The sequence below is a fragment of the Triticum aestivum genome, chromosome 2B (assembly GCF_018294505.1).
Source record: "Triticum aestivum cultivar Chinese Spring chromosome 2B, IWGSC CS RefSeq v2.1, whole genome shotgun sequence".
NCBI classification, from domain to species: domain Eukaryota; kingdom Viridiplantae; phylum Streptophyta; class Magnoliopsida; order Poales; family Poaceae; genus Triticum; species Triticum aestivum.
The window spans coordinates 500,422,336-500,494,424 of record NC_057798.1 but is presented as its reverse complement, the minus strand read 5'-3'; positions in this window follow the sequence as shown (position 1 = coordinate 500,494,424).

Below are 72,089 nucleotides of genomic sequence, written 5' to 3'. Positions count from 1 at the left end.
ATATGATGACATGCTACTTTATCGTCCTGTTCACCTATTAGACTCCGAGTCAGGTCCAAACTAATGCTGAAACTTGAGTTTTTAAATGGTTGTGGGGTACATATTGGGGCAGCAATCAGTACTATCTATCTACTATCTGGTTAATCTCCGGTGTCTACTATGAGTTTCATGTTGGGTGAAAACAAACATTTTTTTCGAGAGTAAGTGCAAACAAACATTAAAGGAGCCATTATCTGTATTTTTTAACTAAAGCTATTATCTGCCTTCTATCATTGGTTTTGGGTCTATCCATAGTTTGCAACCATCACTCTGGATTTGTGCATGCACTCCTTACATAATCTCACTATGTTTTATTCCTATGCATGCCAGTTACTGTACACAATGGAACTGATCATGTAGAGCAAAAGAGACGAGCCTTGCGTGGCAATAAAATTTCATGCAGACGTCATTCCATGGTGGGCGCAAAGGCAGCCCCCCCTCCACCCATTTCGGATCATAATCAAGAGGAAGATAACTGTTCTGAGGGGGATTCAGAAGGAGAAGACCACTCCTATTTACCCCATGAGGTCTTCGCTCTAACTTGGCATGCTGATGTTGGTAATATCATGCATATGGTGCCTTGCATTGCTTACTGTATACATTAAAGATGTCATCTACTTAGTTTAGACATGCTTTGTGTCAATGCCATTTGTTTAGTTTCTTTAGCATATATGTGAATCATGCAATGCCATCTTGTTTAGCCAAGCATCATATATGTGAATTTTGCAATGCCACCCTGGTTAGCCAGTCATCTTATATGTGAATTATATCATGCAATGCCACCTTGTTTTCTTCCCTACTATCCATTGCACTTGTCTATCTTACAATGTATGTACATTCAATTACTTTTGTTGTTTATCAGCCATTTCAATTGGAGGGAGTGATGGAAGTATCTATGGGAGTAAAAACACGGTCTTCAGAAAAGATCGTGCTACCTGTCAATGCAGATAGAACCACGATTGTAATTGCCCAAGAACCAGCCCCACCACACATAACCCACACTCATGCAGATTGTACCCCTACCCAGTTGGACAAAGAACCAGCTACACCCCTTCTAACCCCAACCCCAGTAGATAGACACCCAGTTCCCGTTGACACAGCACCGTCTCCACCACAGAGCACCCAAACACGAGCAGTTAGTAAGGCAACTGCAGTGCCAAAATCACGAGGACCACCACTCCGAACCCGAAGTCAACGCTTAAAGCAGAAGAAGAATTGTTCTCGGGTCAGGTTCCGTAGCTATGGTTCATACTACTTTGCTCTTGCATCACTGTATTTACTGATACCAACTAATTTCAAATTTGAAGGATGCAACTGAAACTCCAATGGCGCAACAGGTATGTTTTAAACCTGTTTCTTCAATGTGTTTGGCTGTTTACTGTTGTAACTTGCTCTATGTTGATTTCAGTTTCAATTGAATAAACAGTGATGTTCTCATGCCATGCACATTACAAGTGTTGTTATTGCTGTGTAGCTTACCACACTTATATTCTGTCTATGCTGCTTTGTCTTAAATAGATATGATTCGAACTGTATCTATCTTGATTTGGCAGCATAAACTAGAATGATATAGACAATACAGTGACCATACTACATAGATATATGTTTGTTTCATGTTGTTATCCTGTCCACCTTACTACTGAACTGGTTTACCAAAATGAGTTTCAAATACTACATTATAAACCTGAGATGTGTTTGTTTGTTTCTCTTTTAGAACGCGAACAAAATATTGGAGAAGAGTACCCTGTTATGCAATGGTAAAGGAAGTAATGCAGATAAGGTTCAAGATAGTGAGACATCCCTATTGGTCTCCAAGAAAGCTGATAAAAACTATATTCAAGACACTGAGACAACCCCAAAGTCCTGTCTTGATGTAGTGTTCGAGTTACTGGCTACCACTGTTGGCACCAGTTCTTCGAACTCGTTGCCTGAATCAGTTCGGCTTCTTGAGTCTCAACTTCAAGTTGAAAGACATCAATCAGATGTTATGCGACAGGAAGTCGAAGGACTGAGGAAGTCCCTGCAAAATTCAGATGCATACTTTCTGGTGGAACAGCAAGCGCTGGAGGACTTAAGCGCCAAACAAGAGAAAGTTAATAAGCTTGCTAAGCATCTTTCCAGCATTATGGGTACCCAGGATATTGTCTCTTGAGCTCTTCTGAAGTGGTTTCAGTTCTGGACTTGTTTTGCTGCGGCGTTTATATGCTGCTGTGTTCCCTATATTTGCACTGGTGGCGAACTTTGATGCCCAGTGGATGTAATATGTGTAATAGCCATGATAGCCTAGCGTAAGTTGCTTGCTTATTTATGTCCTTGTTGTCTTGTTTATTTGTTTTCTTGTAGTCAATGCAATTCTTTTTCCGCGGTTTGCTAGTGGCTGTAATAACCTATTTTTTTAAACCTAGGCCACAATAACCACGGGCTAATATTTACTGTAGTGACGATGGACCTTCTACGGGCCATAGAAACAGTGGGCCTTCTACAAGCCGTAGAAACAGTGGGCCTTCTACGGGCCGTAGAAACAATGGGCCTTCTACGGGCCGTATCATCAATGGGACTTATGCGGGCCGTATGATTGATTGGCCAAACATGGGCCAAACAGACCGCATTATGGTTGTAAATGGGCTAGAGTTGGAATCGTCCGTTCATGGGCCGACCATAACGGGCCATCGTTAATAGGCTGTATTTGATGACGCTATGAAAATGGCCCAACGTATTAACGGACCACAAATGGGCCGACTGTAACCACGGCCTGAATTTGGCCCACAAGCAGAAAATGACAGTAACGGGCCGTAAGTAAACGAATGCTGGAAATGAGCCCAAGAATAAATGGGCTCTGAGAAGGCCGAAAGATAACATGGGCTGGAAACGGCCCAACGGAATAATGGGCCATTGATGGGTATAAAGTGATACACTGTTCTTTACGGGCCAGTTTCACCACGGGCCGTTAATGGGTGTAAAGTGATACACTGTTCATTATGGGCATGTTTCACCATGGGCCGTTAATCGGTGTAAAGTGATACACTGTTCATTACGGCCTAGTTTCACCATGGGCCGTTAATAGGCCAAGAGTTACATAGGGCCTCATATGGGCCGAAAGACGTCATGGGCCATACATGGGCCAGAAGTGAAAACGGGCTGGAATCATATTGGATGGCCCAGATGACGCTATTGGGCCTAATTCGGATAGGGCGTAATGGGCCTTGGGTTAGCGGGTTGTAAATGGGCTATATGCGAACAGGCCGTTAACAGGCTTTCCATGGCCCGGCCCACCACCTTTTGACCAAGTCAAACGGGTCGGCCTTTTCACAGGAATGGGCCTCTGTTGGGCCATGCCACGTGCCGACGTATCATAGGCGCCATCTGTCCAATGAGTGGATGACATCTGTCCTAGTGATGAGCCGACACATGTTTCCTCCAGCCAATGATGATTTTACACGTGGAAAATCCCCATTGGTCGGGGCTGTTAACGGGTTATCGGATCCAAAACCCGACCCGATAGCTTAACAGTGTTCCGTTATGGTGGATGCCACGTGTCGGTCACCCTTGACGAAAGCACTTCTGTGACGCGTGATTTATTGTCATGGAAGTGGACACTTCCGTGATGATAATTTTGGTAATGTCATGGAACACTTCTACGATAGCACAGGTATGACTATCTTGATTCTGTTATAAAATCGTCATGGATGTACATGCATGACAAAAAACGTGACCTACTATGACAAACACGTATCATCACGGAAGTGTATTTTTTTGTAGTGTTAGTACAGGCGAAGGCTAGCAAATAGGTTGAGAAGCAGCCAGCTAGAGAGCAACAACGGTCATGAACATGCATTATGCATAAGTAACATTGGATACTAGCATGAGTAGGATATGAACACCATGAACATAAATATCATAGAGGCTATGTTGGTTTTGATTCAACTACATGCATGAACATGTGCCAAGTCAAGCCACTCGAACATTCAGAGGAGGATACCATATCACCATACTACATCACAATCATTTTAACGCAATGTTGATATCCAAGATAAGTCATTATTCACTCCTAGCTACTTATGCATGGCATGAGAAACTATAATCTCTAATTGTCATTGCAAACATGTTTGATCATAATAGGTTGAATCATGGATACTAGGTTAAACATATTTACAAAAACAGAACAAGTCGAGTTCATACCCGTTTCTCTCTTCCACGGTCAGTTCATCTAATATCGTCATTATTGACTTTCACTTGCATGACCGAACAATTTAAAAATAATAATAGTGCAAGAGTGTCGTCGACTAAGCTGGAATCTGCAAACATTTTATTCAAGATGAGAAGACAAGGTAATATGAACTCTTTATTAGATCAATAATGCAAATGAGAGCCATCAAAATTTTCATCGTGGTCTTCTCCTTGGTATGACTCAATAAAAAGGAAGAGAAATTCAGAGAAACACACTGAAATATTTTTGGAGATTTTTGTTTTCAATAAACAAGCAAATGAAAAGGGAAAAGCAAAAACAAGAAAAACAATTTACACGGGAAAGCTCACAACAAGTAAAAGAACAAGGAAATCTTTTTGGGTTTTCTTTTTAGTACTGCAACAATTTAAACTAGGAAGAAAAATCAAAAAGAAGCAATAAACATATTTTTGGGTTTTCTCAAAGTTTTTCAAACACACAAGAACAAAGTGAGAAAATAAATTAACCATGGATGATACAATGAAAAAGTGTGGACACCGACAACTGGAATGAAATGTGTGAACATGAATGTAATGTCGGTGGGAATATGTACTCCCCCAAGCTTAAGATTTTGGCCTAACTTGGTAATCACTAGTCGTAGAAGCCATGAGGTCCAATGTTGAAGTGCTGGGGAGCAGGCACCATAGGGTCCCACTGCTGAGGCTCCTCCTGTGCCGTAGCATGGTTGTTCCGGTAAGCGACAATGTCCTCAGGCATAATCATGTATCCGCCCCTGGCAACATGATCAAACAAAGCAGGTGCAGGCAAGGGAATAATATTACGAGTTTTCTCACTGAAAACTAAGTTGTAAGGCATATCAATATTAGGGTAATCAGCAGCAATAAACTAGTGGTCCTTCATAGCTGCTCTATCTAGGTAAGCTTTGGGCAAAGGATGATCATGCTGGCGTATCTGCACATTGAGGTGAGTCGCTAGGCGAGTAGCGTAAATGCCCCCATGTATTTTACCCTTGAATCTATTAAGGTGAAGGCGACGTGCCACAATAGCTCCCAAGCTATAAGTGTTGTCGCCATAAAGTGTGCGACGCAAAACAACAAAGTCTGGGGCACTAAGTGAACCCACCTTCTCTCTCGATAGCAAGCACTTTGCAATAAATAAGGCAAAATAATGCACAGCAGGAAACTGCAAGCTAATGGAAGTGGTGCCCAATACTCCTCTCTCATCCCCACTATCAGAGTATGGTAAAAACCTTCAAACTCTGAGGGCTTAGGCTCTACCAAATCCCCATCATAAGGAAGCATTCATATGTCACAAAATTCAGTAAGTGGGATCTGGCGGGTTTCAGAATATAAATTAAAATGCACCTCAGGGGGATTATTCCTAGAATGAAAAAGAAAGTTTTTCACAAAGGAGTTTGTGAGGATATGATACTATTCGCATTCAGCAGCGATGAAGTCTGTGAGGCCTGCATTAGCAGCATATTGGGTGAAGTCTTGAAGGATTCCAGCCCCTGCCATGAACGCATTATGCGGCCACTCGCACGGTCGTAGCTCCGCCAACCTCGGGGTATGGAGATCATTGTTAGATGACTCCCCAATAACCCCCTTGGATTTCTTCTTGGAAGCAAACTTCCTAAAAAAACTCATCCTTTTCCTATGAACAAAATTCTGAAATTTTTAGTCCACAAAATTTTTCTCAACAAAACTTCACAAAAATGATAGCAACTACTCATAGGGATGTATAGAGGCCATAGCAAGCATTCAAACTACTTAGAACTCTAAGAATTCAACATGCAAGCTCATCTACAGCAGCACCAAGAGTAGCTAATTATTCTAAGTATAAACCACTAAAACTAAAACTAATTGGACACATGGAGGAGTCACATACCAAGCAACAAATCCCTGAAACAGTTTCGGAAACGGTGCTTCGAGCAACGAGATCGAATTCCGCGGTTTCGGGATCAAGAACACGAGAGAGAGAGAGAGAGAGAGAGAGAGAGAGAGAGAGAGAGAGAGAGAGAGTGATAGTGAATTTTTTCTGGGTGAATGGAGTGATGTGGGAAGAAGAAGTAAGTGAGGGGGCCCACGTGGGGACAACAACCCACCAGGGCGCGCCTGGGGGTCCTGGCGCGCCCAGGTGGGTTGTGCCCACCTGGTGCACCTCCCTCTGATATTATTTGCACCCGAAATTCAGAAATATTCAGAAAAAAACGTGTTAAAATTTCAGGGCATTCTGAGAACTTTTATTTTTGGGTCATTTTTTATTGCATGGAAAACTCGAAAAATAGATAAAGCATGGCATTTTATTTTATTTAACTAAGAAAAATGGAAAACAAAAGATAGGGACAGAAGGTAGTGCTTACTGAATTCATCAACTTCATACCTCTCAAAAATGATCCATTAATAAGGTTGATCAAGTCTTATTAACAACTCCTTTTGATTAGCATGAAACCGAAGAACTTTCGTAAATCACTAACTTACCTCAATGGGGATATGAATGTCCCCAGCAATAAGCATTTCATATTTCTTTCTAACAGTAGGTAGAGGTAGTTGAAAACTTCCAATAGTGATTGTCGGAGATTTTTCAATAACATTAATATCGTTCACTTGGAATTGTTTCTTCGGAAAGTGCATCATATGCTCATTACCATTGATATGAAAGTGACCTTGCTTTTATTGCAATCAATAACAGCTCTTGCAGTATTCAAGAAGGGTCTACCAAGGATAATTGACATGTTGTCATCCTCAGGCATTGCAAGTATAACAAATTCAGTCAAAATAGTAACATTAGCAACAACAACGGGCACATCCTCACAAATATCGATAGGTATGGCAATTGATTTATCAACCGTTTGCAAAGATATTTCAGTAGGTGTGAGTTTATTCAAATCAAGTCTTTTGTATAAAGAGAAATGCATAACACTAACACCGGCTCCCAAATTACATAAAGCAGTTTTCACATAATTTCTTTTAATGGAGCAAGGTATAGTTGGTATTACCGGATCTCCAAGTTTTTTTAGGTACTCCATCTTTAATAGTATATTTAGCAAGCATAGAGGAGATTTCAGCTTCCGGTATTTTTCTCTTATTAGTGATGATGTCTTCCATATACTTTGTATAAGGAGGTACTTTTACGATATCAGTCAAGCGAGTTCGCAAAAAGACTGGCCTCAGCATTTCAGCAAAGCGTTCAAATTCTTCATCATCTTTCTTTTTAGTTGACTTAGGTGGAAAGAGCATAGGCTTTTGAACCCATGGTTCTCTTTCCTTACCATGTTTTCTAGCAACAAAGTCTCTTTTATCATATCTTTTATTCTTAGGTTGTGGGTTATCAAGATCAACAGCTGGTTCTATCTCAACATCATTATCTGGTTCTTTATCATTAGGTTGAGTATCTTCATGAACCTCATCATTATCTTTTTCATTTTCAGAAGGTGAGTGTTCATTACCAGATTAGGTTTCAGCATCAGAGATATGAACTTCATTATCATTATCAAGAGCTTTTTCTATTTCAGGTTCACTAGAGGCATGCAAAGTCCTATTATTTTTCTTCTTCTTTTTCTTTTTAGAAGGACTAGGTGCATCAATGTTAATTCTTTGAGAGTCTTGTTCAATTCTCTCAGGATGTCCCTTAGGATAAAGTGGTTCCTGAGTCATTTTACCTCCTCTAGTTGCTACTCTAACAGCAAAGTCACTTATATTGTTGTTCATTTCATCAAGTAACTCCCTTTGAGATTTAGCAACTTGTTCTAACTGAGTTTGAACCATAGAGGCATGCTTTCCTACGCCTCTAACATCATTTGAGATTCTGAATAACAAGTCACTTAAGCGAGCAATCATATCAGAGTTGTATTTCAATTGTTTCATAACATTTGTATTAAGGTGATCTTGCTTTCTAATGTAATTATCAAACTCATAAAGGCATTGACTAGGATGTTTATTACGAGGATCATCACTATCATTGAATTTCATTAAAAGATTTTACCTCTACCACCTTAGGTGGTGGTGGTGCTTCAAGTCCATGTATTTCTTCAATAGGTGGTAATTTTTTAACATCCTCGGCTTTAATACCTTTTTCCTTCATAGATTTCTTTGCCTCTTGCATATCTTCAGGACTGAGATATAAGATACCCCTCTTCTTTGGAGTGGGTTTAATAGGTGTTTCAGGAGGAGTCCAATCATCATAATTTTTCAATATGTTATTCAATAATTCTTCAGCTTGCCCAATAGTTTGTTCCCTAAAAACACAACCAGCACAACTATCTAGGAAATCCCTAGAAGCATCGGTTAGTCCATTGTAGAAGATATCAAGTATTTCATTTTTCTTAAGAGGATGACCAGGTAAAGCATTAAGCAATTGTAGAAGCCTCCCCCAAGCTCGTGGGAGACTCTCTTCTTCAATTTGCACAAAGTTGAATATTTCCTGAAAGGCAGCTTGTTTCTTATGAGCAAGAAAATATTTTTCAGAGAAGTAATAAATCATATCCTGGGGACTACGCACACAACCAGGAGCAAGAGTATTGTACCAAGCTTTAGCATCTCCATTTAATGAGAACGGAAATAACTTGAGAATATAGTAATAGCGGATCTTCTCATCTTGAGCAAAAAGGGTGGCTATGTCATTCAACTTAGTAAGATGTGCCACAACAGTTTTAGTTTCATAACCATGGAAAGGATCAGATTCAACCAAAGTGATTAACTCTGGGTCAACAGAGAATTCATAATCCTTATCATCAATAAAAATAGGTTAAGTAGCAAACTCAGGATCACATTTGATTTTAGAATTCAGAGATCTTTCCTTATACTTGCATAATAATTTCTCTAGATCATCTCTATCCTTACAAGCAAGAATATCTCTAGTTGCCTCCTCACTCATAGTATAACCTTCCGGTACCTTTGGCAATTCATATCTAGGAGGACTAGTTCTAGTAGGTCTTTCAATATTTTCAGTTTCAAGTTCATCATTAGATTCAACAATATCATGTTGTCTTACTCTAGCAATTTGTTCATCAAGAAATTCACCTAATGGCACATCATCATCAAGCAAGGTACTAGCATCATCATGAGTAGCATTCATAGGAGAAGTAGCATCATCAATAACTTGTGACATATTAGAAGTAATAGCATGTTGTGGTGTTGCAAGTTTACTTATAACAGAAGGTGAATCTAAAGCAGAGCTGGATGGCAGTTCCTTACCTCCCCTCGTCTTTCAGGGGAAAATCTTAGTCTTGGCATCCTTCAGATTCTTCATAGTGATAATATGATAATAATCCCAAGTGACTCAAAAAATATAGCTATGCTCCCCGGCAACGGCGCCAGAAAAAGGTCTTGATAAACCACAAGTATAGGGGATTGCAACAGTTTTTGAAGGTAGAGTATTCAACCCAAATTTATAGATTCGACACAAGGGGAGCCAAAGAATATTTGAAAGTATTAGCAGCTGAGTTGTCAATTCAACCACACCTGGAGATTAATTATCTGCAGCAAAGTGATTAGTGGCACGGTAATATGATAGTTTTGATTATGGTAGCAGTAGCAACAGTAACAGTAACAGTGATAGCAGTGATTTTGTAGCAGTAACGATAGCAGTAGCAATAGTAGGAACTTAGCCAGAACAATATGAGATAAATTCGTAGGCATTGGATCAATGACTCGTTGGATGATATTCATCATGAGACAGTTATAACCTAGGGTGATACAGCACTAGCTCCAGTTCATAAATATAATGTAGGCATGCATTCCGTAAATAGTCATACGTGCTTATGGAAAGAACTTGCATGACATCTTTTGTCCTACCCTCCCGAGGCAGCGGGGTCCTATTGGAAACTAAGAGATATTAAGGCCTCCTTTTAATAGAGAACCGGAACAAGGCATTAACACATGGTGAATACATGAACTCCTCAAACTACGGTCATCACTAGGAGTGGTCCCGACTGTTGTCACTCCGGGGTTACCGGATCATAAAACGTAGTAGGTGACTATAACTTGCAAGATCGGATCTAGAACATGGATACAATGGTGATAACATAAACGGTTCAAATCTGAAATGTCAGGACCCCGACTCAATGGCACATCGATCTAGCATGTAACACCTCATATCACTTTGCGGCCTCACGCATGGTATTCCCACGGGTGTCGCCTTACCTTGCCCGGGACCGTTTGCGCCTTTTGGCACACGTATATGATAGTGTCGCTAGCATCCATATGACAAGGAGCCCGGGCTGACATGGCTAGTCGTGAACCCAAAGTGGCACTAACTTACAGGGACAGGCATACATGACCCAGCATCGAACGTGTCGGTCATCAGCGAGTGAATCCAGGCTGTTGCACTGGGCTAGCAGGACTCCGGTAAACCGGGCTGTAGCGGGCTAACAGGACTCCGGTATTCATCGCATGACATTTCCCCGTAGGGACAGACACAGGAACGAAGAAGAACACATGCCGGCCAGCCTAAGTGTTCCGGAGCAGTGGCAAGCTACCATGGCTCAGTGGAAGCACTAGGAGACATTTCCCGGTAAGAGAGGCTACAAGGATAAACAACTAGATAGTCAGATCCCACACATACCAAGCATTTCAATAACATACACACAATATGCTCGATATGTGCAAATACAACATGGCATCACAACATGACTCTACAACTCAAGTATTTTATTCAATAGGCTCCGAGGAGCGAGATATTACAAACATGGGTCTCACGACCCAACATTCAGAGCATACAAGTCAAAGCACATGCGGAAGCTTAACATGTCTGAGGGCCATGGTGGCGTCATGCTGACATCACAGTGAGGAGGGGAAAGAGGAAGGGCTCCGATGGCCATGGTGGCTAGAAGGCGCGGACGAGCATGGGGAGAGAGGGGAAAGAGGAAGGGCTCACGGCGAATCCGGTAGAGGCAACGGCAAGGCCGGGGAGGGACTAGAGCTCGCGAATCCCCGAAGAGTTCGCCGGTGGCCAGAGGCTAAAGACGATGCCGTGGACGATGCTGCAAGGCTTCCGGCGGGGCACGGCTCGGTGGAGAGGAAGGGGGCATCACGGCGGAGCTCGGGGGCGCGTCGGAGGGGCTCGGAGATGGCTGTGGCCATGGGGGAGCTCGTCGGCGATGACGGCTGCGTTCGGGTGAGTGAGAGAGAGATCCAGGGAAGAGGGTGAGGACGGGGGAGAGTGAGAGGGGTCCGAGGGGGGCGCGTGGCATCTCCCGAAGAAGCCAGGGCGAAGCGGCAAGCAGGAGGCGCCGTGGCGAGCTCGTGGTCGCCGGCGTCACCTCTGGACGAAGCAGCTGGCTGGCATGGGCCAGCACAATGCTGGGCCTGCCAGGTGGGCCGCGGCCAGGTAAGTGGCCCAGGTAAAAATCTCTCTCTCTCTTTTATTTATTGTTTCTGTTTTCTATTATTCTGTAGTCTTTAGGGCTTTATATAAAATACTTAAACAGATCCAAAAATCATGAAACTAATCATGGCTACTGTCTAGAATATATCCAACAGTAAACATTTTAGTTTACGATTATTTGAGCATTTAAAATATTTTATAGTATTTAAATGCCCAAATGAAAATACCATATGATTTAATTCAGAGGCCAAATATGTCATGGAAAAATGTGCAACACCTCTGGTTACTGTTTCCAGCATTTTCCAGAAATGATGAACATTTTTTAAGGCCATTTGGATTCACTGAAATTATTTTAGTTGAACCTAGTGAATTCCTTTGATGCTAGGGTTTAAGCAATCCCTATTTCAAGTTTCATAAAATTTAAACATGATGCATGGATGCTAAAGCAAAGACAAGCAAGGCCTGAACTGGGGATGTGACATGAAATCATGGCACCCGAGCCCAAGGTGACAAGCATTAAGCATGGCAAAGTCATAGCAACATCAATCTCAGAACATAGTGGATACTAGGGATCAGGCCCTAACAAAACTAACTCGATTACATGATGAATCTCATCCAACTCCTCACCGATCAGCGAGCCTACGATGGAATTACTCACTCCCGGTGGGGAGCATCATGGAATTGGCGGTGGAGATGTGTTGGTGATGACGAAGATCGAAGATCCCCCTCTTCGGAGCCCCAAACGGACTCCAGATCCGGCCTCCCGATGAAGAACAGGAGACGACAGCGGTTCCGTCTTGTGAAACACGATAATTCTTTCTCCCTGATTTTTTCTGGAATAATGCAATTTTGTAGCGTCGGTTTCAGGATCAGCAGGGCCCCTAGGTGGGGACAAACCACCTAGGCACGCCTGGGGGGGCAGGCACGCTCTGATGGATTGTGCCCACCCAGGTGCCCCCCTCAAGTGGCTCTTGGCTCCAGAAATTCTCTTTATTGATATAAAAAATCCTTGTGAAGTTTCGTTCCATTCTGAGAACTTTTATTTCTGCACAAAGACAACAGCATGGTAGTTATGCTGAAAACAGCGTCAGTCCGGGGTTAGTTCCATTCAAATCATGCAAATTAGAGTCCAAAACCAGAGGAAAAGTGTTAGGAAAAGTAGATACGATAGAGACGTATCACAATCCATGAAGTGACTATCCAATCTTTCTGTGTCTATTTTTAAATGGCACTACATGTAGTGACTGTACTATTCTCTTGTGCAGTTCCACTAAAATTCCAGTCACTTTGTTTGTTTGCCAAATAGCAACGGGCACACATCTGTCTGCACAAATATCAAGCAGCTAGTAAACATATACCCCACCTTATATTTTCGGTTTAAACACGTCTCTTCTGCTTAGCATCTGTCATGTTTTGCACCGGACAATTTGATACCGTCATGTTTTGCCCTGGACAATTTCATACTGAATTGATTTGCTGGTACAGAGCAGAAATATAACACCTATTCTTCATCAGACCAAGGATATCCATGTTCACGGTGATAGAAGAGGTGAAATTGATACAACTGAAATTGAGCGCCCAATCATTGAATCATGTCCTACACCTCCAATGTAGGTCCACCCTACCAATAAATTCACATGCAAACCACTAATATTACAATCTAATGACAGTACAAAAAGAGTAGCAAGATAGTAGCAAACCATGTACCTTCGTAATGAACAGCTCATAGTGCCACCAATTGGATATAAAGGTTTGGAATAAAACATGCTCCTAATGTTGAACCATTTGGACTTTTTCTGCAGTTCCACTAAAATCGAGCATCCCTGTTTGCATAGATATTGAAAGTGTGATTACTATAAAAGTGGCACTAGTTGAATCATAGACTCACAAATATAAGCATTCCCATTTCTTAATGGGAAAAGGTAGCAAGACTATTTCTAACCACCTGTTTGAAGGAATAAATAAGGCAACAGTGGCTGATGTCAGGAAGGCATACATAGTATTTTCTTAAAATTTGAACCATTCCTGACCTTTCCTCTTCTTTTAAGCATATTTTGTGCAATTCAACTAAAATAAAATGCCACCACTGCCTTGACAATTCAGTGACACTGTACAAAAAGAAGTGACTTAACATTACATCATGATGTCAGGTATGTAATCGACAGGCATTAGAGACAAACATACAGACCTCCTCCGATAACATAGTGAACATTAATTTTAACAAAGGCGTGACTAGAATTACCGGGACAATTTGAATGAACTCTACACCCTCTGTTCCTTACATAAGACGTTCTCGCAGTTCAATTTAAAGTACCCAAACGTCTAGTATTTAGAAAAACAGGTAGTATTTTTCTTGAGCACATATCTGGGAAAGCTTGCCACACTTTATATATGTCCATACACTAATGCAACACCATTCGAATAGTACAAATATACACTAATCCAGTGGGTCGTGCAACAATAGAGTAGTTTTTTTTATTATGGGGTATAGTACAATGGTTTTACTGAATAGATTTCTGTAAGCTAGCACTGGAAGATTTCTATAAGCATTAACAATACAAAATGTAAAGGTAACAAGTTTCAGCATTGGTATACTAGTTGTGCAACAGCATTAAACCAAATACAAAAGTCTGAAGGTAACTAGCATTATTAACTAATGCCAGTATAAAAAAATTGCAAACCATGTACCTTCAAGGTAAATATCATTTCGAACTCAAGGGGACATCAAAATTCCTATCCCAATCTTGATAATCGATCAAACATAAAAACTTGATCGAACGGATCAAGAGAACAGCCGGAGGAGGAGGTGCCCACTCTTGACCTTTCCTCTTCTCTTTGTAATTTTCTGTGCAGTTTAACCAAAATAAAATGGCATCAATGCCTGGGCATTTTGGTGACACTGTATAAAAATATTGACTTATCTCATGAAAGTGAGGTATGTAATCTATAAGCATTAACAGTGCAAAAATCTTAAGGTAGTAACAAGTTTCATCGTTGGTATACTCGTTGTGCAACATCATTAGAATGCCTTAGCTAAAAATACTCAATACATCCACAATCAACACTTAATTAAATGGCATTGCTTAAATTTATCGGTGGCATTAGACTGAGTGCGACATTAGTTAAATGTGGCATCACTTTAGCAGTAGCATTGCCTGACTTTACCGCTGGTGTTATACGAACAACAAAAAAGTGGCAATAAGAGCATGGGAGGCCCATTTGGACAGTGGGTGCACTAGTACGATGTACCTCCACGGACGCATAGAGTGGTGAGGGAGGTATGGTTGTCCAGAGCAACAAATATCCAAGCAACATATGTGGATTATGTCCCATTTTTGTTCTCTTTAGCCACCTTTTTCCTATGTGAGGACAACAAACCGATCGACCCCGTCATTCTCTATTGTGTTGTCATGCCTTTCTACCTTTTTCACTCTTTTTCAACCAAGAGACACGAGACTCGTTCCTTAGCTACTGATTTTCCCCTTTTCAACCTAGATGCGGGCTCGACGCCTAGTCTCTTCGACAATACTTTCTCCCTTCCTTACCTTATTCAACCCAGACATGGATTAGTCTGCATGAAGTAGGGTTTCCTTTAATAGTGCAAATTAAGGTTTTCGTCTGCGTGACCAGTAGAGCAGAGGATAGCAAATTGGGAAGAAGGTGGATTGGAAAAAGATCCACATGCAGCGACATGGCAGATGGGGCAATAGAACAAGGGTATGGTTCAAAAAGATGTAGCATACCTGAGGGTCGGCGGGAAGTGGCTTCGCTCGTGGTCGTCGTCCTCCGCACACACTATGTTAGCGAGCTTGGGACGGAAGTCATCCCGCGTGAGCGCTAGGTTTGAGAGGACGGCCTTGTCGTTAGTGCGTGACCTCGCTCATCGATGATGAGTGCGTCAACGCTGCAAGACCTTTTCTTCCCCGGCGGATCTGTGACCACCGATGAGGAGGGAGAGACAGGCCGTGTTTTTTAGATCTGGAGAGAGGGTGATAGTGTGAGAAGCAAGTGGGCAGCCCTTAGCAAGCAAGCGCTGAAGCTCCAGCCTATATATCTTTTTTGATACTAGTACTAGAGGTGGAGTAGTGGTAGAGTAGTTTAAATTTTCTCTACATACAGTACCAGTTAGTCGTGCTTCAAAACTGAATGACACGCCATTAAAAAAATAAAGTCGAGAAATAATGCGGCACCTCGGGCCAACACGGCCAGATCACATTTTGCACGAGAAATGACACACCAGGTTTCGTTGACATGTGGTCCTGTTCCAACATGTCAGTGCGACGACTATGAGTCCTTTTGTACAATTTTCGAATGGACGTATATGTAGGCCGAGGTGCCTCTTCCTGTACCATGCCAACAGTCCACCGCCTCTTCGCCTTTCCCTCTCGATTTGGAATTGTTGTCGCATGCTCTTCCTCCCTCCTCCATTTGCCTTCACCTTCCTTCTGCCATTGTTCGATCGTCTTCTCCATGGAGGGAACAGGCCGTAAACGACCCCGTTATTCTTGCCCCGATCTGAAAGATGACGTGGTGGAGGAACTCATTGATCGGTGCGACATCATCACCTCGGCTAGCATGGCAGGTTCATTCAAGACCATTCTCGACTCAACTAATAACATCATTACGAAGAACCCAAGGGTTTAGGACGGTTTGATCTCCCTTATCTTCTTTGCGATGACCCTGCTCGCTGGCGCGCGGATGGTGGAAGCCTCGCCTTGTGCAAGTTGATACCGCTTGATAATGATACGTGTGATGTTAAGATGTCATCACTTAAGGGTAAGGCCTGGGCAGGCGCAAATGGAGATTGGGTTGTTTATATTGGGTACAACTGCGAGTGGGAACTTGTGAATGTGTACACTCGTCAGCGGATTCCACTTCCAAAAATCTCAGAGTGCCCTGAGGTTGAGCACATAGATGATCTACATACATTCAAATACGATCATGGTGACTATCGTCTATGGAAGATAGCAATTTGTCGAGTTCCCAACCGCTCTTGGGATTACACGAACTATGAAGTTGTTGCTATCTTCGACAAGCTTGTTGTCGTCGTTACTTCCATGCCTCGATGGATATTGCTCAAAAATCAATTTCTGTACACGGATGAGTACTGTGATGCAAATCAATACGAGCGTCTTGTGTTTGCTGCCACCACTCGTGGCACTATTTTTGCATGGGATCCTTATAGTGTCGATACATTTGTCTTCCACCGTAATTATAATTGTTTCATCCACATGCATGCGAGTTAGCTAGTTTCCCTTTACTAATTAACGTTCTTGTGTTTCCAAGGTCCTGTGAACATTCCACCACCTATACTTGAAAATTGTTATAACCAAGGGGGAGATGACGATGGTGATGATCACGAGCATCAGGACGAGCACGACCTATATACACAGTGGCGCCTGGCAACTTATTCCAATGGATCACCTCTTCTTGTCTGTATACAGCGCACTACTGATGTTACTACTAAGGAAGCAGGTGTTGTCTCCCATGGTCGCACTCTCTGGACCTATTCCAACATTCATTGCATGGTATTCGGGATGGATACTAGTGTGCTAGCGCCAACACCTTCTCCCTGGTTCAGTATTGATAGTCTTGGAGAAACCTCGCTCTTCCTTGGAGAAAACTATCCAATGGTGTTGAAAGGCGATCCAGCTGCTGTTGACACAACGTTACTACCATTTATGAGAAGCAACTATATATGTACGTCGGACATTGCGGTGGTTCCCTACCCTGGCTATCACAGTATGCATCCTGATATAGGTTGCTTCAGCCTGGATGATCAGTCCTGCGTTGGTCTTGATATTAACAATAGCTCGCCCTTCCCAGAGGCTTACTGTCGGTGTCAAAACCGGCGGATCTCGGGTAGGGGGTCCCGAACTGTGCGTCTAGGCGGATAGTAACAGGAGACAAGGGACACGATGTTTTACCCAGGTTCGGACCCTCTTGATGGAGGTAAAACCCTACGTCCTGCTTGATTAATATTGATGATGTGTGTTACAAGAGTAGATCTACCACGAGATCAAGGAGGCTAAACCCTAGAAGCTAGCCTATGGTATGATTGGTGTTCCTCCTATGGACTAAAGCCATCCGGTTTATATAGACACCGGAGAGGGCTAGGGTTACACAGAGTCGGTTACAATGGTAGGAGATCTACATATCCATATCGCCAAGCTTGCCCTCCACGCCAAGGAAAGTCCCATCCGGACACGGGACGAAGTCTTCAATCTTGTATCTTCATAGTCTTGGAGTCCGGCCGATGATGATAGTTCGGCTATCTGGACAACCCCTAGTCCGGGACTCCCTCAGTAGCCCCCGAACCAGGCTTCAATGACGACGAGTCCGGCGCGTATGTTGTCTTCGGCGTTTGCAAGGCGGGTTCTCCTTCATGCTTCATGTGTTTGCCGGATAGTGTCCGGTTGCTTCATAAATGTTGCGCTCCTTGGCTTCTACGTCCAATAATGGCCTTCTTCCACGTGTCGTACGAATGCGAAAAGCCAGGGTATTCTTACGTTTTACCCCCTAGCTGCGCGAATAAGCTGCCTATAAGAGAGGCGAGGATCCAGATCCAAATCACACCATCCTCCTTCCGCAAGTACTCATCGAGGCGCATCTGACAAAAAATCCATTCCAACATGGACAGTCGACGCGGCTCCTCTTCTCGCGCTCCCAGTCCTCAGCCAGGAGATTGGAGGAGATGCTCAGTCCCGCATAGCGAGTTAGTGACGCTCCAAGCAGAGGGATACCTTCCCCCGGCCTTTATGGTTCCGGTTCGAGCCGGACTGGCCACCTACAAGGGTGGGAAGCAGGCGGAGAGCGTCCCCAATCCCTCCAAAGGAGAGCGGGTATGCTTCGTCCCCTACTTAATAAGGGGACTCGGATTTCCTATACATCCGTTTCTCCGGGGGCTCCTGGAGTTTTATGGACTCCAACTTCACCACCTCACGCCTGCCTCCATTTTGCACATCGCGGGCTTTGTAGCTCTTTGCGAGCTGTTCTTGGGCATCGAGCCCCATTTTGCGCTGTGGAAGAGGCTGTTTTGCCTCGTACCCCGTTCTTACGAGGGGTCGATATATCAAGTGGGCGGAGCTGAAATATGGCGCATCGCCGGGACCGGATATCTATCCGGAACCCCGAAGAAGGCGTCCGAAGACTGGCCTTCGGAATGGTTCTATATGGAAGACGCCCCGCTGCCGGATCCAGTCCGGATCGGCCTCCCGGAGTTTAGCAACGCTCCTCTAAAGAAACGCCTGAGTTGGCGCCCACGGAGCCCTCAACAGGAAGATGACAGGAGCGTCCACTATCTGATGGGCCGAATACGGTTAGCCCATTCCGGATTAACCATGATTGGAGTCATGGCCACATGCATTATGCGAGGGGTGCCGCCGCTCCAATATAGGGGCCACCCTATGTGGGATTTTAACGGGGAGAATGACGCCACCCGTCATGGCCGCACGGGGCCGGGATCGGCCGCCGATCTGGTGAAGATCCTGTCTGGCTTGTACAAGGGGGAGAAGGAGGACTTCCTCCGCACGAATCCATTGAATGGATTCTCCATGAATAACCCTCGGAGCTGGGTAAGCGGACGCTTATATATCTGATCCGTGCTTTCAAAGGTAAGTGTCTTACTTTATGATTTCGACGCAGGAAATACGCCGGGATGTGGCGGGCATAGAAAGCCCAACTCCACAACCCGAGGATCCGGGAAGATCCCTTGATCCGGCCTCCGAAGAGGATCCGGACATAAAGGTGGATTTGATTGACGGGGTGTTCCACCAGCTCAGCATAGACAATGCTTTAGTCGCCATTACGGCTGACTACCCCGGTTTATGTCCGGCTTCCCAGGTGAGTACGACCGAAGTCCTGACACCGTTACTTTTTTAATGCTTATTTCTGACCACCGTGTACCAATGGTGCTTGGCAGGAGGTGCCTTTATGGCGGGAAGCCGAGCCTGCAGCGACTGAACAAACGAGGTCAGTGTGGCCTAGCAGGCGGAAGAGGAGTGCGGCGCGAATCGAAACGTCGCCGCAAAGGTATGGTGCACCATTGTCTTTTAAGGGAAAGACTCCTGGGAGGCATATTAATGCTCATGATTCTTCCAGGAGAAAGAGCGCTCGCCGGACTGAGTCCGGAGAGGGTGCCCACCAAGCCTCCGCCAGCCAGGCTCCAACGCCTGGTCCGGAGGGGGAGGCGAGCGCAAGGCGCGAGCCGGATGCTCCTCCAACGGAGGATGCCGACAGGTTGTCCGCCACCAGGTCTGAGGTGGAGAGCGCCATGAATCACAGGCGCCGTCGGACAGTTCTTCGTGACGCGTGTTTCTCCCCTGAGGCGTTAAATGCCTTTAATGCGGGAGACGCGCACCTCCGTGCTGCTCAAGATGGTTTAACCAGAGCCACGGAGCAGTATGTAAAGGACATACGGGTAAGGAATTTTAATAGTTATATATGCCAGTAGCCCCCGAGACTTAAAATAGTTAAACTAACTGATTTAAGGATCATTTGTTATGCAGGATCTTACTGAGAAGAATACCCACCTGTCTCAGGAGCTTCAAGAATGCAAGGCCCAACTTGAGGCCGCACTAGCCGCTGCCGGGGGAGCCACGGAGACCCCCTCTGGTAATTCATATTTTGAAAAAGAAGTAGTTTATGAAGTGCGGCGTGTGTGTATAGTCTGACAATAATATTGCAGAGGGTGCCGGACTAGATCCGGACAAGCAACAGCTGCTGCGCCAGTTGAAGGCCGGCGAGAGGGTGCTTATGAGGGTGCAGCAGGAGAGGAACAAACTCCAAGATGCCAACACCCAGCTGGGCGAAGAACTAAAAGATGTTCGGGTCCAGCTGTCTAACTCCGTAAAGGAGAATCGGCGGCTTCGTCGCGGCATTTATAGTAAGTGCTTGAGCAAACTCTTTTGAAAAGAAGAGTTCGGCGAGGAAGTCGATTGACAGAAATGTGTCTGTAGGTGTGCTCACGGGTCGTCCGGCGGAGGAGATGCCTGGTTCCACGGGAGACCCTCTTCCCGAGCTGCTGCAACTGCACGAACGTGTTCGGCAGGCGATGAGCGGCGTCGTTCAGGCCTTATGGCCTTCCGTCTCCCTACCTGAGGGCCTTGGAGGGCTTGCTGAGAAGCTTCAGGGAGTACGGCGGCGTCTCCGTCTGTGGAAGATATCGGCCTGCCGTCAAGGCGCCAGGGAGGCCTGGGCCATGGTGAAGACGCGGTACCCGAAGGCTGACCCAAACCACATGGCCGAGGTCGGACCTGTGGGGCCCGATGGGAAGGAGATCCCTGTGAGCTTGATGTACGGCCAAGTAGAGTTGGCCGCGAAATATTCCCAACAGGACTGTAAATTAGACAGCCTGTTAGATGGGATTGAAGAGGAGTACAATCAGTCTGTTTGACGATGTAATTTTAAAATGACATGTAAAATGCCTTCTAGCCGGATTGTAGATCGTTTGCCTTTGCGGACCTTTTCGCTTCAACCTCGGGACCCAACAGTCCGGAGTGTGTCCGAATACCCTTACGGTTATAAAAGAACCGGGGCATGCATGGAGACAAGGCGTAGGGGTCATAATTGCTTTATCAGACAAGTGCCCAACTAGCTATGTTATATTACATGGTTAGTAAGAAACATCTTCCAGGGAGAATAGTTCCGTTAAGGGTTCCTTTCCCTGGGAGGCATGCCCTAAAGTGCATGTCCGGACTGCGAAAATAGCAGAAAAAGCATCTGGGGGCAGATAAATAAGTAAGTAATAAATCATCTTTCAGGTCACCGACCGAATATTCCCTTAAGAACGCTAGCCTTCGGCTTCACCCAGTCTGAGGTACACATCCGGCTGACCCGGCAGTAACAATCGCAGAGGTGCTCCCTTTACCTCCTAGCCGAACAATCGGGAACGTAGGGGTAAGCACAGGAGCCAGGCAACCCGGCTTGGCCAAAACTTAAGTCATATCGATGCATATAATGGTGATCAAAAGGTACATGCGGAAGTGTGACACATGTGGTGGGCATGAAGCCCATATAAATAAGCTTCTGTTAAAGAAGCCCCCAGGTATAACGAGTGCGAGTAGCACATCGAGTGAGTGCGAACAAAGCGCAGATTAGCCCTCAAGAGGTTTGTACTGAAAGAGGGGAGGAAAAGGAGGGAAAACAAAGACAGCGAAAAAACATGAAAGGTGGACGGAGGAAGGAGACGAACCCTGAGTCCGGCGCTAGGCGTAAAATCTTCGGAGACGGGCTGCGTTCCATGGGTTTGGCTCGAGTCGGTTGTCAGATGCGTTGCGTAGACGGTATGCACCGCCGGTAAGGACTTGGTCGATGATGAAGGGACCTTCCCATTTGGGCTTAAGTTTGTCCTTTTTCTTGTCCGGCAGGCGTAGAACTAGCTCGCCAACATTGTAAGTTTTGGCCCGTACTTCTCTGCTTTGATATCTTCGAGCCTGCTGTTGATAGAATGCGGAACGGGATTTTGCCACGTCGCGCTCCTCCTCTAAAGCGTCCAAACTGTCCTGCCGATCCAACTCGGCTTCTCTTTCCTCGTACATGCGCACGCGAGGTGAGTCATGAATTATATCGCAGGGCAAAACTGCCTCAGCGCCGTATACCATAAAAAATGGTGTGAATCCGGTTGTGCGGTTTGGCGTGGTCCGCAGCCCCCAGAGTACGGAGTCGAGCTCCTCTACCCAGTGCGTGTTAGATTCCGTGAGGGACCGCACTAATCTGGGTTTGATGCCGCTCATGATTAGACCATTTGCTCGTTCCACTTGACCATTAGTTTGAGGGTGGTAGACTGAAGCGTAGTCGAGCTTGATGCCCATGTTTTTGCACCAGAGTTTAACCTCGTCGGCCGTGAAATTCGTGCCGTTATCAGTGATGATGCTGTGGGGGACGCCAAAACGGTGTACTACCCCGGATATGAAGTCTATCACAGGTCCGGATTCTGCCGTTTTAACCGGCTTGGCCTCTATCCATTTGGTGAATTTGTCCACCATGACCAATAAGTATTTGTGCTTGTGGGTTCCCCCTTTAAGGGGTCCAACCATGTCAAGCCCCCAGACCGCGAACGGCCAAGTAATGGGTATAGTTTTGAGGGCGGTGGGTGGCATGTGGCTCTGATTAGCAAAGAGCTGGCAACCGACGCATCGTTGGACTAAGTCCTGAGCATCTGCCCGGGCGGTCGGCCAATAAAATCCTGTACGGAAGGCCTTGCCTACAAGGGCCCGGGCGGCGGCGTGGTGCCCGCCGAGTCCGGCGTGAATTTCAGCCAGGAGATTTCGCCCTTCCTCTTCGGAGATACACCTTTGAAGGACTCCGGTTGTGCTTTTCTTATAAAGTTCTCCCTCATGGACCTTGTAGGCTTTAGATCGCCGAACTATGCAGCGGGCCTCATTTTGGTCTTCGGGAAGTTCCTGCCTGATTAAGTAGGCTAGGAATGGTTCCGTCCACGGGGCAATTACTGCCAGTATTTCGTGGGCTGAATCTGTTATTTCATTGGCTGAGCCACCGATTGTGTCAGAATGTTCTGCGTTAGGTGATGCAGTTGGTTCCGGATTGTTATTTCCGGACTCCTCTTCCCATAATACGGATGGCTTAAAGAGCCGCTCCAGGAAGATGTTTGGAGGGACGGCGTCGCGTTTTGCGCCGATGCGTGCCAACACGTCTGCTGCCTGGTTATTATCCCGGGCTACATGGTGGAATTCGAGTCCTTCGAACCGGGCTGACATTTTTAGGACAGCGTTACGGTAGGCTGCCATTTTCGGATCCTTGGCGTCAAAGTCTCCATTTACTTGGGATATTGCGAGGTTTGAATCCCCGCGCACCTCTAGGCGTTGAATACCCATGGAGATTGCCATCCGGAGGCCATGTAGAAGGGCCTCGTATTCGGCTGCATTGTTGGAGTCCGTGTACATTATTTGAAGCACGTATTGGACTGTGTCTCCGGTTGGGGACGTCAAGACGACGCCAGCCCCCAAGCCAGCCAACATTTTGGAGCCGTCGAAATGCATGATCCAATTGGAGTATGCGCCGTACTCTTTAGGGAGTTCGGCTTCGGTCCATTCGGCGATGAAGTCAGCCAGAACTTGCGACTTGATAGCTCGCCGTGGTTTGTAGGTTATATCAAATGGTAAGAGCTCAATGGCCCATTTTGCAATCCTGCCCGTCGCATCGCGATTGTTTATAATGTCGTTGAGAGGTACTTCGGAGGCCACCGTTATGGAACACTCTTGAAAGTAGTGTCGCAGCTTCCGGGATGCCATGAACACCGCATACGCTATCTTTTGATAGTGTGGGTACCGGGACTTGCATGGAGTTAAGACAGTGGATACGTAGTACACTGGTTTTTGAAGAGGGAATTTGTGCCCTTCTGTTTCTCGTTCGACGACGAGTACCGCGCTGACAACTTGATGTGTTGCTGCGATATATAAAATCATCGGTTCGCCCAGGTTGGGCGCGGCCAGGACCGGATTTGTTGCCAATACGGCCTTAATTTCTTCGAGTCCGGCCGTGGCAGCATCCGTCCATTCGAAATGTTCGGTGCGCCGGAGGAGGCGATAGAGGGGCAGTGCCTTTTCTCCCAAACGGGAGATGAAGCGGCTTAGAGCCGCCACGCATCCAGTTAGTTTTTGTATTTGCTTGAGGTCTTTTGGGATATCCAATTGTGACAGAGCTCGGATCTTGGCTGGGTTTGCTTCAATTCCTCTACCGGATACAATGAAGCCCAAGAGCTTTCCGGCTGGTACGCCGAAAACACATTTTTCCGGGTTGAGCTTAATGTCATATGCTCGGAGGTTGTCGAATGTCACCCTCAAGTCGTCTACTAGAGTTTCGACGTGTTTGGTCTTGACGACCACATCGTCTACGTATGCCTCTACTGTTTTGCCTATCTGGGTGGCCAGACATGTCTGAATCATGCGCTGATATGTTGCGCCGGCGTTTTTGAGTCCGAAGGGCATTGTGTTGAAGCAGAATGGTCCGTATGGAGTAATAAATGCCGTTGCGGCCTGGTCTTTTTCCGCCATCTTGATTTGATGGTATCCGGAGTATGCGTCGAGGAAGCACAATGAATCGTGCCCTGCGGTAGCATCGATGATTTGGTCGATGCGAGGGAGAGGGAAAGGGTCCTTTGGACAGGCCTTGTTAAGGTCTTTGAAATCGACACAAAGGCGCCAGGATTTGTCCTTTTTTGGTACCATTACCAGGTTGGCTAGCCAGTCCGGATGTTTTATATCTCTGATGAATCCGGCTTCTAAGAGTTTGGCTAGCTCCTCTCCCATTGCCTGTCTTTTGGGTTCGGAAAATCGCCGAAGAGCCTGTTTGACTGGCTTGAATCCTTTTAGGATATTTAGGCTGTGCTCTGCCAGCCTGCGTGGGATTCCTGGCATGTCTGAAGGGTGCCAGGCGAAAATGTCCCAATTTTCCCGAAGGAATTCTCGTAGTGCGGCTTCTACATCAGGATTTAATTGTGCCCCAATGGAGGCCGTCTTTGTGGGGTCCGTTGGATGGACCTGGAATTTGACTATTTCGTCTGCTGGTTTAAAAGAGGTGGACTTAGACCTCTTATCGAGTATCACATCGTCCCTATCCACCGTGGAGCGCAGCGCAGTGAGTTCCTCTGCCGCTAGGGCTTCGGATAATGCCTCTAGGGCCAGTGCGGCTGTCTTATTTTCAGCGCGGAGTGCTATATCTGGATCACTGACGAGAGTGATTATTCCATTGGGCCCGGGCATTTTGAGCTTCATGTACCCGTAATGGGGTATAGCTTGGAAGATTGTGAATGCCTCTCGCCCTAACAAGGCGTGATATCCGCTGCCGAATGGGGCCACTTGGAACGTGACCTCTTCGGACCTGTAGTTGTCCGGCGAGCCGAACACTACGTCTAGTGTGATTTTTCCTGTGCAGCGTACTTCTCGACTAGGGATTATTCCCCTGAAGGTTGTGCTGCTTCGCTCAATGCGGCTCCAGTCAATTTCCATTTTTTGAAGGGTTTCCTCATAGATGAGGTTTAATCCGCTGCCGCCATCCATGAGTACCTTGGTAAGACGAAAGCCGTCCACTATCGGACTGAGGACCAATGCGGCTGGTGCTCGAGCTGTTCGGAATTTAGGTTCATCGCTGGCATTGAAGGTGATAGCTGTGTCGCTCCATGGATTGTTGTTGCTACTTGGTAGACTTCGGCGAGGCTGCGGATTGTTCGCTTCCGCATGTTATTTGATGCGAAAGTCTCGAAGACTGTTAATACCGTACTGGTACTGTTGGGCTGGTTGTCCGGGGCTAGAAAGCCTTCGCCACTTTTGGCCACCTGCCGTAGTATCCAACATGCTCGAAGGCTATGTGTTGGAGTGGCGCCCTCCGTACTGTGGATTTTGCAGGGTCCGTTGAGCCATCCCTCCAGTACGGTTCCGTGCCCTTTAGGGGTTTTTTGCTTTTTGGTTTTTAATCCAGGTGCTTGAGTATGACGCACCCTTTTATTTCGGACTGGGGTTGTATTCAGGGCCGGATTGTCCCAAAACCTGGTTTCGGTTTTCCAGGCGCTCTCCATCGCACAGTATTTTTGTACAATGGTCGCTAGGTCGGCGAAGCGTGTAACTTCGCGACGACTTATGGCGTTTATGATTCCCTTGTCCGTGCAATTGTTGCAAAAAATTGAAATCGCGCTTTCTTCACGGCAGTCCTTTATCCTGTTCATAACCAGGAGGAATCTGGCCCAGTAATGATGTACTGTTTCATCGGGCTCTTGCCGTATTTGAGATAGATCGCTTATGTTTGGGTGGGCGGGTGGAATTAAGTTCGGAACCCCGCCCGATCTGAGGCTCAAAGGCCAAGAAGTTTCCGGATTTGGAAGCTTGGTTTGTTGGATGCCTTCCAACAAATCTGGTCCGATGCCTGACTTTAGGTTCAGTATTTGATTGACGTCCGTCCCTCCGCGGGAATCCGGCATGGAGGGATCGGGAATCCGGACATAGCTGGTTTTTAACATAGAAGAAGAGTCGCCGCATTGTTCCTCTACCACAACAACGTGGTGGGTAGCCTGGGGAGAGTTAATTTCTCTCAGATCGGTTTTAAGACCAATCTGATCGTAGTCTGTAGCGACTCCCAGGGCGGCGATGCGATCCAAGAGCTCGTTTACGGAGGAGAGCTCAATCGGATCTAGCTGCTCGGCGAATTCCGAGCTGACGTGAAGATCGCTTTTGATGACCTGAGAGGTCATCGTCGGAGCGGTGGCCGAACAGGCGGTCATAAGAAAACCACCTAGCCGGATAGTTTGGCCGGCGTCCAAAGCTCCCTTGACGACGGCGCCGTCTTTAAAGACGGGAAAAGGCATCCTTCCTGATTGCGACGGCACAGAGGAACTCTCAATGAAAGCACCAATGTCGGTGTCAAAACCGGCGGATCTCGGGTAGGGGGTCCCGAACTGTGCGTCTAGGCGGATGGTAACAGGAGACAAGGGACACGATGTTTTACCCAGGTTCGGGCCCTCTTGATGGAGGTAAAACCCTACGTCCTGCTTGATTAATATTGATGATGTGTGTTACAAGAGTAGATCTACCATGAGATCAAGGAGGCTAAACCCTAGAAGCTAGCCTATGGTATGATTGTTGTTCGTCCTACGGACTAAAGCCATCCGATTTATATAGACACCGGAGAGGGCTAGGGTTACACAGAGTTGGTTACAATGGTAGGAGATCTACATATCCGTATCGCCAAGCTTGCCCTCCACGCCAAGGAAAGTCCCATCCGGACACGGTACGAAGTCTTCAATCTTGTATCTTCATAGTCTTGGAGTCCGGCCGATGATGATAGTTCGGCTATCCGGACACCCCCTAGTCCGGGACTCCCTCACTTACCTATGGTTCAAAGCAAGCGTTTCCAACGCCGAGGATTGGTTGAGCTGAAGTTCATTTCATTGCTTGTTATTTGTTGTGTGATGAAAACTTTAGTATTTACTATAATGTTTTGTTGGAAATAATCTATAATCCAACATGTATCCTCGTTGTCGTTGTGTGTTGATGACTTGTTGTATGTAACAAATGGTACATTTGCATATGCATGTCATAAACTCAATTTATGAACGGTTTTCGAGTCACTTCTTGGAGTGTGAGTACCGTAGTAGTATAGCTAGCATCCGGTTATATGAAGTTGCCACACCACATAGAGCCAACCTAATATTGGAGTATGCTAGCAGAATAGTTAGTTCTAGTTAGATCAACTAGAGCTTGGTGTCGCACGGAGGCCGAGAAATATGGTGATAGCGTGACTGTGTGAGGTGGGCTTGTACGTAGTATGATGTAGGCACAGGGCTTGCCGTGTTTCCTACTCCTCTGGTCTAAATGTGGAGAAGATTTGGTCGAGTTCTTCCTCCTTTTTCCAACACGTGGGACATCCAGCATCCAGGTCATGTCATGCAAGAAAATGGAGTGCTAGTTGAAGCCACGTGATGTGCATCTTGGGTTAAACTGTAAATAGAATCTTACTCTCGAGTTACTCCAAAAGCGGCCACCGAAGATCTTTATTGGATTTGTTTTTCATCATCAGCACGTTAAGGTGAAAGATGTGCAGGTTCAGTGGGTTGTCTTGCGTTTTCACTGACATGTGGGACAGCATGTGAGCAAACAGACGATGGGCTCCGCGCATCTACTGACTGGCTGAGAAGAGAGAGAGGAGGGCTGAGCACGGACTCCAGGAAATTTCACGACAATGTGAGTAGTACTAGTGGTGTATTGTACTCCTGGAGAGATAATGTGTTCGCTCTACGTAACTAGCACCTCAATATAGTGGGGTGGCATGGGCCATAACTAGCATTCACGTCTAGCAGTACAGCACACGCCATCCACATGAGTCCCATCTGACACCAATTTTCTTGGAGTCCGTGCTATAGCCATCTTTTCACCCTCCTGTTTTCTCAGCCATCACGCGGTGGGCGGGGTGGGGGTTTGCCAATAGTCGGTTTGCTCAAATGCGGTCCCACTTGTAAGTGAAAATGCAACATAGCACGCATTCCCCCTTGGGCGGCATGCCGGACCAACCGTGTGGGGGTGTGACGCGAACACAACAGGCTTTTCCTTTTGAACTTGTAACTTGTAAAATTTGGTTCTGCTCCATGGCGCGATCGATAGATAGAGATAATGATTTTCCCTAGAGTAATGAGAAGTTGGTTCTGGCACGGTTCATGCATAGAGTACGTACAAAAATTATGAAGTTGATGTGAAAGGTAAGACACTTACCAGTAGTACAATATACTACTACATGGATTTGATGGAAAGATAAAGATACATACGGATCCATCAACGACATCCTCACGCCCTAGTGCGTCGGGTCACCAACCGAAGTGTGAGGAGCAGCGGCGTTGATGGTGAGCTCAACGTGCTTTTGAACAATGCCGTCCAAGGTTGCCCTGTGGTCCAAGAAGGCCAGCGTCCTATCGTCCTCCTCTTGCACATAGTAGTCCTTGTGGATGATTCGCGCATGGACGTGGGTGATTATGTTGATGGTGTCTTGCTACGCCAGACGCTACGTGGCGAGCGCGACCTCGAGGTGGATATTCTCTGGCACAACGGCGGGAAGTCGCAGGGCCACCAGTGCGTCGAAGAGGTTGTCACCATAGAGGCGGTTGAGGGTGGCGGGCGTCGCAGAGCCTGGGTGTGTGGGCTGGAGGCGTATGTCAAGGTCGTCCGTGAGCTTCTTGATGATGGTGAACTTGTCGAGGAAGCCGACGAGGACCTCGTCAAACAAGGAGACGAAGTTGTCGTCCAAGAGGCCTCTCGCCCTGGTGGCCTCAAGCATGACCTGGAGACGTTCCTCGATGTCAGGCCGCAAGCTGGCATCATGGACCATCTAGCATAGCCGGCTGATGCTCGTGCTCATTGCCTCCATGGGTAGGGGTGGGCATAAAAACCGACCAACCAAATACCGAACCGATACCGAAACCGAATTAACCAAATTTTCGGTTTTTTATGCTGACATAATTAAATTCGGTTTTTATGTTTAATAACCGAACTTAAATCGGTCAGTTCGGTATTAAACCGATCACCGAAACAAAAACCGAAGTAGGTGCTCCCACGTGTCGCCAAACATTGTGGACTGTCAACTACTCAACAGCGTGTGCGCATCCGGCCACACAGCGTATGAACGGCTGAATTGTTTATTAATTTGTTTGGAGGCACACAGCATGCGCGCGTCGGGCGACACAGCTTTGTCCCACATTCTGATTAATAGTTTTTTAGACAGTTCTGGCTAATAGTTGGTGTGTATCGCCAATGCATGCATAGGCTTGGGCCCTCCACTAAATACAAGGCCCAAACGCGAACAGCTAATGCGTCTGTTAACCGGGTTGAGTGTGCAGCGGCCAACGGGGCAGCGGGCATACTTTTTTAGTCCCACGTCGCTTGCTATGTTCAAGGGGACAAGGCACTGGGTTATATAAGACTACGAGGTGCTCATTAACCAGAATAGAAGCGCTCGTTGCTTCGTTGTACAACTTATAAGCAGTGTTCGGTATAAACTGAAAACCAAACCAATTTAATTGGTTAACCGGAAATTCGGTTAGCAGTTTTGGCTTGCTAATTTCGGTTTCCTGTTTTGCTAACCGAATTACAAAATAAACCGAATTACAAAATAAACCGAATGGTAAAAACCAAATTTCCAGTTTCTACCGAATGCCCACCCCTATCCATGGGTCTAGCTTCTAGTCAACTGATCTTGTGATTGGGTGATCACTCTTGCCCTTGGTTAGGGTGCGTAGGTGCGTAGGATTTCGTAGATTGGACTCGTGGGGAGCCTTTATATGAGAAGTGCAGACTGTGTTGCATTCACGTGTGTGTTGGCCATCTACTCCTCGGCCCTCCCTCTATGCTGGTGCAGTATAGCTATCACCGAGACCAAGTTGGGACAAAAGGAGAGAATTTTGATGTTTACTGGTTTATTGGTCCCCTTTGCATTTTGCGCCAAGTTTTGAACTTTGATGTTTACTAGTATAAAATGTTAATGCATGTAACCAAAAACACTGTGCTAAGGCCCTTCCCATTGCTCCATGGTGGACAGGTGCTAAGCATGCCACATAGGCAAAAATGACATGGTGTAGTAATTAAGGAGGAGAGAGAGCACTTTGGTGACCCCTGGAAGAACCAATGCCAAACACGTGAACCTAGGCAAACCACATAAATGAAATAAGTTGACCAATGCATGGAGGAGTTTAGTTGCTAAATCATTAAATACAGTGAGCTTTAGCAACAACAAGTTAAGCACCTATGCATTGGTGAGTTGAGTTGCTAAGCTATTTAATGAACTTAGCACCTCTTCTAAGCACCTTTGCATTGGAAGAGGTCTAGTAGTATCAAGTCATTGAACGCATACGCACCCCATGTCTCCTATTGGGTGATTTCTTTTTTCATGGCAAAATAGGGAATGAGGTGGGTAGTTAATGCACCACGCCTAAAAGTTTTGGGATTATTTGGTTTTCCTAACATGAATAATGCACAAGTACGGAGGGAGTACAATAGTAGTCTTTGATTGCAATTTTTTGTTGGTAGCTTACCAAGCTGAGCGCTTGGTGAGTACAATAGTAGTCTAATTGATGAGACTTCAGATTTGAGCCATCTACCGGAAGGGGGAGTGCATAATATCATCGGGAACTAGTTCAAAACCGAATAAAACAATACTCAATGTATTTATTTACAGAGGGAGTGGTATATTTTTTGTGACATGCATTACTAGATATTGCTAGTCAAATACTAAATCGAGATGGTGGTGCTAGACTACTAGTAGTACTACCAATGTAGTACTAGTACTGTACTACTTGTTGGTCAAATTACTCCTCACAGTGAAGTGACAAGACCCTGCGCCGGAGATGACACCTGAGTGTAGGCGCCGTGTTCGGCATACCAAAGTCAGCCTCACCGTGTGCAGTCACTATCATCATGACTGTAGAGCTAGCCCGCTTACAACTAGCCGTGTTCGACATAATTTCCTGTGCATTTCCACGAGTATCTCTACTCTTTTCTTATACGAGTAAGATGCATGTGCATTGCACGGAACACCAAGATTGGGGGTGGACGGCGCTGGCAGCGGCCATCATGCCAGATTGTTCCATGGCCTTCTAGATGTGGTGGGGAGGAGATAAGGTTGATTGTGAGAGACAAGGAGTTGTTTGTAAATAGGAAACAAGTGTGGGCATCTTTTTGCAAAACTGCAGAAGTTTGCTTTGTATGCGTCAGATCTAGATCCGATGGCTATTGGTGAAAGATGGCACGCACACCATCATCACCAACTCAGGACCTCTTTGATTCGCAGGATTTTGAAAACTCAGGAATAGGACACGGGAATATTACAAGTTTCAAACTAATATTACAAATGTTAGGAGTAATGCTGCACGTACGAAGAGGGAATTATTAGGAAGTTCACGCAAGAACTTTTGTTACTTTAGGTGGATGCAGCATTATCGTACAAACTCAAATCCACCGCCCTAACAAGTCACTAATGGACAAACAAATTTTTGAGTCTCTAGCAACTTGATGAATAAACAAATTTAGCTTTTGCGGAGACTTTGTCATTTAGGCTTAGATGCTTGCGGTGATCAACGCCATTCATTGTGGCACTAGAGAACGCCAAACCTCATTACCTTGAGCACACTTGCCTCCAGAACAAAGAACCTGGCCAATTTAATCTCAGATGTGCTGCATCAGTAGTCGATCAAATCAATTTCTATAAGATGGAGATCAAGGCATTCGATGAGATTGTTATAGTGCATCACATTTTTCACTTTCCGGTCTTTTTTTATCTGCAAAAGAAGAGAACATTTTAGAGCAACTGGTTGTATAAGATTGTCGTGTCATCAAGAGGTACCAATATCATTCGCTCATATGATAGGGTTGGCTGGCTAGTGATATTCTCTCTCTCTCTCTCTCCTTCATTTACCTAGGAGCACGTGAAGAGCTTGGGCATTTGTTGCCTTCCACTATGTGGCCGATGCCATATTTTTCAAAAGTATTGCCACATAATACGCATCAATGTCAAATCAAAAGATTTTGGCACAGTTCTAGCGATGTGAGAGAGTTGGCACCATTGTGTGCACAAAACCACATGTATAAACAAATCAATTAAACCAACTACACTAGCCTCTCACTCTCCTAAACAAGTGTTTACTTTATTGCCTCAATCCTCTCCCTCTCCCACGCAAGTGTTTTTTCATTGTGTGAGTTAATTTGGCACCAGAGCAAAGTAGGTGGTCCAGATTGGGGCACCAGGTGAGCAATGGAGGGGCATCGATGCCAAATGCATCACAAGTGAATTTGGCACGTGTTTTGGCCTACATAGTGGAGGGCCATTATAGCCCACTTTTGTACTACCTCGTATTTAGTGTAGAATTTTGACCATAGCTTTACCTAAGAAAATGCCAATGCATGTCACAAAAAATTATACCATTTGAAATTATGTTCAAATATGAATCCGACGATATAATTCTTAGTGACATGCATTAATATTTTGTTAGTTAAATCTATGGTCAAATTTCGATATTACAAAATAGGAAGAGTAAACCAGGATGGAGGTAGTACTTGCTCTTAGGGTAACCATAGAGTTACTAGTCTAAGTTACTTGCCACTACGACTAGCCTAGGCTACTAGTAGTACAACATAAAAACAATGCAGATGATCATGTGAGAAAAAATACTCAAAACATTTCTTTCGGTACTTTGCAGAGATGTAGTCTTGAACACTACACTTGTCATCGTAATTTGGGAAAATTACGAAAAAATTGAGCTACGTTGTGATTACTGTTTACTAATAGGAAAGAAGTTTCACCTTGATGAGTAGATCCTCCATGCACGGAAAGCCTGTAAGGAATCCAACAACTTGATCCAGATTGGAGCCGATAGATTTTATTGCCAAGATCTTCACTATGTGCACAGACTGGGTCAAGCTTATGGGAATCATTTTATGGATGACAGTCATAAATACATCAAGAAGAAATTTCAAAATGTGAATTTCAAGAAGACGAAAAAGAAGATGAGTGTTGTACCTGAACGATTATGGGTCCAATAAAGAGTTCGGAGAGGAGACGAAGAAGAAGATGAGTGTTGTACCTGAACGATTACGGATCCAATAAAGAGTTTGGAGAATTTGGCAGATGGGTACACCAACGCTGTCAATTTCGGTGCGTCAATGACCCTGATTTTTGTTGGACCTTCTAGATCAGATACAAGCAATCTCTCAAGGAAAGGCGCATTCTCAATGAACATAACGTGGAACAGCTGGAGTGATCTCTTCCCAATTGATGTCTTGTTGCGGGGCCAGCAAGACACATAAATCCATCAGAGATTCGTCGATGCAATGTGGAGGCTAATGAACTCGTGGGTCTGCCAAAGACAAAGGTACTCAAGCGTAGTACAGCTGCGGAGTAAGTGCTCCATAGCCTTCTTCGAGATGCCTACATCGAAGAGGTAGAGCTGCTTGAGTTGAGGGAGAGGAAGGGTGGGCGCGACAGACATTAATCTGGGTGAAATAGCAGGAGCTGAAGCTGGCGTGGTGCAGCGTTAGCGTGAGGCGGAGCGCGGACGGTGGCACAGAGCGACATCATCCAGCTTCAAACCTGAGCTCCTCGAGCTGATCTAGGGCGGGGGATAAGAACCACTCGTTGAACTTGGCTTGGACCTTGCAGTTGGTACTGAACATGCGGATGTCAAGGCGTCTGGCTGGCCCAGGGTGCGATGAAAGGATCTTGGAGACTGCATCCATGTGTTTGCAATCCCCATCGCAGAGGCAGGTGTCGACGGTGAGGTTGACGGGGACATGGTGCTAGAGGGGGCGCCACCGTCGGGAGATCAGGGTGGTCCGCACGACAGATTTGGTGGGGAGGAGGCCGATGATGACAAGTAGCATGTCGTTGGGAAGGCTGCTGATGAAGTCCAGACTCGCTGGATGCGGCTTTGACTTGAGCCGCCTCTGCTTGTTGGCTGCCTCGCCATCCATCTCAGTCGGCGGCGACGCCGGTGTACACGTGTGTTGGTGTGTATTGTGTGCTAGGTGTGCGCGAATGCGTCCTTCTGTGCATGCCGCCACACAGTGGTGAAGTGTGTGCGATTGTGTCCTTCACGCGGAAGAAGTGTGCCCTTAATTTACTAGCGTGCGGGGTGCTACCCCGAGTGGTTTGAACTTTGTTTACTTCATCGCATGTCAGATGGGCCTCTAGTTGTCACATCCCTAGCTTCTGGCATTGCTCTAGCCTAGCTTCATGTGTGCATCATGTCTATATTTTTGAAACTTGAATTGAGGAATATTGGAAGCCTCAAAACCCTAAATAAAAGAGGGGCAAAAACCCTAGAAATCTCATTCATTGCTCCAAAAGGCTCTTCTTAAATGTTTGATAATTTTTGGTAAGGGTTCTGGTCCCAACCAAAATATTGAACATTTTTAAGGATTTATTTTTGGGACTTTGAATTTAAATCATTAGCTATTTGAATTTGAATTATATTCATATAATTCAAATATAATTTCAAATACCCCTGAAATATTTTATGAGCTTTTGGAAAAGTCCATCTAGCCAAATAAAATTATTCAGAGGAGTTTTTGGCATTGTTTAAATTTGTTTAAAATTCAAAACAGTGGCAAAACGAAATTAAATAAAACAAAACAGAAGAAAAAAATAAAAGAGAGAGAGAGAAGGACTTACCTGGCCTCACTCGTGCAGCCCACCAGAACCGGCCCAGCCGGCCCAGCCCGCCACCGCTACTCCCCCCCTGTCGTCTTCCTCTTGCCAGTGGGAGCAGCTGCGTGCTCGCACGCGCGCGGCCGAGGAGGCCACCTCCTCCCTGCCTGGCTGCCTCCTCCTTCCCTGGTCCCTCCCGCGACGCCACGCAGCCCCGACTCCCTCTCACTTCTCCCTCGCTCTCTGGACCTCCCTCCCCCTCGCTCCTCTGTTTCCCCTCCCGCGACCGAACGGAGCCGCCGCCACCGACAAGAGCCACCGTGGCTACCGGCCACCCCACGGCTCACCGACGCCCCAGGAAGCTCCGCCGGTCCTCCCTCTACCTCCTCAACGAGCCACGAGGCCCCGGACGTGCCACAACACCGCCCTCGATGCCTTCTTCAACCTCGGGACCGCCGGCCATCTTCGTCAAATTCGCCGGCTCCGGACCGTCCCCGACCTCGCCGAGCGTCCCCTCGTCATCGCCGTGAGTCACTGACCCTCTCCCCTAACTCAGCATGCTCCCCTCCGTGCCGTAGCGCCGTTCCCCACGAGCACCGAAGCCACCGTCCGCCATTGCTGCTGCACGCATAGCCTCCGTGCTCCCTTGGCCTCACTGAGCTGCTCTTAGTGCTCCCCATGTCTAGCAGGTGTTGCCCAGCCTCTCCATTTGCTCACTGATGCACCGTAGCGACGCGCCCGAGCACCACCGAACACCATCGCCGCCAAAGCTCGTCGCCGGCATGAGTTCCGGCGACCCCACGACCTCCCACTCGGTCCTCTGGATGCGCGGGAGCAAGGGCCCTCCCCTGGTGCCCTCAGCGCGCCAAACTGACGCCTCTAGCGCAAGTTCGGCGTGCCCCGCCGTGTTCTGTGGTCGCCGTCGGCCGGTCTCCGGCGTGCTGACGTGGCGTCGTCGTTAGGGGCTAATGACCCTGCTAACTAACCCTGTGACACTGACAGCGGGCCCCGTAGCGGGTCAAAGCCCGAGTCAACGCGGGATTAGCCCCTGTGTCACTGACGTGTGGACCCCACACGTCAGGTTTGACCCGAGCCGGCCCCTGTTGACTTGCTGATGTCATGCCAACGTCATGCTGACGCAGTAATGTTTTCTGGATTTAATTTAATTCTGAAATTCCAGAAAATGAATATAAACTTCTAAAATTCATAGAAAATTAACCGTAACTCCAAATTAAATAATTTATATATGAAAAATTATCAGAAAAATTCAAGGAATCCATCTGTACCATTTTCATGCATGTTAGAACAACTTATAGCTGCTGTTTAGCACAAATCAAATAAAGGGCATTTAAATAATCACATATGGAGTTTGAATTTGAATCTTGTATTCAAACCAACTTCATTTAATCTGTTGCTAGTTGCATTGGCTCAAAACACATTCATTTTGCCATGTCATGATCATGCATCATATTGTGCATTGCATTGATTGTGTTCCCTTCTGTGTTGCCGGTATTTGTCCCCTCTCGATAGACGTGATACCGATGATGTGATCGTTGACACTGATGAAGACTCAATGTTATCTTCAAAAGTGCCAGGCAAGCAAAACCCCCTTGTTCATTCCGATACAATCCTACTCTCTCGCTCTTGCTCTCTTTTACTGCATTAGGACAACACCGATTCATCTGTTACTTGCTGCGGTAGCTGAACCCCTTTGTCCTTTGCATGACCTGTCATTGCCACAGTAAATAGATGAAACCCACTAGCATGAGTAGGAGTTGTTTGAGCCCTGATGTGCCTACTCATTCATGTTTGTTTGTCATGCCTGCTATTGCTTAGAGTTGAGTCAGGTCTGATTCATCGGGGATGAATCAGAGGCGTGTGAACCTGTCCTACTGTGTGTGAGCTAAGTGTGTGAACACGATTTGGTAAAGGTAGCGGTGAGAGGCCATGTAGGAGTACATGGTGGGTTGTCTCATTGCAGCCGTCCTCAGGAACTGAGTTCTGTGTTTGTGATCCATGATTCAGCTACTAGCACGCATTGGGCCCGAAACCAATGGACCCTCTCGGCTTCTTGATCATCCTTGTCCTCTGTCCAGGAGTTGCAAGTAGTTTCTGGTGTTTGTAGTATGCTGGAGGCCGTGGGCAGCGCTGACCGTAGGGGTGGGCTGTGATGCGGTAGGCACGTGGCACGGTGTACCGGGCGCCCGTTTGGTGTCACGGAACCCTGTACACATCGTTTGGGGCTGTGAGCGAAACTCCGGCCGGATCTCCTCATGGATGGAACCCGAATAGGCGATAAACCTGGACTAGAGACTTGAGTGTTTAGGCAGGCCGTGGCCGACACCCACGTTGGGCTTCCGCTTGAAGGTTGCCGAGTACATGTCGTGTAAACGGCGGTAAGTGGTGAGAGCGTGTGTGAAGAAGTACACCCCTGCAGGGTTAACATCATCTATTCGAATAGCCGTGTCCGTGGAAAAGGACTTCTGGGTTGCTTATATCAGTTCATAGACAAGTGAAAGTGGATACTCTAAAATACGCAAGATAAGCGTGAGTGCTATGGATGGCGTTCTCGTAGGGAGACGGGAGCGGATCCATAGTGGTGTATTGATATGGTGAATATGTGGACTCGTGTGCGCCACCTCAAAAGTTATTTGCAGTCGTAGTTCAGGTTAGCCACTGAGTCAAAGCTGGCTTGCTGCAGTCAAACTCCACCATCCCCTTTGTTGATAATGAGGCATATGTAGATAGATCTGATGTAAGTCTTGCTGGGTACATTTGTACTCACGTTTGCCTATTTTATGTTTTTGCAGAGAGACTTCGGTCTCGCTAGTAGTTTCACGTGGACTTCGACGTTTAGCTTGATACCTCAGCTACGATCTTGTGCCCTCGGCAGGATCTGATAGATAGTCAGGCTTCTCAGCCTTTTTCATTTATAGATGTCTGTACTCAGACATGATAGCTTCCGCTTGTGCTTTGACTTGTATGCTCTGAGTGTTGGGTCATGAGACCCATGTTTGTAATATCTCGCTCCTCGGAGCCTATTGAATAAACTACTTGAGTCGTAGAGTCATTTGTGATGCCATGTTGTATTGCACATATCGAGCATATTGTGTGTATGTTATTGAAATGCTTGGTATGTGTGGGATCTGACCATCTAGTTGTTTATCTTTAGTAGCCTCTCTTACCGGGAAATGTCTCCTAGTGTTTCCACTGAGCCATGGTAGCTTGCTACTGCTCCGGAACACTTAGGCTGGCCGGCATGTGTCCTTCTTCGTTCCTGTGTCTGTCCCTTCGGGGAAATGTCACGCGATGAATACCGGAGTCCTGTTAGCCCGCTACAGCCCGGTTCACCGGAGTCCTGCTAGCCCAGTGCTACAGCCTGGATTCACTCGCTGATGACCGACACGTTCGATGCTGGGTCATGGATGCCTGTCCCTGTAAGTCTGTGCCACTTTGGGTTTACGACTAGCCATGTCAGCCCGGGCTCCTTATCATATGGGTGCTAGCGACACTATCATATACGTGTGCCAAAAGACGCAAACGGTCCCGGGCAAAGGTAAGGCGACACCCGTGGGAATACCGTGCGTGAGGCCGCAAAGTGATATGAGGTGTTACATGCTAGACCTATGTGGCATCGAGTCGGGGTCCTGACAGCGTTGGTATCAGAGCTTGACTGCCTGTAGGATTACCAAGCCAAACTGGTCGAAGTTGAGTTTAGAAATTCTTTAGTTATATAAGGGAATTGATTGTGGGATGGAACGTAAGGCTCTTTTTACTCCTTATACCTTATGCCCTTCTGATCTGAGTCATCATCTTATCTTCTACGGGGATTAAGAACTAGGCTATCTCTTCTTTCTATCAGGATCACGTGTTACTAAACCGTAGACTTATAGATTGTTGGACTTAAGCCTCGTTTCAACTCCTAGTACTTCTGTATGTTAATTATTGATCTCGAGACCTTGATATTGTGCTTCTGAGTGGTTATGCCACCATTTTTGTGAATGTCTCAAATCTTTTCTGAGCATTTACAGCCGTTATGCTGTCCGAGTCATCCCAGGTTTCTAAATAGTCCGATGCATTTGCAAATCCCTTCCTTCTGTTTCCGATGTTCCCATGGGCCAGATTAACCACACTAATCGGTGTGTTGAGGTAATTATTGCCTCGACATATATGTTGGAATTATTATTATGACCCTAGGTGTCTTAGGGGATCATCTAGTGGTCTAACCATGATTTGTGTCCTAGTGTGAAGATTCTGGCCTTTATTATCGAAAGCATCCTGTGATGCCATTTAGTTAGTAGGCATTCTATTTCTGGGTTCTGAACCCGAGATTCACTCTACCTACTTCATGTTGATAGTAATTGCTAGTGCCTTTAGGATATTAGTAACCTTTGCGATAGTCCTTGAAGTCCGTGGTATCTTCTTCTTCCAAATACCATGAACTACTTATGGCAGAAGTTCCTCGTTGAACTGAAATATCACAACAGGATTATTTTTGATGAGATCTCCATTATATATTGTGGCTCTGCCAGTTCTACCTTTCCGCATGGATTGCCCGGAAGAAATATGTTGAATTGGTTCGACATACTAATCTATGCATCCACAACTCAGAAAGTTATATGTTCCTTTGAGTTGTCCCTCTTTAGTTGTCTACTGACCTTCGTCTATCAATTGATAGTCAAGAGTATGCGTGCAATCGTTCATCGATACCTATTACTCTTGTGGTCCGTCAAGCCATTCTATTCCGGAATGACTAGGAGAAACACACTCCAGTACCCCATCCATATTTAGGATTGGGTCAAAGTAGTTGTGTTCCGCAGATCAAGTTACAATCCAGCTTCTGGTCTGCTCTACCCTGAAGTATTACCTTCTTTATGACAGGAATTTCATGAGAATTGCACCACCTTTTGTGAATTCTTGACATAGTGATACTTCTCGCCATCCTTTTTCATTCCTCGGTTCCGTGTTGTTGCAGCCGGAGTACCGACAAGTGAATCGTGATGTGTGAAATCAATACTCCTAGCAACCTTGTTGCTTGGTAGTTAAATGGACCACAACCTCATTCTTAGCGTGCTGATTATTGAGTCATCATTCTAAGACCGATCGTGCTACCTAGTCCTTATTTCGGTGCACCCTTCGATTGATGAGTTAGGATCTTGTCAAGTCCTCACTCATTTGATCATATCGTCTTGCCCTCAAAAGCGAGATTGTTCTCGAGCTTAGTAACATACCGGTGGTTCGTGATTTTCCGAATATCTTCTCGGAAGTATTACCAGGTTGTCACCTGACCGCTATGTTGAGTTCGTGATCAAGTTGGTTTCTTGTGAACCACCTTCTCTCCAAGAATCGGTGTTAGATATCCCTGAGCTAGTTGGTTAAGCTAGACAACAACTTGGAGAGTTGGAAGATAAAAGCTTGTCTGACTTAGTTCGTTCCAAAGGGATATTCTTGTGTAGTGTGTGTTGAAGAAAGATGATATCTTCATCGATTGGTCCTTGTGATCAGTTGCTGGACCTATTGTCTTATCAATCCTTTGATTTGAGTGTGGGCTATCGTCAAATCAAATCAGTACCAACGATGCTCGTAATGTTGTCTTATTCGTGGTTGATCCCTCGAGCATACACCATTATATCTTTTAGGTCTGACCAATGCTATCACTTGTTCACTTAACTATGGAATTCCTTTTAAAAGGAAACCCAGATGAATTGTTGTTGTGCCCATTGACAACATCCTTGTCTTCTCCATAATTTTGCTGAACATTAAGCTAGTGTTGGAAACTTTTGAAAGCATTTGTTCATGCTAGCTCATGAAGCATATGTTTGGATGAAGGTAGTGACTTCCTTTAATTCATGTGCATCTGATGCAAGTTGCCGCCGTGGATTCGAGAAAGTCAATGTTGCTTTCTTTGGAATCATTCCAAATCAGTCATGCACACGTGCGAAGAATGCTGTGGTTTGAAGACTTGCAACCTTCAATCTATATGTATCCCTAGCACACCAAGCCACTGATTGATTTGTTCAAGGAGAAGGAGTTCCTTCATAAGAGCTAATCCGGACTTATGAAAGAACTTCGATACCCTCGTTGATGGTTCCCCCTCCTGAACTCGGTAGTGTTTTATTATAAGACTACCACGTGGTCATGCTTGTCTGGGACAACGTGTTCACATGTTTGTAGCAGAACCAGCTCATGTTTTGGAGCTTGCTATCATAGTTCATCTTCCGAGAATCTCGCAACGTCATCTCGTCGATTTGTGTTGCAAACTTTCGTTTTTCTTTCTAGACTCGATGAGTCTGGAATATCCTGACACCAACCAGATCTGAATCTCAGGCAGATATGATGGTTTGGAACATTTCTCAAGAACTATAATATTGGTCTCGCGATAACCGATAAAGTGGATGTCATGGCCAACACACCCAGCCGGAAGACCTATTATTGTAGTATCTTGATTGAAGAAGTTGGCCACCTCCCCATAGGGATTTCGTAGGATTTACTCCCTAGTTGCCCCTATGGATTTTTGTGTTCCCGAAGTCCGACCTTTTACTTGATGTTTTAGATATCAAACCATATCTATGAATGGGTTATACTAGCACATCAAGGAGAACATTAGAAGCGGAGTGCTAAATGTCTCTCGGTCGATCATCCAGATTTTATTTGCTTGGCCTCGCTAAGGTGAAATCTGAGAAAGTGTTATCCTCCTTCGCATCTGCATCGTCCATCGCTATTCATCATGGTAGTATGTTGTGTTGTCAGCACCCTTGACGCGGTTGTTGATAAAACCTTGATGATTGTGGAAATGCTCAAGTTCTTGAGAGCACGCACAAGCGCTACGTCTTATCATCGGCACTAGCTGGGATTGCCCCAGATTTCCTCGGTTATGCTATAACCACTTCAACAGTGAATTCACTCTCTATTGTTGGGTTCTTCCCCAGTTACCAGAATCATTCCCAGCATTTGCATTTTGTTCCCAGCTTGCACCGCCAATGTTCCATTCTACCATGGGTCTCTTCCATTTCCGGTGATAAGCAAAATTCATCCATTACGTTGTCTTCAACAAGGTAATCCACATCATCCAAGTTTGAGTATGCCATTCTACCGAACCCCTCTAAATGATCGATTATGATTTGCCTTAAGCTGGTATAAAGAGTTTCAATGATCTCTGAATCAAAGGTAATTCTTTTGCCACTTAAGGGGAGATATCTACGAGTCACGGTTCCGAAGGTGTCTCGTTGTGGTATCATGGCAACTCAACTCCTCGCTACGTTGACAACCGATTACCACCTTCTTAAGTGTGGAATTGTTGTCCACCTAGTTAACCTTCGTCATCCGTTTCTTTCCACCCCTCTTGATGTGTATCTCGTGTCTCAACCCGAGAGATGGTCCTATGTCTCATTCCGTGAGTTGTTCGATCTTCAAGAAGATCGACCCTTCTAGAGTCTCCTTCTTCCCTTCATGTCATGTTGGCAGGATTTCTGAAACAAGACATCAAGACAATGATGGTGAATGAATCAACGTTCAACTGAAGTGCACCCTGGATCGTGAAGATTGTACTAGTTTGCGTTTCCCCTTCATCCTACCCTACGCTTGAATCTCGAGACGAGATTCTTGTTTAGTGGGGGTGAGTTGTCACATCCCTAGCTTCTGGCATTGCTCTAGCCTAGCTTCATGTGTGCATCATGTCTATATTTTTGAAACTTGAATTGAGGAATATTGGAAGCCTCAAAACCCTAAATAAAAGAGGGGCAAAAACCCTAGAAATCTCATTCATTGCTCCAAAAGGCTCTTCTTAAATGTTTGATAATTTTTGGTAAGGGTTCTGGTCCCAACCAAAATATTGAACATTTTTAAGGATTTATTTTTGGGACTTTGAATTTAAATCATTAGCTATTTGAATTTGAATTATATTCATATAATTAGAATATAATTTCAAATACCCCTGAAATATTTTATGAGCTTTTGGAAAAGTCCATCTAGCCAAATAAAATTATTCAGAGGAGTTTTTGGCATTGTTTGAATTTGTTTAAAATTCAAAACAGTGGCAAAACGAAATTAAATAAAACAAAACAGAAGAAAAAAATAAAAGAGAGAGAGAGAAGGACTTACCTGGCCTCACCCGTGCAGCCCACCAGAACCGGCCCAGCCGGCCCAGCCCGCCACCGCTACTCCCCCCCTGTCGTCTTCCTCTTGCCAGTGGGAGCAGCTGCGTGCTCGCACGCGCGCGGCCGAGGAGGCCACCTCCTCCCTGCCTGGCTGCCTCCTCCTTCCCTGGTCCCTCCCGCGACGCCACGCAGCCCCGACCCCCTCTCACTTCTCCCTCGCTCTCTGGACCTCCCTCCCCCTCGCTCCTCTGTTTCCCCTCCCGCGACCGAACGGAGCCGCCGCCACCGACAAGAGCCACCGTGGCTACCGGCCACCCCACGGCTCACCGACGCCCCAGGAAGCTCCGCCGGTCCTCCCTCTACCTCCTCAACGAGCCACGAGGCCCCGGACGTGCCACAACACCGCCCTCGATGCCTTCTTCAACCTCGGGACCGCCGGCCATCTTCGTCAAATTCGCCGGCTCCGGACCGTCCCCGACCTCGCCGAGCGTCCCCTCGTCATCGCCGTGAGTCACTGACCCTCTCCCCTAACTCAGCATGCTCCCCTCCGTGCCGTAGCGCCGTTCCCCACGAGCACCGAAGCCACCGTCCGCCATTGCTGCTGCACGCATAGCCTCCGTGCTCCCTTGGCCTCACTGAGCTGCTCTTAGTGCTCCCCATGTCTAGCAGGTGTTGCCCAGCCTCTCCATTTGCTCACTGATGCACCGTAGCGACGCGCCCGAGCACCACCGAACACCATCGCCGCCAAAGCTCGTCGCCGGCATGAGTTCCGGCGACCCCACGACCTCCCACTCGGTCCTCTGGATGCGCGGGAGCAAGGGCCCTCCCCTGGTGCCCTCAGCGCGCCAAACTGACGCCTCTAGCGCAAAGTCCGGCGTGCCCCGCCGTGTTCTGTGGTCGCCGTCGGCCGGTCTCCGGCGTGCTGACGTGGCGTCGTCGTTAGGGGCTAATGACCCTGCTAACTAACCCTGTGACACTGACAGCGGGCCCCGTAGCGGGTCAAAGCCCGAGTCAACGCGGGATTAGCCCCTGTGTCACTGACGTGTGGACCCCACACGTCAGGTTTGACCCGAGCCAGCCCCTGTTGACTTGCTGACGTCATGCCAACGTCATGCTGACGCAGTAATGTTTTCTGGATTTAATTTAATTCTGAAATTCCAGAAAATGAATATAAACTTCTAAAATTCATAGAAAATTAACCGTAACTCCAAATTAAATAATTTATATATGAAAAATTATCAGAAAAATTCAAGGAATCCATCTGTACCATTTTCATGCATGTTAGAACAACTTATAGCTGCTGTTTAGCACAAATCAAATAAAGGGCATTTAAATAATCACATATGGAGTTTGAATTTGAATCTTGTATTCAAACCAACTTCATTTAATCTGTTGCTAGTTGCATTGGCTCAAAACACATTCATTTTGCCATGTCATGATCATGCATCATATTGTGCATTGCATTGATTGTGTTCCCTTCTGTGTTGCCGGTATTTGTCCCCTCTCGATAGACGTGATACCGATGATGTGATCGTTGACACTGATGAAGACTCAATGTTATCTTCAAAAGTGCCAGGCAAGCAAAACCCCCTTGTTCATTCCGATACAATCCTACTCTCTCGCTCCTGCTCTCTTTTACTGCATTAGGACAACACCGATTCATCTGTTACTTGCTGCGGTAGCTGAACCCCTTTGTCCTTTGCATGACCTGTCATTGCCACAGTAAATAGATGAAACCCACTAGCATGAGTAGGAGTTGTTTGAGCCCTGATGTGCCTACTCATTCATGTTTGTTTGTCATGCCTGCTATTGCTTAGAGTTGAGTCAGGTCTGATTCATCGGGGATGAATCAGAGGCGTGTGAACCTGTCCTACTGTGTGTGAGCTAAGTGTGTGAACACGATTTGGTAAAGGTAGCGGTGAGAGGCCATGTAGGAGTACATGGTGGGTTGTCTCATTGCAGCCGTCCTCAGGAACTGAGTTCTGTGTTTGTGATCCATGATTCAGCTACTAGCCACGCATTGGGCCCGAAACCAATGGACCCTCTCGGCTTCTTGATCATCCTTGTCCTCTGTCCAGGAGTTGCAAGTAGTTTCTGGTGTTTGTAGTATGCTGGAGGCCGTGGGCAGCGCTGACCATAGGGGTGGGCTGTGATGCGGTAGGCACGTGGCACGGTGTACCGGGCGCCCGTTTGGTGTCACGGAACCCTGTACACATCGTTTGGGGCTGTGAGCGAAACTCCGGCCGGATCTCCTCATGGATGGAACCCGAATAGGCGATAAACCTGGACTAGAGACTTGAGTGTTTAGGCAGGCCGTGGCCGACACCCACGTTGGGCTTCCGCTTGAAGGTTGCCGAGTACATGTCGTGTAAACGGCGGTAAGTGGTGAGAGCGTGTGTGAAGAAGTACACCCCTGCAGGGTTAACATCATCTATTCGAATAGCCGTGTCCGTGGAAAAGGACTTCTGGGTTGCTTATATCAGTTCATAGACAAGTGAAAGTGGATACTCTAAAATACGCAAGATAAGCGTGAGTGCTATGGATGGCGTTCTCGTAGGGAGACGGGAGCGGATCCATAGTGGTGTATTGATATGGTGAATATGTGGACTCGTGTGCGCCACCTCAAAAGTTATTTGCAGTCGTAGTTCAGGTTAGCCACTGAGTCAAAGCTGGCTTGCTGCAGTCAAACTCCACCATCCCCTTTGTTGATAATGAGGCATATGTAGATAGATCTGATGTAAGTCTTGCTGGGTACATTTGTACTCACGTTTGCCTATTTTATGTTTTTGCAGAGAGACTTCGGTCTCGCTAGTAGTTTCACGTGGACTTCGACGTTTAGCTTGATACCTCAGCTACGATCTTGTGCCCTCGGCAGGATCTGATAGATAGTCAGGCTTCTCAGCCTTTTTCATTTATAGATGTCTGTACTCAGACATGATAGCTTCCGCTTGTGCTTTGACTTGTATGCTCTGAGTGTTGGGTCATGAGACCCATGTTTGTAATATCTCGCTCCTCGGAGCCTATTGAATAAACTACTTGAGTCGTAGAGTCATTTTGTGATGCCATGTTGTATTGCACATATCGAGCATATTGTGTGTATGTTATTGAAATGCTTGGTATGTGTGGGATCTGACCATCTAGTTGTTTATCTTTAGTAGCCTCTCTTACCGGGAAATGTCTCCTAGTGTTTCCACTGAGCCATGGTAGCTTGCTACTGCTCCGGAACACTTAGGCTGGCCGGCATGTGTCCTTCTTCGTTCCTGTGTCTGTCCCTTCGGGGAAATGTCACGCGATGAATACCGGAGTCCTGTTAGCCCGCTACAGCCCGGTTCACCGGAGTCCTGCTAGCCCAGTGCTACAGCCTGGATTCACTCGCTGATGACCGACACGTTCGATGCTGGGTCATGGATGCCTGTCCCTGTAAGTCTGTGCCACTTTGGGTTTACGACTAGCCATGTCAGCCCGGGCTCCTTATCATATGGGTGCTAGCGACACTATCATATACGTGTGCCAAAAGACGCAAACGGTCCCGGGCAAAGGTAAGGCGACACCCGTGGGAATACCGTGTGTGAGGCCGCAAAGTGATATGAGGTGTTACATGCTAGACCTATGTGGCATCGAGTCGGGGTCCTGACACTAGTTTACTTATTTTCACTCACTGCCACATGGGCCAGCACACGAAGATAGAGAACACGAGCTGACAAGGCAGCATGTGGACTGGTTGACTCGTCAACTAAACAATATACGGAGCTATACACTGACACAATGACCATATAATCCCTCAGTATAGAGAGTTCGAGTGAGAGGGGAGTCTCGTGAGAAATAGTAGAGAGAGAGAGAAAGAGCTACTCCCGTCGTTCGATAATGTAGTGCCTATATTTTTTTTAAGTCAAACTTTTGAAACTTTGACCAAGTTTATAAAGAAATTACTTATGTCTACAATACCAAAGATAAATGATAGTATGAACTAAGTACATGTTGTGATGAATCTAATGATCACTCTAGATGTAAATGTTTTTCTCCACATATACCTGTTCAAACTTTTCTGAGGTTTGACTTTTCAAAACATCCATATGCTTATGGACGTGAAAGAGTACCTAACTAGAGAGAGAGTGTGTGTGAAATAGAAAGAGTGAGTGAAAAAAGTGGGTGTTGATGTGTGAAAGATACATGGACAACACACGATAAAGTAGAGAAAAAGCGTGTGTGTCTTATGCAAACATATCACACATGCATCTTCGATAGTGGAAGCGAGGTGAGGAGATAGTGTGTGGTTGTTTGCAACTGAGAGAGAAAGACCCCTAGCATGTATCCAAGAGAGGTCTGACAAACAAGGGAGAAAGTTCGAGAGAGATGTATGGAGAAAATGCAGACATGGGGAGGAGAGAGTGTATGTTTGTGACAGAGAGATCCCCTGGAGATCGTTTTGGACTACATGGGTGGGAGATCGAGTGACAAGGTGTGTGCGCAATAGAAGATATCCCGAGAGATATCGAGATAGACGTATGGATGGAAGGGCACAATATGTGTGTTCCTGATGGCTAGTGAGAGATAGTCATACTTAGGGGGGAGTGCATGCGCCTATGATGGAGTGAGGGATTATGGTACTTAGGGGGGGTGTCACATACAGAGAGAACAAGGGCGGAGAGTGTTAGATGGGTCTATGTAGCGCGAGCGAGATATGTGTATGTGTGAACCAGGGAGATATAAAGTTTGAGAGAGATAGAGGAGCCTCGATATGGCTGAGTGGTGCGTCACATAGCTGAGAGGGGGAAAGAGATATTCCATCCGCTCGATAATGTAGTGCATATAAATTTTTTAGAAGTCGAACTTTGGAAACTTTGACCAGGTTTACGCAAATATTATTTATATCTACAATACCAAAGATACATCATACGAAACTACATCTCATGATGAATCTAATGATATATGTCTGTCATTCTAGATGTAAATGTTTTTCTCCACGTACATGGTCAAACTTTGTGATGTTTGACTTTTCAATAAATCTATATGATATGGACCGAAGAGAGTGCCTAAATCGAGAGACATCAAATACGTGTGAAGGAGAATGAGTGAGTGTGCAAAAAGAGTGTGTGTGAAAGAGAAAGGGACAACAAACGATAAATTAGAGAGAGAATGTGTGTGTTCGAATTCTTATGCAAACATATCACGCATCCATCTTCGAGGTAGAAAAGCAAGGTGAAGAGATACACAAAGATAACTAGTGCGTGCTTGTTTGCAACGGAGAGAGACACCCCTGTAGCACATGTCCAATAGAGGTCTGGCCAACAAGGGACAAAGGTCGAGAGGGACACATGGAGAAGATGGACGCATGCGGAGGGTGAGAGGGTGTGTTTGTGATAGAGAGATCCCTCGAGATCGTGAGGGGACTATATGGGTGGGAGATTGAGGGACGAGGTGCGTGTGCGATAGAAAGATGCCCCAAGAGAAATCGAGATAGACCATCCACATGTTTGTGATGGAGACTAAGAATTAGCTAGTCATATAGATATAGGGGGGACTGTGTGTGCCTACAATTGAGTGAGAGACCATCATACTTGGCTAGGCGTGAGATTGTGTGTGTGTGCGTGTGAGATGGAGAGAGAAGGAGGGAGAGAGAGAGTTTTAGATGGGTCTGTCGAGTGCGAGTGAGATATGCATGTGTATGTGTGACCCAGGGAGATGGGGAATTTGAGAGAGAGAGAGAGGGAAGAGCTCCGAGACAACAAAGTGGTGCGTGGGAGATTTACGTGCAACGAGCCAGGGAATTTGTGTGCGTACAATGAGTGCACACAAGATATTTAGCTTAGACTAGAGAATCATACATAGTGTGCGAGAGAGACCTATACATGGAGTGTGCATGCGAACTAGAAAGACCCCCCCTGTCGGTGTCAAAACCGACGAATCTCTGGTAGGGGGTCCTGAACTATGCGTCTAAGGCTAATGGTAACAGGAGGCGGGGGACACAATGGTTACCCAGGTTCGGGCCCTCTCGATGGAGGTAATACCCTACTTCCTGCTTGATTGATATTGATGATATGAGTATTACAAGAGTTGATCTACCACGAGATCGTAGAGGCTAAACCCTAGAAGCTAGCCTATGATTATTATTGTTGTTGTCCTACGGACTAAACCCTCCGGTTTATATAGACACCGGAGGGGGCTAGGGTTACAACAGAGTTAGTTACAGAGAAGGAAATCTACATATCCGAATTGCCAAGCTTGCCTTCCACGCAAAGGAGAGTCCCACCCGGACATGGGACGAAGTCTTCAATCTTGTATCTTCATAGTCCAGCAGTCTAGCCAAAGTATATAGTCCGGCCGTCCGAGGACCCCCCAATCAAGGACTCCCTCAGTAGCCCCTGAACCAGGCTTCAATGACGATGAGTCCAGCGCGCAGATTGTCTTCGGCATTGCAAGGCGGGTTCCTTCTCCGAATACTCCATAGAAAATTTTGAACTTTTGGATCGTGTCCGGCTCTACAAAACAAATTCCACATACCACCGTAGATATTCCACCAATCTAATATGCTGACAATTTCTCATAGCGTGACATCACGCTGCGGCCCGGTCATTATGTGAACCGTTTTTTCCAACCTGCTGCCGCACATATTGCGAGGCGGTTTTATTGGCACATCTTGTCAAAGCAGAGATCGTGTCCCCTTATCACGGGATTCTCATCAATACGGGTGTGGGTAACCCAACGGCGCCATCAATCGCGACGCTTGGGGAATAAGCGAGTTTACCGGGCAAGTGGGGAGGCGCAAGATCCCTGCTGCCTTTATAACGAGATAAAGGCTCCCCTTTTTTCACCCACGCCTTCCTCTCTCTCTGCTTATCCATTCTCTCTCTTTCTCGAGCTCCAGCGCCCAAGCATTCGTCTTCTCCGTCCACAAAGGCCCTCCGAAAATGTCCAGATCTGGAGCGGGAGGCAAGTGGATGGCCTCTGCCGTCCGAGAGAAGGATATAAAAAAGCTTTGGGAGGCCGGGTATCTGGCCAAGAAAATCAGCCATCGTCTCCCGACGGCGGGACAGATTGTTCCAACCTCGGAACCGCACGAGAGGGTTGTATTACTCCCTCATTTTGTCCGCGGGCTAGGGTTTCCCCTCCACCCATTCGTTCGTGGCATCATGTATTACTATGGGATCGATTTTCATGATCTATCCCCCAATTCCTTCCTCAACATTTCGACGTTCATCGTCGTGTGCGAGGCCTTTCTCCACATCTCACCACACTTCGGCTTATGGCTGAAGATTTTTAACGTGAAGCCCAAGGTAGTGAGCGGCGACCACGCCGAGTGCGGAGGCGCCATGGTGAGCAAGATGCCCAACGTCACATGGCCAACAGGTACTTTCAATGATTCCGTCAAAGAGTGGCAACAGCAGTGGTTTTACATCACTGAGCCGTGCGGCATGGAATGGGCCGCTGCTCCCGAATTCCGATCCGGAGCCCCCCTATGGCTTACGTCCTGGCCCAAGAAGGGCCTGAACTGGTCTTCACCCTACGAGTTATCGGTGCTCCAGACACACGTCAAGGATATGGAAGACAAGAATATCAAACTTGTCAATGTAGTCCAGGTGATGTTAGTTCGCCGGATTCTTCCTTGCCAACACATGGCTTGCAATTTATGGGAATTCGACCCAGCCAAGCACCAGACCCTGCTAGAGCTCTTCAGCTCCTTGCACAAGGACATTTGGAAGGTGCTCTTTAAGTCCGGCAAATCGTGCCCGGACTCCGCCGAGGACCGCGGGTACCAACTGTCCCGCCCTGCAAGTTCGGTAAGTCATTGTATGTTGGCAATTCATACGTTTTATTCGCATAACCCGAGGGAAATGCTTGATGTGTTTTCCACAGCTCTCCCAGGGCTGGACGAAGAAGGCGGGGCGGATCTACTGTCCGGCCCCACTACCAGAAGAGCCAGTCGGCCCACTTCTGACAAAGATGCCGGTCCCGGCGCCTTACAAGGCGCCGAAGAAGAAGGCCGAGAAGGAGGCCAAAAAGACCAGGGGCAGCCTCCGTCGTCACGGCACTTCGGACACAATATCTGAAGACTCTGATGCCCACTCTTCCTCCGGAGAGGTCGGGGAAGAGGAGGAAGACCAATCCCCAGCGAGGGGAAGAAAGAAAAGGACGGCCTCCACATCTTTGGAGGCCGAGTCGCCTAAGAAGGGAAAAACTCCCCTTCCAGAGGAGTCCACCACCGCCACCGACAGCAGCCCGGAGTGGGATCCCAGGGCCCATCCCCTGGTGAACTTGTGAGTATATAAAATCCAAACACGTTTACGCATCCAGATTCACTACGGCATGACGTTTTAATCATTGAGCCATACTGTTTCACAGTCTGGCAAGGTCCCGCACCGAACAATCCTTATCGGAGGGTTTACTGGGCTTTGACGCTATGGACAGCAGGACACCCCCGAGGGCCCCCTCCCCAAAACACGTGAACGACACCGAGGTATCATCCTAGAGGGACCTAGGCCAAGGAGGGGGTAAAAGATCGTCAAGGCGGCGCCAGAAGGTCAAACTTCAGGGGCCGGACACATGGGAGAAAAGGCTCCCATGGATGTCAACGGAGGGGGCCATCTTGAATTCGGCCTCCAGCCGGACGCAATTCCGGAGATTGATGCGGCTCCAGAATCGGGAAGGCAGCCCCCCTCGGCTGGAGGGGGTGCGCCTGTTCCATCGGCAACCTCTGTCCAACCAGAGGTGCCAGATACTTTATCAGCGGCGCTAAAGAGCGCCTCCATCATCGACGAACACCGTGCCCTTATGGGTGCGGTGATTGAGAAGATCCAGTCTGCTGAGAGTGGACTGAATGAAGCTTGCATTAGCCTTATAACGGACTTTGAGATATGTTTTGTGAGGTTTCAAAGAGTGTCATAATATAAGTAGTAGCCCCTGATACACTGTTCGGTGAAATAAGGAGTCGGACATAGGATCAAAAATGTATGTTCGCAGGAGACTTACTTTATGGCATCTCTCCCTCTTTTTATTTTGTAAGCAGGCGTCTGTGGTGACTGCCGCCTCTCATACTGTGGAAGTCTCCAGACTGAAGCAGAGTCTGGACCAGGCCGAGGAACAACTCGGCCGAGTGAAGAAACAGTTGGAGGATAACCAAGGTATGCAAAACCCTTGTTCGCATTAGCGTGAATGAATAAGTTAATATGATGAAAATATTTTTATAATATGCTCTAGGGGCGACTCCCGAAATCGAAGCTCTTAAGAAGGTTGTGGACGAAGCTGAGAAGAAGGCAGCCGCAAAGCAGGCTCTTTGTGAGAAGCACGAGGCCAAGGTTATTGAAGCTGAACAAGAGCTTCAAGAGGCTGTGAAGAGATGCGAGACCTTGGAGCAAAGTTTAATGGAGAAAGAGTCCGAACTTGCCCAGGCTCACCAAGCCGCACGCGATACCCGAGGGGAAGCCCAAGGTGCCCTGCAGGAAATACAAGAGGCGAGGAAGATCGCGGCGGGTAAGGCTTTTTCTATGTAAAGCAGGTATTTGAAGGGAGAAAATCATGTTTACTAATTTGAATTCAGATTTCTCCAGGGGTATTTGCAGAGCTGCCACGCAGCATATCTGATGTCGCCCAGTTCTACCGAGCCGAAGAAAAGAGTACTGTGGAGAAGCTCTTCTGGTCATAGTATCTAGCGCTGAATTATCCGGTGCCATTTGCCAATCAGCTGAAGCAGCTGATCGAACTACATAATGCGGCCGAACTAGCCATGAAGGATTTAATTATCCGGCTATGGCCCGTCGAGCCGATTCCAAGCAGCTACTTCAGGCTCGTGAAGCGGCTTGTGAGTGCCTGCCCTCGACTCGAAGTCATCAAGCGGTCGGTCTGCATGGAGGGTGCGCGAATGGCCTTCGCCCGCGCAAAGGTGCACTGGGGGAAGATGGATGCGGAAAAGCTGATGACCGAGGGACCGCCAAGGGGAAGGAGCACCGCAAGACCGAATTATATTATGATAGTGTCCTAAAAGGATCCCGCCTTGCGGCGGAGCAATGCACCAAGGACATTATATTTCCATGAATACAGTCATGTTGTCCTTTGTAATGTTGAACAAGGTTATTTCTATTATTTATTGCCTGTTATTTGAAAGTTTTCCATCCTGCGCGGCCATTTTATATATTAATCCTGAGAGTTGGCCAGTCGTCGGCTTCTGCCCCCATGTAGGAAGTACGGGGGTGTTCGGGATAAACCTGAGCACTCTTTATCCCAGTTTTGGGTCCTTGAAGGAGGTGTTCAGCACAACGAACCAGGCAATCGGACTACAGGGCTTTATCACTCTCACTTAGCCATAGGAGTTTGACAAAAGTAAGGTAGGCGCAGCCCCTGGTGTTCGGAAGACCGCATGAGGGGCTCTATAAGCACCTGATCGGAAGAAAGGCCGATCCATCGCACACTGCATTGGTTATCGCATAATGCGGAAGAAATCCTTAAAGATTTTACAACCTCTCGAACAGCTGACCAGCTCTCGCCATATCATGATAGTCAGTTTTCGGCTTTCTCTACTGAGGCGCTCGTTCAGAAGAACCGGGACACAATCGCAGTAGTTCTCCCTGTGCCACCTTAGCCGATATAGCGGAATGTAAGGCAGCAAAACATGGGAGTCGGGCAAACCCAACTATTGACCCAAGACATAATTCGGAGTTGATGCATATAATGCTATAAGTTTGGGGTGTCGAACGACCGCAAAGGTGTTCAGACTTTATTGTCGTTATTATGGGTACAATGAAGCCCCTGGCATATTAAGGCATATCGCGGTGTGCGGATGCCATTTGACAAAGAGTATCAATAAGAAAAACAGCAGATAAACATCATATAAAGCCACACGTTGTAATTAAACAACATGTCAATGTGTACGAATACAAGTAATGTGATAGAAAAAGAAATACGACTTCGGAACCTGCTGAGATCAAGCGGGAGGAGGTTGTGTGCGGATCCGGAGTGTAACCGGATGGTCATCAAGGGGCATCTCTAAGGATTCCCTTACGCATTCGAGCTATTTCCATGTCACCATTCCTGGCCTATGCAAAAGTGGACCTGCAAAGAAAGTGCAAGAAGATTTTTATGTGCCACGGAGCGGTTAAGCCACCTTGTGTGGCCTATCCTAGTTGTGCCTCCATTTACTGCCAGAGTGTTTTAATTGAGCTCCGGACGAGCCGGGCTATCCTGCCGCGAAGTAGTTCGGACTCCCTTGACGGTGTCCCGGAGCTTGGCTGTCGACTCGAGGTTCGATTGAAGGATGTCACTCGTTGCTTATGCCCTTAAGGCGGCGGTATGCTCTTCAGCACAGAGGGGGAGTTCGGCCTTGCCATTAACTATTATGACGCCGCGCGGACCGGGCATCTTGAGCTTTTGATAGGCATAATGTGACATTGCGTTGAATCAAGCAAACACAGTTTATCCGAGCAGTGCATGATAATTACTGCAGAAAGGGACGATGTCGAAGATTAACTCTTCGATACGGTAATTGTTCGGTGATCCGGAGACTACCTCCAGAGTGATGGAGCCTGTATAACGGGCCTCCACACCTGGTATAACACCTTTAAAGGTGGTTTTAGTGGGTTTGATCATCGAATGATCAATACCCATCTTGCACACTGTGTCCTGATAGAGCAGGTTTAGACTGCTGCCTCCGTCCATAAGGACTCGTGTGAGGTGGAATCCGTCAATTATTGGGTCAAGGACGAGTGCGGCTGAATTGCCCTAGTTGGTATTGTCCGGACGATCCGTACGATCGGAAGTTATCGGCCATAGTTTATATTGTGGGGCGACTGGCTCCGTTAAGTCGACATCCGAAGAGTGCACGTCCGTTCCAGTTTGGGGATGTGGATGGCGTTTATCATATTCACCGTTTTGATTTGCGGGGGGAATTTATTTTGCCCTCCTTTGTTTCGTGATCGGGGCTCCTTGTCGTTGTCATCGCTTTGAGACCCTTTCTCCTTGTTTTCGGCACCTGACCTACCGGCTTGTTTGAAGACCCAGCATTCTATGTTGGTATGATTTGCTGGTGTTCCTGGGGTGCCATGAATTTGGCATGGACGATCGAGTATGCTGTCCAGATTGGACGGGCCCGGATTGTTCTTTTGGAATGGATTTTTCCACTGACCGGACTTAGAGCCACTGAATCCAGCAGTGACTACCGTGTCTTCGGCGCTATCACCATTTTTGTGATGCTTGTGTTTGTTGCGTCAGGGCTTGCCATTGCTATCTCTGGCCTCTAATGTGCCAGGATTGCTTGTTGTATTGTTGCTACGAGCCAACCAGCTATCCTCGCCCGCACAAAAGCGGGTCATGAGTGTCGTGACGGCTGCCATGGACTTCGGCTTTTCTTGGCCGAGATGTCGAGCAAGCCACTCGTCACTGATATTATGCTTAAAGGTCGCTAGGGCTTCGGCATCCGGACAGTCGACAATTTGGTTCTTTTTAGTTAGGAACCGAGTCCAGAATTTCCTGGCAGACTGTTGGGTTATGTGACTTAAATCGTCAGCATCCGGTGGTTGCACATACGTGCCCTGGAAGTTATCCAGGAATGCGTCTACCAGGTTCTCCCAACTTCCGATGGAGTTTGCCGGCAAGCTATTTAGCCAATGCCGAGCTGGTCCCTTGAGTTTTAGTGGGAGGTACTTGATGGCGTGTAGATCATCCCCGCGGGCCATGTGAATGTGGAGAAAGAAATCCTCTATCCATACCGCGGGGTTTGTAGTCCCATCATAGGGCTCAATATTTGCGGGCTTAAACCCTTCTGGGAATTCGTGATCCATTACTTTGTCAGTGAAGCATACGGGGTGAGCGGCGCCTCTATGCCGGGCTACATCATGACGCAGTTCAAATGGGTCTGGTCTGTTGTATTCGGCCCAGCCGGATTTGCTTTTAGTGTATCCGGCGTGACAGTCATCGTCATGCGTTGGGGCACGCCCCCGTGATCCATAGATCGATCTTGACTGTCCTACTTTCTTTTCCAATACGTCGGGCAGGTCCTGCGTGTAGCCCCAGGCCTTAATGTTTTTGTTTGATTGGCGACGGGGTGCGGGCTGATGTTCGGGCTGATACGCTGCTTTGTCCCGGCCACGAGGTGGCTGATCAGCCGCATCCTATGCTGGTAGTGTAGGCTTTAATGCCTCCTCCTCGAGTTGAGGTAGCAACCTGCGCTTTGGGTAACTTTTGGTTGAGCGCTCGAGTCCGTATTCCTCGGCTGCCAGGACCTTAGTCCATCTATCAGTTAGCAGATCTTGATTAGCTTGAAGCTGCTGCTGCTTTTTCTTTAGTCGTTTTGCAATGGCTATAAGCCGACGCTTGAAGCGCTCCTGCTCGACGGGGTCCTCAGGCACGATGAATTCTTCGTCGCTGAGGCTTACCTCGTCTTCGGAGAGAGGCATGCAATTGTCATCCTCTGAATTTCCATCCATTGCCTATTTGTCGGGGCTAACTTGCCCATCATCCTGTCCAGCTTGCTCGAAGCTTGGCTGGGCGGGATTGTTTTTGTCTTCGGCACCATCCTGAGTGTTATTGTCTCCTGTGCCGGTATCGTCATTTTTGCTGTGGCGGGGCTTAGAGCGGCACCGTCGGCGCTTAGATTGCTTCTCGAGGGAATTATCCTCTGTTGCCTCATCGCCATTGCTTTCTTTGGGTGTGTCCACCATATATATATCATATGATGAGGTGGCTGTCCGACGCCCTATGGGCGGTGGTTCCTGTTCTTATCCTACATCGTCGTACATACCGTCGATGTCTTCGGAGTCGTAATAAAGCATGTCGGTTAAGTCGTCGACAGTGGCTATTAAGTGGGTGGTGGGTGGGGAACGAATTTCTTCGTTGTCTGCTTCCCACTCAAGCCGGACATAGTTCGGCCAAGAGTCTCCTAACAGGGAGAGAGACTTCAATGAATTTAGCACGTCGCCCAAGGGCGAGTGCTGAAAGGTATCCGCGGACATAAACTCCATGATCGGTGCCCAATCGGATTCGATAGGCACAGATGCGCGTGGTTCGGAACCTATGACCGGAGACGAGTCCGAGGGCCCGATGACACAGATCTCTTTGGAGGTGAAGTCTGTGTTCGGCTCAAGCGTCGATGAGTGTGCGGCCTCCGTGGCAGGGTCTATCCACCCGTCCTCGGATGGAGCGATCTGCTCTAGATCTAAGGCCAGGGCAGCTGCAGGTGCGTTCTCCTGAACACCGTCTGATGGCGGATCTAAGTCATGCTCATCGTGACTGTACGGTGCACCAGTCATGCGCTCGAATCCATCAAAGATCAAGTCTCCACGGATGTTGGCGGTGTAGTTCAAGCTTCCAAACCTGACCTGATGGCCAGGGGCGTAGCTATCGATTTGCTCCAGGTGGCCAAGCGAATTGGCCCGTAGTACGAAGCCGCCGAATACGAAGATCTGTCCGGGGAGAAAAACATCACCCTGGATCGCATCATTGCAGATGCTTGAAGGAGCCATCAAGCCTTATCGTGATGGCACAGTGGAACTCTCAATGAAAGCACCAATGTCGGTGTCAAAACCGGCGGATCTCAGGTAGGGGGTCCCGAATTGTGCGTCTAAGGCTAATGGTAACAGGAGGTGGGGGACACAATGTTTACCCAGGTTCGGGCCCTCTCGATGGAGGTAATACCCTACTTCCTGCTTGATTGATCTTAATGATATGAGTATTACAAGAGTTGATCTACCACGAGATCGTAGAGGCTAAACCGTAGAAGCTAGCCTATGATTATGATTGTTGTTGTCCTACGGACTAAACCCTCCAATTTATATAGACACCAGAGGGGGCTAGGGTTACAACAGAGTCAGATACAAAGAAGGAAATCTACATATCCAAATTGCCAAGCTTGCCTTCCACGCAAAGGAGAGTCCCACCGGACATGGGACGAAGTCTTCAATCTTGTATCTTCATAGTCCAACAGTTTGGCCAAAGTATATAGTCCAGCTGTCTGAAGACCCCCTAATCCAGGACTCCCTCACCCCCCCCCACACAAAGAGAGAGAGAGAGATAAAGAGAGAGAGGGAGAGGGACCAACAAGGTTTGTGTTTGGATGCATGCGGTAGAATTGAAGATTGTCGACGAGAGAGAGAGAGCAGGAGCCCGGGAGAGGGGGAGGTCATGTTTTATGCATCAAAGACTGATATAAACCATGTTTCGATATAAACTTGCATTCAAATATTTAAATTGGAGAACATGTTGTCTGCAATCCACACATGGACGGAGATATGCGTATCAAACAAGTTCATTAATTTGACTTTCAACATGTTCATGGAGTACTATAATATTGTACAACATGCTACTCGATTGAGGTGTTCAATTTTGGATTTAGTTCACTATTTTGACCTGGTGAACTAGCTATTTCATTGAATCAAGATATTTAATTTTGGGTTTGATTCCCGTTTTTTAGTGGGTCAACTATTTGTCACACAGTAAATCGTTAGCAACGAGCATGTAAAAACACATTAGTCTCGAGCATCATCTCTCCATCTAAAAAAGAAGTGGCAAGCTAATATTTTAAAATTTGATTGGAATTGACTTGGTAAGGTAGACGTGGATGCTTGTTCTCCCAAAATTTGAATGAACCGCTAAACACCCTCTGCTCGATGGAATTCGCACGAGCAAATAAATGGGAGACGCGAAATTACCGGCCTATGTGGGACACGCATCAATTGGCCCGTTGTACATCAAGGGTAGGTTCGTAACTTCATCCAAGCACGCCTTCTCCTCGACCAAAATGACATGTGCCAAATAATTCATAAACCGTGGGCGGCAAAACACCCTCTCCTCGCCTGAAATCGCTCGCGTCGACTATTTCAAAAGACGCCCTCCTCGCCCAAAATCGCTCGCGCCCACTATTTCAAAACACGCCCGAAATCGCTCACGCCCACTATTTGGGAGAAGCAAAGTTACTCTACTATCCCCAACCCTCAGTACATAGACCCAAGCCCAAAAGCCTAAAGGCAGGGGTAGAACTCTAACTCCCCCCACATTTCAGACAAATGCGTCTCACATGGTTCCCCCTCCCAATTCCCCATTCATACCTCATGGGCGCCAAATCACCTTATCTCCAGGAGCTCCCTTCTTCCCAGCCGTGAAACCTCAGCCCCTCCTCCATGGTGCCCCCCCCCACCGTGCCAAATTCATCGCCGCCCTACTCCCCAGTGCCGGAGACGTTGTCCGTTTATCGTCGTGCACTGGGTCATCTGCCTCTTACTCCGTGCTGCCGGAGCTACCTCGACGACGGCCATGTGAACCATACCGGAGCCGATTCACCCCCGCTGTTGTGCACGGTGTCGGAGCGGCTCCAACTTAGGGTGCGTCCAGGGCCCCGACACTGCTTCCCCATAGCCGTCGACCGTTGCGACATCTCTGCTTTCCTGCCGCCGGTAGCCATCGCAACCGCGCCGGCCTCACCGACTCAGCAGCTGGAGCTGCCTACTTCACCTTCTGAATTTTTATTCTGTCCAATCAATTCCCAATGGGAAGCAGCACCCCTCGAGGCGGCAGAGCTCCTAGGCTGTCGGTTGGCTGTTATCTAACGTAAGGGTGCGGGGGCGCAAGTTTGCCACAGAAGCACCACTTACATGGCTATCTTAGAGTTGCGTGGGTTGAAGGTACTACCGCCGCCAGATCTAGATGACGGCGAGTCTTTGTGGATTGGCCGGGGGCGGCGCAACCACGACAACGCGGTGGGGCGGGGAGCGAGGTTTTGGCCGTAGCTCTCACGGCCACGGATGGCAGAGGCAGGCTGCTCTACCGGTGGTCGCTGGCTCTTCGGGGAAGATTCTGAACAGTGTCAGCTGGGGGGCACAAGACGGCCATCAAGCCATCCAGCATAGATCGAACAGTACCAAAATAAAATAAAATCGCGTGACCCTGATGCGTCCCCAACGTATCTATAATTTATGAAGCATTCATGCTATTTTATTATCTGTTTTGAATGATTATGGGCTTTATTGTACACTTTTATATTACTTTTGGGACTAACCTATTAACCGGAGGCCCAGCCCATATTGCTGTTTTATTGCTTGTTTTAGTATTTCGAAGAAAAGGAATATCAAACGGAGTCCAAACGGAATGAAACCTTCGGCAGAGTGATTTTTTTGAAGAATATGATCCTGGAGACTTGGAGTTCACGTCAGAAGATCCTCGAGGAGGCTAGGAGATAGGAGGGCGCGCCCACCCCCCTGGGCGTGCCCCCCTGTCTCGTGGGCCCCTCGAGCACCTCCCGACCGACTTCTTTCGCCTATATAGTCCCACGTACCCTAAAAACATCCACGGAGAAGATAGATCGCGAGTTCCACCACCGCAAGCCTCTGTAGCCACCAAAAACCTCTCGGGAGCCCGTTCTGGCACCCTGCCGGAGGGCGAATCCCTCACTGGTGGCCATCTTCATCATCCCGGTGCTATCCATGACGAGGAGGGAGTAGTTCACCCTCGGGGCTGAGGGTATGTACCAGTAGCTATGTGTTTGATCTCTCTCTCTCGTGTTCTCTCTCGTGTTCGCTCTATGGCACGATCTTGATGTATCCCAAGCTTTGCTATTATAGTTGGACCTTATGATGTTTCTCCCCCTCTACTCTCTTGTAATGGATTGAGTTTTCCCTTTGAAGTTATCTTATCGGATTGAGTCTTTTATGATTTGAGAACACTTGATGTATGTCTTGTTGTGCTTATCTGTGGTGACAATGGGATATCATGTGCCACTTGATGTATGTTTTGGTGACCAACTTGCGAGTTCCGCCCATGAACCTATGCATAGGGGTTGGAACATGTTTTCGTCTTGACTCTCGGTAGAAACTTTGGGGAACTCTTTTGAAGTACTTTGCGTTGGTTGAATAGATGAATCTGAGATTGTGTGATGCTTATCATATAATCATGCCCACGGATACTTGAGGTGACAATGGAATATCTAGGTGACATTAGGGTTTTGGTTGATTTGTGTCTTAAGGTGTTATTCTAGTATGAACTCTATGATAGATTGAGCGGAAAGAATAACTTCATGTTATTTTACTACGAACTCTTGAATAGATAGAACAGAAAGGATAACTTTGAGGTGGTTTCGTACCCTACCATAATCTCTTCGTTTGTTCTCCGCTATTAGTGTCTTTGGAGTGACTCTTTGTTGCATGTTGAGGGATTGTTATATGATCTATCTATGTTATTATTGTTGAGAGAACTTGCACTAGTGAAAGTATGAACCCTATGCCTTGTTTCCTATCATTGCAATACCATTTACGCTCACTTTTATCATTAGTTACCTTGCTGTTTTTATAATTTCATATTACAAATACCTTTATCTACCATCCATATTGCACTTGTATCACCATTTCTTCGCCAAACTAGTGCACCTATACAATTTACCATTGTATTAGGTGTGTTGGGGACACAAGAGACTATTTGTTATTTGGTTGTAGGGTTGTTTGAGAGAGACCATCTTCATCCTACGCCTCCCACGGATTGATAAACCTTAGGTCATCCACTTGAGGGAAATTTGCTACGTCTATAAGAAGAAGGTTGTGTAGTAGACATCAAGCTCTTTTCTGGCGCCGTTGCCGGGGAGGCTAGGTAAGCGGCACTCACACCCCGTCAACTAAGCTCTTTTCTAGCGCCGTTGCCGGGGAGGTGAGTGCTTGAAGGTATATCTTTAGATCTTGCAATCGAATCTTTTTTTTCTTGTTTTATCACTAGTTTAGTTTATAAAAGAAAACTACAAAAAAATGGAATTGAGTTTGTCTCATGCGCTTCACCTTTTTAATATCTTTCGTGAGAATGATGGTAAGGAAAGTTGTGCTCAAGTGCTAGAAAAATTAATCTATACAATGTTTTGCACTAAATCTTTGAATGATGAGCATGATTGCAATGTTGTTAGTATGAACTCTTTGAATATCCATAGTACTAATGATGATTGCACTAGTCATGATGAAAATATCTCTTATGAGCGTGTCAACTTTTGTGGAGTGCATTTTTGCATGAACACACCAAATAGAGAAGATATATATTGCAAGAGGCATAGGTATTTAGAAACTAAAAGGTTGCAAGAAAGTCTTGATGTTTGTGCTGAAAAATTCAATATTTTTCGCGCTCCTTGTGAACTTTGCAATGAACGTGGTCATTTAAATCTCTAATGCAAATTGTTTCATGACCAAACCGTATCCAAAAATTGTGATAATTTGATTACCCTTGAGCATCATAAAGAGCTTAGTCTTCTTTTGGGGTATGAAGAAATGAAACGTATAACTGAGGGTATTCCAAATTTTAATCTTGATAGAGTTCTTGGTTTTGATCTAGAGAAGATTTATATGTATTGTACAGTGAATTGCATTGAAAATCCTTATATTGCCAATTACCTAAAGAAAAGAAAGCAAATAGAAGATGATGAGAATACTAATGAAAGGGAAGAGTCTTCCCAATATCCTCCTATTATTTCTTATGATGAATCAGGTATCGAGGAAGAGCCTTCTATTCAACCAATCTCATCTATAAGGAGCTCAAAGAAGATGGTTGAACCCACACATAATGTGAAGAAGAAAAGGAATAGAAGGAGCAGGAAAGATAAAAAAGGTATCCCTCCCAAATGATGTTGCTCCTACTACTCGTTGTGATGATGATAATTGCTATACTATTGGTGCTATCCATACTATTGATGATTATTATGCTTATGATATGAAAAGGCCCAGGCTTGGGGAAGCTATGTTTGATGAGGATGAAATATTTGAGAATATATTTGCTGAAATTAATGTTTGTCCCAAGCTTGGGGATGCTACGTTTAATGAAGATGATATTTTTAGCCTCCCAAGTTTTGATATGCAAAATTGTTATGATGATAGCATGCCTTGTACCTATGATGATTATATTGATGAAAGTTGGTTTGGAAGAGTTTCAACTTTAGGAAGTAGCAATCCCACTATTTTGGAGGATATTGAATCTTATAATATTTATGAAAGTGTATTTGGAAGAGTGTCAACTTTATTTAGTGATGATTCCACTATCTTGGGAGAGGTTTCAATCGATTATGATGAGAACAAAGTTGCTACTTATGATGATTATTGTGATGAAACTTATGCTATAAAAAGTAGTGATGATTATATTTATAAAACTTGTCATGATTATGATTACCCTTTTTCTGAACATTACTCTTTTAATGTGGAAACAATTTATAGTGTTCAAGTCTCTTATGATACTCCCACCATTCCGAACGAGAAGAATTTTGCTTATGTGGAGAGTAGTAAATTTTCTATGCCTGTAGATCATGAAAAGAATGCTTTGGGTGCTGGTTATATTGTTAAATTCATTCATGATGCTACTGAAAACTATTATGAGGGAGGAACATATGCTTGTATCAATTGCAATAATGTCAAGTTTCCTCTCTATGTGTTGAAATTTTTGAAGCTATGCTTGTTTTACCTTCCTATGCTAGTTGATTATTGTTCCCATAAGTTATTTTCTCACAAAATCCCTATTCATAGGAAGTGGGTTAGACTTAAATGTGCTAGTCATATTCTTCACGATGCTCCCGTTATGTTTCAATTCTTATCCTTTATGTGAGCATCATTGTCATCATCATGCCTAGCTAGAAAGCCATTAAAGAAAATAGCTTGTTGGGAGACAACCCAATATTTACCCTTACTATTTTTGTGTGTTAACATGATTATTCTACTGTATTAATCATGTTTTATAGCTTTTGTTTCAATAAAGTGCCAAGTAGAGCCTTTGGGAAGCCTTGGGTGAAGTCTTTGTGATCTTGCTGTAAAAAACAGAAACTTTAGCGCTCACGAGATTAGCTTCCATTTTTTATTGGAGAGTGATTTTAGGTTGATTATTTTTTCAGATTATTAATAGACAAATTACTCAGGTCCACCAATTTATTTCATAATTTTTGGGGTTCCATAAGTATACGTTTGATACAGATTACTACAGACTGTTCTGTTTTGAGATATTCTGTTTTCTATGTGTTGTTTGCTTATTTTGATGAATCTATGGCTAGTATGTAAGGATATGAACCATAGAGAAGTTGGAATACAGTAGGTTTAACACCAATATGAATTTAGAATGAGTTCATTACAGTACCTTAAAGTGGTGGTTTATTTTCTTGTACTAACGAAGCTTACGAGTTTTGTGTTGAGTTTTGTGTGGTTGAAGTTTTCAAGTTTTGGGTAATGATTCGATGGACTATGGAATAAGGAGTGGTAAGAGCCTAAGCTTGAGGATTCCCAAGGCACCCCAAGGTAATATCCAAGGACAACCAAGAGCCTAAGCTTGGGGATGCCCCGGAAGGCATCCCCTCTTTCGTCTTCGTTCATCGGTAACTTTACTTGGAGCTATATTTTTAATCGCCACATGATATGTGTTTTGCTTGGAGCATCATTTTCTTTTGTTGGTATTTGCTTGCTGTTATTTAGAATAATGTTTTGCATCTATATTTTCAATAAAAATGTCAAGGATAGCCTTTACCATGCTTATTTTGCTAGTATACATGTTGCTGTTTCGAAAACAGAAAGTTTACCACTGTTGCAAAAATTCCCTAGAAAAGTCAGAGAGCGATATAATGTTGAATATTTTTGCATGATGAGCTCTGATAAATCTTCTACAGCTCTGTTTTTTTCTCATAATTTTTGGAGTTAGGGAAGTATGATGAATCTTGCATTCTTTACAAACTATACTGTTTTGGCAGATTGCTGTTATGTTTGTTTGCATATGTTTGCTTGTTTCATGATTCTATTTGAGGGTAGGAGTGTTAAATATACAGAGGCATTTAGTATGCAATGTTGAATAACAATTTTAGTAATTTGTTACAGTAGAAAATGATAAGGTTTTTCATTGGTTTATACTAACCTATCTCACGAGTTCTTGTTGAGTTTGGTGTGGATGAAGCTTTTGATAAAAAGGGAAACCGACATGAAAGGGATTAAGGAGACACAAAAGTTCAAGCTTGGGGATGCCCAAGGCACCCCAATATAATATTTCAAGAAGTCTCAAGCATCTAAGCTTGGGGATGCCCCGGTAGGCATCCCACCTTTCTTCTTCAACAATCATCGGCTAGTATCGGTTGAACCTAAGTTTTTGCTTCTTCACATGAGTTGTGCTATCCTTGCAATGTCATTTTATTTTGTTTTGCTTGCTGTTTGAATAAAATATCAAGATCCGAAATTCTTAAATGACAGAGAGTCTTCACATAGTTGCATAATTATTTAACTACTCATTGATCTTCACTTATATCTTTTTGGAGTAGTCTGTCATTTACTCGTGTGCTTCACTTATATCCTGTGAGTAAATGGTTGAATGAGTTGAATGTCACAAATCTGAAATTATATATGTTTCATTTGCTTATCCCATGGGAATTAATGACTTCACATCTAAGAAGTATAGGTTGTAAATTTATTGAAGGTTAGCAAACATTGTATTGGTCATTTGAACAATTCATGAAAGAATATTGAAGGAAGAGAGATTTCACATATAAATATATTATCATGGACATCTTTTATAATTGTGAGCACTCATTAAGTATGACATGCTAAAGAGTTGATGTTGGACAAGGAATACAACGTAATGGGTTATGTTTTCTCACATCTCAGTTAAAGTATATTGTCATGGATCATTCAAACATGTTGAGCTTGCCTTTCCCCCTCATGCTAGCCAAAATTCCTCACACCAAGTAGACATACTACTTGTGTTTCCAAATATCCTTAAACCCAGTTTTGCCATGAGAGTCCACCATATCTACCTATGGATTGAGTAAGATCCTTCAAGTAAGTTGTCATAGGTGCAAGCAATAAAAATTGCTCTCTAAATATGCATGATTTATTAGTACGGAGAAAATAAGCTGTGTACGATCTTGTTATGGAAGCAATAAAAGCGATGGACTGCATAATAAAGGTCCATATACAAGTGGTAATATAAAGTGACGTTCTTTCGCATTAAGATTTTGTGTATCCAACCCTAAAAGCGCATGACAACCTCTGCTTCCCTCTGCGAAGGGCCTATCTTTTACTTTATGCAAGAGTCAAGGTGATCTTCACCTTTCCCTTTTTCATTTTATCCTTTGGCAGGCACTTTGTGTTAGGGTGATCCTGATATATATATCCAATTGGATGTACGTTAGCATGAACTATTATTGTTGACATCACCCAAGGTGAATACGTTTGGAGGCAACATTATAAGCCCCTATCTTTCTCTGTGTCTGATTAAAACTTCATAACCACAAGTATTGTGTGAGTGTTAGCAACTGTAGAAGACTATATGATAGTTGAGTATGTGAAGTTTGCTAAATCAAAGCTCTGACATAGACCCTTCCTGAAAATAAGATGAATTGCAATTGTTTGATGACTAAGAATGAAGTTTGCTAGCTTTCAAGAAAGTTTATGGTCTATGCTTTAACATGTGAATTGCTTGTTACTTGATTATGAAAAGTTTAATGAGATGAACTACTGCTATGACATATAATCATGCTAGAAAATATGATTGAAATTATCATTGATCAAACTTGTGCACCTACAAGCATTCACACTTCATAAATTCTTTCTTTATCATTTACCTACTTGAGGACGAGTAGGAATTAAGCTTGGGGATGCTGATACGTCTCCAACGTATCTATAATTTATGAAGCATTCATGCTATTTTATTATCTGTTTTGAATGATTACGGGCTTTATTATACATTTTTATATTACTTTTGGGACTAACCTATTAACCGGAGGCCCAGCCCCTATTGCTGTTTTATTGTCTGTTTCAGTATTTCGAAGAAAAGGAATATCAAACGGAGTCCAAACGGAATGAAACCTTCGGCAAAGTGATTTTTTGGAAGAATATGATCCTAGAGACTTGGAGTTCACGTCAGAAGATCCTCGAGGAGGCCAGGAGATAGGAGGGCGCACCCACCCCCCTGGGCGCGCCCCCTGTCTCGTGGGCCCCTCGAGCACCTCCCGATGACTTCTTTCGCCTATATAGTCCCACGTACCCTAAAACATCCACGAAGAAGATAGATCGGGAGTTCCGCCGCCGCAAGCCTCTGTAGCCACCAAAAACCTCTCGGGAGCCCGTTCCAGCACCCTGCCGGAGGGGGAATCCCTCACCGGTGGCCATCTTCATCATCCCGACGCTATCCATGACGAGGAGGGAGTAGTTCACCCTCGGGGCTGAGGGTATGTACCAGTAGCTATGTGTTTGATCTGTCTCTCTCGTGTTCTCTCTCGTGTTCCCTCTATGGCACGATCTTGATGTATCCCGAGCTTTGCTATTATAGTTGGATCTTATGATGTTTCTCCCCCTCTACTCTCTTGTAATGGATTGAGTTTTCCCTTTGAACTTATCTTATCGGATTGAGTCTTTTATGATTTGAGAACACTTGATGTATGTCTTGTCGTGCTTATCTGTGGTGACAATGGGATATCATGTGCCACTTGATGTATGCTTTGGTGACCAACTTGCGGGTTCCGCCCATGAACCTATGCATAGGGGTTGGCACACGTTTTTGTCTTGACTCTCCGGTAGAAACTTTGGGGCACTCTTTGAAGTACTTTGCGTTGGTTGAATAGATGAATCTAAGATTGTGTGATGATTATCGTATAATCATGCCCACGGATACTTGAGGTGACAATGGAGTATCTAGGTAACATTAGGGTTTTGGTTGATTTGTGTCTTAAGGTGTTATTCTAGTATGAACTCTATGATAGATTGAGCGGAAAGAATAGCTTCATGTTATTTTACTATGAACTCTTGAATAGATAGAACAGAAAGGATAACTTTGAGGTGGTTTCGTACCCTACCATAATCTCTTTGTTTGTTCTCCGCTATTAGTGTCTTTGGAGTGACTCTTTGTTGCATGTTGAGGGATTGTTATATGATCTATCTATGTTATTATTGTTGAGAGAACTTGCACTAGTGAAAGTATGAACCCTATGCCTTGTTTCCTATCATTGCAATACCGTTTGCGCTCACTTTTATCATTAGTTACCTTGCTGTTTTTATAAGTTCAGATTACAAATACCTTTATCTACCATCCATATTGCACTTGTATCACCATCTCTTCGCCGAACTAGTGCACCTATACAATTTACCATTGTATTGGGTGTGTTGGGGACACAAGAGACTCTTTGTTATTTGGTTGCAGGGTTGTTTGAGAGAGACCATCTTCATCCTATGCCTCCCACGGATTGATAAACCTTAGGTCATCCACTTGAGGGAAATTTTCTACTGTCCTACAAACATGTGCACTTGCAGGCCCAACAACGTCTACAAGAAGAAGGTTGTGTAGTAGACATCAGACCCCAATTTAGTCTTCAGTCAACAGACGTGTGATCACTCTCATACCTTACTGTTGATTTCTTAGGGTATTTCTTCAGATCAGAGATATGTGTCATTCTTAACATTATGCGTTTTCTGCATCTTCACATCTTCAGCCACACTGTCTTCCTTCTCACCACAGCTTCTCCAACAAGGGAAGCATACGCCAGAAGGGAGCTATAGTCCCCACTCAATAGTTCCTTGCATCGAATGCGCGTGCCCGACATGGACAGCCACAACAACTGCAGGGCCATCGACAAGTCAACACATGATGCTCATTCCTATGGATGGCGGCCAGATAGGTTGTACCCTCATCTTACTTGTGTGCAACATTTATGGCTTTGTTATTCATCTAAGCATGGAAAATAGATTATCACATTTCACTGTATATTCATGTTGATCTCTTATGGGTCTTGTTCAGGAGTTAACGATGTTCCATATAGTTCAGCTAAGAGACTTGTTCTTTAGGTAACGTTGTTCCATAGTTATCATCCATCAGCCAATGCTATCCCACAGGCTGGTGATTATAGTATTATACCACTTCTAGTATTACCTATGTTGTTCTTTAATACTTTTGTGTGCCATCTAGTTAATCTCGAGTACAAACGATACATATTTTGTAGCTTTCATTTGTGTTCTACCTTTAGTTTTTTAGACCTGTTGCTGCTAGTTAACCCCAATCCTACTATTTATGTCGTCTCCTACAGGCACTCATTACATAAATCTAACTACTAGTTGTCTTCCATGCATGTCAAATATAATTGCACACACTAATATATCCACAAGAACCTCACGGAGCAATGTAACGACCAACAAACTTGATGTCAATGATACCCAATATGATGGAACATGTAAAGGCAATTCTTCACAAGACTTGCAGAAAGATGATGAATCTTCTTCAACCCACAAGGTCCTTGCTCTAACTTGGCTCGTGATATGGGTACAACATGCATATAATGTCCTAGAGTGAATTTACTCTGTTGCAATGCCATGTGCTTAGCCTGCTAATCATGCATGTAAATATGTCATGCCTTCCTGTTTTTCAATAGCTATTCCATTCATGATAACATGTTTTCAAATTCAAGTACTGTCATTCTACTCTATCGCAATGCCATCTGCTTAGTTTGGACATCATGCTTCTGAATATCTTATGCATTGTTATCCATCAGTATGTACTTCATCTGTCTACCAGACCATTTTTTTACATTGAAGTGTTGTTCTAGTGGTGTGTTGCAATGCCATCTTAGTTTCCCAATCATACACTCATATGTTGCCTTAGTGTTTTTCTGTATGTGTTCCGCTAGCATATAATTTTACATTTCACTACTATTTTTTACTATATTGTCCTGTCATATCCCTAGCTCTTACATCATACTCCCTCCGTCCGGATTACATGTCGCAGGAATGGATAAAAATGGATGTATCTAGAACTGAAATATGCCTTGACTCATCCATTTATTTCCGAATGGAGGGAATACATTTCAATATGTCATGCCTTTCTATTCTTCAGTACCTATTCCATCTCTCTATTGTAGCATGTTTTATAATTGAAGCACCATTCTTCTATATAAGGCATGCAACGGGAAGACGGCTATATTAGAATCTAAAGGGTTACAAATAAGGTCTTTGCAAAAGATCAAAACGCCAGGAGATAGTAAACCAACCCCAGTTTTCATAGATACTGCTCTAGCATAGAGAAACCCAACTCCTGATGATAATAAGCGGATTCCAGTGGCCAAAGAACTAGTCCGCTCCAGTCCAGCAAAAATATGTCGACTCCATTCTAAGAAGTGTGTGCGTATACTCGCATCATGAAATTTTATAGCATTCTAATCATATTTTCTACATGTTTCTTACCCATCTCTCTTTTAGAAAATAAGCTTAACGGATAGAAGACTTTCTGCACTGGTATCGTATTCGTGGAAAGTATCTTGCGGGAATTCTGTGTGCTCCAATGCTGATGTAAGTACCTATTGTATATCACTATATTTTTACATCAGCATGTATTTTTTTTAGTCGGCGTGAATCCAACATTTATCTGATCAAAATTTATTTGTAGCAAAATGTATAATTAAAGGTGACAATGTTCATTTTTGTAAGGAAAGTTGCCTGGTAGTTTTGCATACTGAGTTGCATGAGTGTACTGTCTCATATCATGCAAATTATTGAATTGTAGTGCTGCTCTGGTTGCCCATTCATTCATTGTGTCAATGTTGCTTTCGTATTACCTTACGTGGCTGATGATAGCTATACCATGTTGTGTTAATTTGGTGTAGGCTAGTGTGGTCTAGTTTCCCAAACGTTCGTTGTGTCAATGTTACTTTCCTATTATCTGACCTGGCCAATGATAGCAATGCTAGTGTGTTAATTTGGTGCGGGCTATTGAAGATAAGAAGACAAACTCCGAAAACAGTGAGGCAACCCCATTGTTTCTTTCCAATAAATCTAGGCCAGGTAATATGGCAATAACTCTTGATTAATCTGTCCGGTTCCCCTCCTAATTTATGTTATGATGTAGTGGTCGAGACCCTCTCCACTATGAATAATACAAGCCTACCAAAATTGCCATCTGAATCTGTTTAGTTTCCTCTGTCTCGAATGCAACGGAAAAAATGTATGTTTGTGAACCAATTACTAGATGAAGCAATGATGGAAATCGTGGAGGAAACAGAGGTGCACATTCTTGCGCAACAACAACTAAACAATGTTTTCAGAGAAAGTGTAGCAAAGAGGGAAGAACTTGCTCACATGCTTATGGGCATCATCCGCACTGAGGTTGCAGATTGTGACGTTGTAGATCGTTAGGGTCTATTCATTTATTTGCACTGGCATCAATCTTTGATTGCCCAGTGGATGTAATTTCCTGTAATATATGTTGTGCAATGTTTTCCCTTGTATGCCATACCTTTGCTTAGCGCGCCTCACATTCCAGCTAACTGGTCGCTAGGAAGCAAAAAAAGCAATGAAATTATTAGTTAGCATGAACAATCGTGGGCCCTATATGAAGGAAGCAGCCCACTGCCCTTAATGGGCTTCCCTAATGGGCTCGTAGGGGCCAAAATTATCATAGGCCTTTGATTGATCAGTTTTGGTCCTGTGCATAATTGCTCATCATAATGGGCTCAAATTATCTAATTGGGCCTACAAACATGTTTGAACTTTAGTGGGTCCATTAAGTTAATGGGGCGTAATCAGGCGAAAGCTCTACTGGGTCGCTATAATTGAAACGGGGCGATAGTTAATGCTCGGCCATGATACCTCCTGGGTCATTAACAGGCTGACATCGAAGCAGGCAACAAGTGGGCCCATTTGATTTCACGGGTCGTTAACAGGCCGATACTAAGGTCGCCCTACATATGGCCTAACTATACTGTGGGCCTTTAGCAGGCCGAAAGAGAAAGCGGGCTCGTACTGGACCATGAAGAGCATGGGCTGCTAAGAGGCCGAAAGTCAGGTCATACTATATATGGCCCAACTGTATTGTGGGCCTTTAGCAGGCAGAAAGAGAAACCGGGTTGGTATTGGACCATGAAGTGCATGGGC